A 70453-nucleotide genomic window follows, 5' to 3' on the forward strand; every position below is an offset into this window, starting at 1 on the left:
CTTTATGGATTAAAACAAGCACCTAAGCAATGGCATGAAAAATTTGATCATGCAATGCTTACTAATGGGTTTAAGATAAACGAATGTGACAAATGCGTCTATGTTAAAAACACTGACCAAGGATATGTCATAGTTTGTCTTTATGTGGATGACATGCTTATCATTGGAAGCAGTCAAAACATGATCAAATCAACTAAGCAGATGCTTAACAAAAGATTTGATATGAAAGATATGGGGGTCGCAGATGTTATATTAGGAATGAAAATTACTAAAACATCTGACGGATATGCATTATCTCAATCTCATTATATTGAGAAAATTCTTGATAAATTTATCAAGGATGATTTGAATTTAGCTTGAACACCTGTAGACATCAGTCTTTATTTATCGAAAAATAAAGGTGATGCAGTGTCTCAGTTAAAATACTCCCAAATCATTGGAAGCCTAATGTACCTAATGAATTGTACTCGTCCTGATATAGCTTATGCTACCAGTAAATTGAGTAGGTACACTAGTAACCCTGGAGAAGACCATTGGAAAGCGATCATTCGAGTTCTTAGATATCTAAGATTTACTCGTGATCATGGTTTGAACTTTACTCGATATCCAGCAGTACTCGAAGGTTATTGTGATGCCAATTGGATATCGGATACTAAAGATTCAAAATCCACTAGTAGATATGTTTTTACTCTAGGAGGCGCTGCTGTTTCTTGGAAGTCCACGAAACAAACGTACATCGCACGATCCACAATGGAATCCGAGTTCATTGCTTTAGACAAAGCAGGTGAAGAAGCAGAATGGCTTCGTCACTTCTTAGAAGACATTCCAATGTGGCCAAAACCTGTGCCAGTTATTTGCATTCATTGTGATAGTCAATCTGCAATAGGCAGGGCACAGAATCACATGTATAACGGTAAGTCACGACATATTCGTCGTCGACATAATACCGTAAGGCAATTGTTGTCAAACGGAATAATCTCAATAGATTATATAAAATCTAAAGAGAATATTGCGGATCCGTTAAACAAAAGGTTTGACAAAAGAGCTAGTGTATAGTTCATCAAAGGGGATGGGATTAAAGCCTATTACATAAGAGTCGTCATAATGGTAACCCTACTTATATGACTGGAGATCCCAAGAACTAAGTTCAAAGGGACAACTAAGTTATGTATGACTCGCCAGAAATCACCAAGGGATTAAAATTCCTACCCATTCCTATGGTGAGAGTGATATCTGCAACATATGTTGTATGCAGGGGTATAAGGATAAGCTTTGCTTTTAATGATTACTTATATCTTGATTAAGGCATAAAATCAAGACGAGTATAAAGAGATACTCACAATAAGAATCACCTATATGAGTGTTGAACTGGGGCCGGTTCTATGAGAATGAAGAGGCTAAATTCTCTAGAAACACTTATGAAAACCAGGTGCGTTCAAGGCCAAAATGAACACAACAGTGAGAACCACGATGTGTTAGAAGATATTTTGTGTGAAATCTATTGTCTTGGCTTACACAAACGGCTGAACAATTCAAGGCATCGCGTCCATTGGTTAGCCAGTAAGTCCGATAGGTTATCACTAGGGAAGGTTCAAAGCCGAAAACTACCTATCCTGATGCAAGATATTTTCGACTTATACTCTTTCGTTAAAGTCTGCATATTGTTGCATTTCCGTTGTCATCAAATTCCATTCATGTGGGGGATTGTTGGAAATGGTTATAAAATTCTGGATAAAACCAGAATTTTTTCCTAAGTTCGGTCTATTTTTTAGGTGGGCCCCGAGTGTCGATTTACTCGGGTCAAAGTGGTAACGCGTTCTATGCCGCGTTGTGATTCACGTGGTATATTTGGTTGCTCAAAACCATTACCGAGTGAATGGGAAATTGAAGCCAAAGTGTGCTCCATGGAAATGGAGTTTTGGTGGAAATTCCTTAAGGTTGTAAATTGGCTTGTCCCACATTGATTTGGTGGGAAGTTTTGAAAGGGTTTATAAGGCTTAGGGTGAGATACTTGGGGTGTGCCCCAAGGGGTACCCAAGTGTTTTAGAGGGAGAGGTTATGGGCAAAATGGGCTAGACCCATTGGACCCAACAATCACCACACACGCGCGCGCGCCGCCGCCGCCGTCCGTCCGGTCGGTCGGGCGGGCTGGGCTGGGCCTGGGCTTGGGCGCGGGTGCGTGGTGTGTGGTTGGGTTGGGCTTCTAATCTTTTTGGGCAAAAAACATTTGAATTTAATTTTATTTTTTTTATTAAAATAAAATCCAGAATTCAAATTAAATTGGTTTGGATTTTTTGTTCATCCAAACAGGGCCCTTCCCGTTTTCAAAACAGAAATAAATTATTTTGAAATTAGTGCACACCCAAACAGGGCCCTTCCCGTCTTACTATCTGTTTGAATTAATTCAAATCTGTTTGAATTCAAAATCCAACAGGTATGATACCTGTTCAATTCAAAACCAAGAGCCACATACCTGTTTAATTCAAAACGAAGAGCCACCTTCACATCTATAAATAGGACATCCCTCATTTGGATTTTGTAACTCTAATTTTCGTCCTTCACAATTCTGCAAACTTCCTCTTCATTTTGCTGCATTATTTTCTTGTCAGAGAGAGTATAAACACTTAGTGTGTTCGTAAGGCAAACAATTTGTAGTGCTGCTATTGTTTGTGGTAGATCATTTCATCCTGGGAGATAGACGTCCAAATTCTGAAAGCACCGTGGAGAGGACGAATCTGTCTTAAGGACACAGTGTTAAACACTGGACTTGATCAGAAAAATTATTCATATAAATTAACCAAGTAAGTTGTTTAATTTAATTCTGTTTTTATTTGTTTATTTAATCAGATTTTAATTTTGTTTTTGTAACAAAATAAAATCTGTGGTTTTATTTATTTATTATTATTTCGAATTTGATTTTTGTAATCAAACAAATTCTCTCCTTTTTCTCTATTTCTTTTATTCTTGTTGTTATTTTGTACACAACAGAATTTAATCTTTTGAATACAGTGAAGATTGGTTAACAACTATAAGCTTGTCCCAAATTTCTTTAGCGGTTTTACATGTGGAAATTCTATTGAACTCGTTGGCATCTAAAGCACAGTACAACATGTTTGTAGCTTTGACATTAATTTGGGCCATTCTAGTATCTGATTCATCCCACTCATCTTCAGGTTTTGGTACCCTAAGTCCATCTATAGTTTTGGTAGGAATTTTTGGACCATTACAAATAATTTTCCAACATTCATAATCATTAGATTGAATATGTATGGTCATCCTAGTTTTCCAATAGCTAAAATTTGTGCCGCTAAATAGAGGTGGCCTATTAGATGCTTGTCCCTCGGGTAAGGAATAACTAGGGGTTGCCATGATCTACTCTGAGACGGTTAAGTCACAAAAACTAGAGTCTAGGCTCTGATACCAATTGTTATCCCAGATAGGCAACCCAAGAGGGGGGGTGAATTGGGTTATTAAAAATTTCACAATATTAAAAATAACACAATATTCAGAATTTTAATAAATAAAAAAAAAACAGAATAATAATTATCAATATAAAAGTAGAAGAGATAGAGAGAGAAAATCAAACACTGCGATTTATAGTGGTTCGGCACGCCAGGCCTACGTCCACTCCCCAAGGAACCTCCTTGAGAATTTCTTTACTATCAATTGAATAAATACACCACCAAGCTTGTGGATTTGGCACAGGACTTACTCTTATCTATTGAGCCTCACTCAACAATAAATGCCTTACCCTTACAAAATCTCTCACAAAACTAAGGAATAAGAATAAGTGGTAATTGAACCCACTTTTACAATAATTCTCTCACAAAGAGTAGCTATGAAAGTATAAGAACAAAAGCTAGACTTAGATCTGAAAGTGAAAGAGCAGAATACTCAGAATTTTGGAGCTCACAGAAATATTTTCTCTTCAAGTTCTTGATGATATTCTCCACACACAACACTTCTATTTATACACAAAATTATACCCGTTGGACGCTCCTTGCTGACGTCATGGCTTACATAAGCACGCTCCTGACGTCATGGCTTACATAAGCACGCTCCTGATGTCATGGCTTACATAAGCACACTCTTGATGTCATCGCTTACATAAGCACACTCCTTGATTTTGAATAGTCAGCAAAAGATAAAAAAAATAAGACTGATTTTTTTCTTTTTGTTATTTCAAACATGGAGCCACCATTTTTGTAGACAATTTAATACAAAGTTCACAACTTTCAAACAAACAAATAATTTTCTCCATCTAGTTTATAATATATATATATATATATACACATATATATAATATATAAACTAGATGGAGAAAATTATTTGTTTGTTTGAAAGTTGTGAACTTTGTATAACTCCATCTTTTTCTTCTTGTTTAATTATAATATGATATAATCAATGTAGTGTAAAAAATTTAATAGCGCACGTGATGTATTCTGCATATAATGTTATATAAGTTCTAATCAAAATTTTGCATACAGAAAAATCTCTATAAATAATATTTATGATGGATCTGAAAATATATGTCCTCTTTAAAATATTGTATATGTTGTAAAGATTTTATACTAAATATTTTACCACTCCATATTAATTTTGTCAAAATAAGACAACCCATAAATATCAAATTTGTCAAAATAATACAACCAATCAATCATTTTTGTCAAAATAATATAATTAATCGATTTGTCAAAAGATGAATAGTAACTAACCCTATTTTTCAAAAAGTGAATAGTAAAGTTTTTGAAAATATTTAAAATAATCATTTTTGTCAAAATAATATAATTAATCGATTTGTCAAAAGATGAATAGTAATTAACCCTATTTTTCAAAAAGTGAATAGTAAAGTTTTTGAAAATATTTAAAATAATATTTAACATATATATTTTAAAAAGATAATATTATTTTATTTAAATAATATTTAATAAATATATATATTTTAAAAAGATAATAATTTGTGTCAAATAATATGTATATTAACTAATATATTTTAGAAATCATCAAAATTAAATAATATGATTAACACACACTTTAACTGATATTGAAAAATTTCTTTAGATGAATTTGATTGATATTATTATATACACTGTCTAAAAAATACATTTCACAAAACAAAATACACAAAGTAATTATCAAATGTATTATTCAATCAATAAAATGTATTATCCTCAACTATTTAACAAAGGTTCCTTGCACGTCCTCTTATTATGGTGACCAATACTCTCACACCAACTACACTTAATCACCCTTTTAAACTCTCCAGTAGAAGCAATTCTGTTCTTCTTCGGCCTCCCAGTTGGTCTCTTGCTCAATGGAGGTAAAATCACAGCATCTTCAATGTTACACAGAGGTTTTTCAACAGTTGGAACTGGGCCAATCGAAAACGAGTACGCTTGACGATACATATCAGTATGAAAAAATGGTTTAACAAATGAATTCAAATTCTTTCCACTCTTAAAAATTGCAGCAACAACATGTTGACATGGATACCCATTTATTTTTCATTTTCGACATGAACAAGTTCTCAACCCAAGATCAACCATAACCAAAGGAAAACAATGCACTTCAAAGATATTATCAGATGATAAACTCACATTCCATGTCCTCCCATCCAAAAAAGACTTCTCCAATACACTATCCATACGAGGACACAGAACTTCATTCCATTTACTAGAGAGCAGCCTCCTATCAGACCTCATATTCATGATTTGTAACCGTATCATGTCCACCAAATTTGTTATTGGCAAGTGCCAAGCTTCTCGTATCCATGAATTGAATGACTCAGCAACATTTGAATACATCTCACCATAACGTTTCCCCGCAAAATATGCATCACTCCAATTTTCATATGATAAACTTCTCAAGAAAACACTCACAATGTCTCCTTCCTCACTTTTTAATTCATTTAGCTTGAAATGAAATGATGCCTTTGTTGGTGCATATGCACATTCTGAAAACTTGGACACAATCGTCTCCCTAACCAAATTTGTGTTTTCAAATGACAACTTATCCCTCAAATTTCTTTTTAGATGTTCAAGACAAAATCCATGAAAGCAGGTAGGGAAAAACCTAACAATTCCCTCCACAATACCATAATGTCGATCTGATATGAAACTTATCACCCTTTATGATCCCAATACTCCACATGAATGTTCAAGAAACCAACACCAATTGTCTTTATTCTTAGCATCAACTACAGCAAAAGCTATAGGAAAAAAACCTGCAAAACAAATAGGAACAAGCATATTAGATATACACATGCAGAGAAAATTAGAACAATAAACAACCAGAGAAATTTGACACTGCCAATATCCAGAGAAAATTCACTTAGTGCCCAACTCCAGAGAAAATTCACACATTGGCAACATCCAGAGAAAATTGACTTAGTGACCAACTACGGAGAAAATTCACACAATCAGAATATCCAGAGAAAATTCACTTAGTGACCACCTACAGATACAATTCACACAATGACAACATCCAGAGAAAATTCACACACTGACCAAAATCCAATGAAAATTCTCACAGTGGCCACAACCATAGAAAATCCACACAGTGGTCAAAACCAGAAAAAATTCGAAGTGTCAGAGAAAAAATCACATTCACTCAATTCTTACATGTATAGAAAATTCACATACTTAGATAAAATTAGATATATTTACAATTACCTTTATTCTCATCTTTCCCCGTTGCAGCAAGCATAACTTCTTTGTATCGTCCTTTCAAAAATGTTCCATCAAGAAAAAGCAATGACCGACAATATTTGAAACCATCAATGCATGCATGAAAAGCCACAAACACTCTTTTGAAACGCTTGTTATCTTCAAAATCTAACTTAAAACGACTACCTGGATTGTTCTTCAATGACTCATCAAAATACCACCGTAATTGATCAAATGACAAATAAGAATCCTCATATGTACTACATTTTGCTTTTTCAACACCCAACCAACCACAGTTATAACTGATTGAGACCCCATACTTGTCTTTCATTTCTTTGACAACATCCACTGGACGAGTTAAAGGTTTTGCACTTACCTCTTCAAGTATTAACCCATAAACTAAGGTGGAAGTCATCCTAGCATGTTTACTTGTACGAACCGCCACACCACACGTATGTTCATTGTTCGAAGTCCTTATGTAGAAGAACTCATTTGTTTTTTCAACTGAAGCATATACACGCCACATACATCCTCTTGATTCCTTATATGCACATTCTGTCGTAACCCTCAGCTTGTCATTTTTAACATACGTAAACTGAAAACCAACCTCAATAGCATACTTGCATAAAAAAGTACGGAACTCAACCACACCACCCTCAAACTTTTGTCCAACACTCGTAATATTATTTCGCCAACCAATTGACAATAACACCTTTTCTTGGTGAGAACAAAACTTAGAAAGTGAATTCCTTTCAATATCCGCCAGCCTATCACACTCACCATCCACAACATCTACCCAATTAGACCCCACTTCATCGTCTTCATCAGAAGTACTACATCTAGTAACTGAAACATCAACTATATCAACACCGCGTGCACAAACAACCCTCAACATATTCAGAAAATTAATATTATTTCGAACCATATAATTCGGATGGCCCATAATAGAATATGATATAGACATAGTCTCAGGTTTCAAATTCTCCCATGTTTTACACAAAATGCCAACCAATTCCTCAAAATTCAATTTGCATGAAACATTAATGACAATAGTATCATTCCCATATTTGCACAGCAACAACACTGCACTATTCATTGAAACTGAAAGAAAAAACAAGAAAAATAATTTGTTTAACATAAAAACACTTCACAAAAACAACATAAAAGTCCAGAGAAATTTCTAAAAGTTATAATTTTTTTCTGGACTCAAATAAAAGTCCAAAGGCATCTACAAACTCATATTCACCTTCAAGATAACAAAAAACAAAATCACAGAAACTTAATGAATGCGGAGAGAATCACAGAGAAATTTACTGCTAACTATTAAACACAATCATAGAAAAAAATCACACATAATATTTGTTATGAAATTATAGGCTTCTCTGTGATTTTCACCTCACTACAATCTAGCAATTTTCTATGCATCATTCTGCAATATTGCACTCATAGAAAAATTCAGAGAAATTTACAAAACTTATATACACCTTCAAGATAACAAAAAACACTGCATTGTCCATCTAAACTGAAAGAAAAAACACAAAAAACAACTTTTGTTTAGAGAAACAAAAACTTATATTCATCTTCTACAAACATATATTTTCTCTGAACTACAAATTGAAAATGAGTAACAAACTTATAATTTTCTCTGAACTACAAATAAAAGCCCAGAGAAATTTATGAACTCACATTCACTTTCTCAAATTCTATCTGCATTAGAAACTTCTAATAATATGTCCATATGCACTTATAATTTTCTCTGTGATTTTCGTTGGATTATCATAACAAACTTACAATTTTCTCTAGACTATACTAACAAAAGTGCAAAAAATGAAATTTCTCTGGTTTAAAAAAATTTCTCTGGTTTCAAAAAACATAGAACAAAACTTATCATTGATCAGCATGTTGATGAAAAACAGAGCACGAAAAATGAACTCTAAACATCAAAATCAACTACACTGTCAACACTCTTTGAAATTGATCAAAAAACAGAGAATGAAAAATTAATTCCAAAAACAAAAATCAACTTTATCAAGCTGGCCTCTCTCTAAACAAAAATTCAAAACAAAAATCAAAATCCATGTGAAATCTAAATCGAAAACAAACCTGATTCAACTACACTGAAAAACCTACATGATCAACACACTGTCAACACTCTTTGAAATTGATCAAAAAACAGAGAATCAAAAATTAATTCCAAAAATAAAAATTAACTCTATCAAGTTGGCCTCTCTCTAAACAAAAATTCAAAACAAAAATCAAAATGCATGTGGAATCTCCATCGAAAACAAACCTGATTCAACTCCACTGAAAATCTACGTGATCAACACACTGTAACACCTACACGATCGTAGCAATCTTTCTCGTCAACTCCACTGAAATCTCCGACGAAATCTCCACCGTGAAGTCAACAATATAATATTGAAACAAATTTCTCGTCAACTCCACTGCAATCTCCGACAAAATCTCCGTTGCGAATTCGGTTTCCAAAATCTCACCGTGATGTCAACAATATAATATTCAAACAAATTTATGTTATAAAAGAAGGGTAATTTAGGTACTTTATAACCTAAAATAAATTTGAGGGACCTTAGCCATCAAAACATATTATTTTGGACCTCTCCTCTTATCAAAAGTAGAGGGGTTTTTTTTTTTTAAGGTCCCTCGTATTAAGATTTTATAGCATAAACGACATCTAATATTTTCATAATGTCGAAGGTCCCTCAAGTTGATCCAAAGAAAATTAGTCCAGAGAAAATTCACGTCACAGAGAAAATTGGTCCAGAGAACTTTCCAGAGACAACGTAGCAACCCTTTCTTCAAGCAACCTTTGCTCTTACTGGAAATCCAGAGAAAGTTGGAAAAGAAGAGGTTTTAATAGTTCTTCTATGAGTTTGTGATAGATTTTCTTTAAACTTAATGCTATGAATTTCTCTAGGTTCAACCCAAAGAAAATTCAAATTTCTCTGGATATAAATTTTTTCCAGAGAAAATAAATGAAGTATTTCTCTGGATCACTTTAAGGCAAAGAAATTCTCTCAAAATCAATGAAATTCCTAAAGAAACATTTCCAAAGAAATTCTCTTTAACCCAGAGAAAATTCAGGAATTCACAAGCTAACTTGCAGAGATGTGTGTAATCTATGGTGGAACTGCTAATCCATTCATACAAGAGGGCTAATAGGATGAAACCCAGAAATCCTATAACCCTTTTAACTTGAGGTACATTGCTGTTGGGCTTCACAATTACCATCTCAGTTACGCCACAGCGGAAAATATTCTTCATCGGATTTGGTGATCGATCATTGCATGATGCATTTACAAAAGCGGAGAAATCCTGCTTTCCAAGGAAATGCTTCGCAGCTTCCCTCATGACATTGGTATTGAGTTTATAAACACTATGGTAAGCATATTGACGCTGAAATGGATCCATGATGGTATCGTTATATATCTTGTAGTGATAAACCTTGCTCTTTGCTGAAAAGCAAGCACGAAATTGAGGCACTGCAGCGCTAATTTCTCAAATTCTGATATCTGAAGGAAGAAGACCATTTAGGGTTTCGGAGAGAGACAGAGGAAGTGCTGCTCTGCAGTAGAGGAAGAGAGACAAAGAGTCAAATTTCTCTGATATATGTTTAAGGACCTTAGACATCAAAAAATAATTTTGTGGATTTCTTCCATTACGAAAAGTGGGAGAGGGACCCTAGACTAATTTTCCCGCATATAAAATGATTACTTTTTTATTTTAATTCTTAATTTTTTTTTTATTTTATTGTTTAGGGATAAATTTTTTTTTTTTATTTTAGGGTTTAAGGTTTAATTCTTAAATTTTTTATTTTTATTTTAGGGTTTAGGATTTAGGATTTATAAAAAAAAAAAATAAATTTAAGAATTAAACTATAAATTCTAAATCTTAAATCCTAAACCCTAAAATAAAAATAAATAAATTTTAAGAATAAAACCCTAAACCCTAAAATAAAAAAAAATAAATTTTATCCCTACACACTAAGGTAGCGTTTGGTAACATTTAAGTTTTTGGTTTATGTTTATAAAAATTTTATAAATTGGTTTCTGTTTGTTTTAGAAAAACATAAATTACAAACATGCTTGGTTTGAACAAAATGTTTAAAAAAATTTTAAAACATAAACAAAAAAATATGTTTGTTCAACCCTAAAATATTTATATTTATATTTATTATTTATGACAATGGAATCACACATATTATAATTGAAAAAAAATTAATTAAAAAAAATATTTGAAAAAAATTTAATTGGAAAAAAACGTGGTTTGTAAAAATTATTGAAAAAATTTATTGGAAAAATCATTGGTTTATAAATGGTCGTCTCAGTTTGTAAATTTGAGGAAAAAACGTAAACTCAAAAAATGAGTTTACGTTTTCAATTTTCAATTTTTTTTTCAAATAAATTTTTTTTTTCAATTAAATTTTTTTGCAATTATTTTGTTAATTAATTTTTTTTTTCATTTTTTTTCAAATATTTTTTTTCTCAAATAATTTTTTTCAATTAAATTTTTTCCAATTAAATTTTTTTCAATAATTTTTACAAACCACGTTTTTTCCAATTAAATTTTTTTAAAATATTTTTTTCAATTATAATATGTGTGATCCCATTGTCATAAATAATAAATATAAATATTTTAGGCTTGAACAAACATGTTTAGTTCAAAAATATTTGAGACCCCTTTCCCTCCCACCCCCTTTGACCCCCTTTCCCTCCCATTGGCCAGTTTTTCTTTTCTATTTTTTTCTTTTCCTTCTCCTCCAATCACCACCCGCCACGTGTGTGTGGGGCTGGTGGAGGTGGTGATTGGAGGGGGTCTCTATCAATGCTCTTTTTAGTTTATGTTTTAATTTTTTTTAAAACATAATGTTCAAACCAAACACGTTTGTAATTTTTGTTTTTCTAAAAATAAACAGAAACTAGTTTATAAAATTTTTATAAACATAAACCAAAAACGTAAATGTTACCAAACGCTACCTTAGTGTTTAGGGATAATTTTTATTTTTATTTTTATTTTAGGGGTTAGGGTTTAATTCTGAAAATTTATTTATTTTTATTTTAGGGTTTAGGATTTAGGGTTTAGAATTTATAATTTAATTCTTAACATTTATTTATTTTTATAAATCCTAAACCCTAAAATAAATTTTAAGAATTAAACCTTAAACCCTAAAATAAAAATAAATAAATTTTATCCCTAAACAATAAAATAAAAAAAATTAAGAATTAAAATAAAAATGTAATCATTTTATATAGTTGATTATTATTTACTATTATAAATTATTATTATATATATTTAATATTGATTTCAATTTTATGAAATAAAATTTATATATATATATTAAATTATAAATATATATTAAAACTTATATATATATATAGAATAAAGCTTGGGACCCCCAGTGGGGGTGCTGGGGGTCCTTTGTGATTGGTTGAAAAAACTGTTTTTTTTTTTTTTTTTTTCTTTGTTTTTGGCCATTGGCAGCCCCCCATGTGGCACTGGGGGTGCTGGGGGTGCCAAAATGCGGGGGTCTCTAGCATTTCCGATATATATATATGGAGTGCGAGTGTGTGTGTGAGTCGTGTGTGTTTGTGTGAGAGAGAGAGAGAGAGTGAGTGAGTGTTTGTGAGTGCGTGTGTTTGGTGCATTGTTGAAAGTGTGGTTTATAACCACGCTTTCTTTACAACACAGTTTAATTAAGAAAGCGTGGTTATAAATCACGTTTTTTGAAAAAAAATAAAATAAATAAATAAATAATTATTTTACTTAAAAGCATGGTTTGAAAAGCGTGATTTGTAACCACGTCTTCTTAATTAAAAACGTGGTTTGTAATCACGCTTTTACTATTTCACAAATTTTTCGCAGGAGGGGCCTGAAAACAATGAAAGTGTAATTTGTAATAACGCTTTAGCCTAGTTTAGAAATTCCGTCCAAACTAGACCTAGTTTGGAAAATAGGTTGCTAATTTGGCTTAATTTGAAAAAAGTCCCTCATATATAGATAGGGATTTAGAAAGAGAAGTAAAAGATATGTGAAATGTATTATATTTCATACATTTTTTTCTTTTTTCCTCCAAATTCTTTACTAAAATTCATGATTCAAAGTCTTAGGAAAAAGCATATGAATCGTGGCGATATATGAAACTCACTGTCGAGGTCTCCATGTCTCACAGATACAATAATATTGGACATTGAATTATTATTCAAATTTTTTAGAAAATATTCTTACATAATTAACAGGACATGAAAATGAGCTGTTGCCTATAAATCAGTCTTCCAACTGTTGATGCAGTATACTATTGAGTAATTTTCTTCAATTTTTCTAAGAAAATAATACCCAAAACACGTAATTCATTTTTATTTGAAAATAAAATACCTTGGTGCCTGTACAAATACATCATGATTCGTATTTATTTCTACAAAATTGTATCCAAGAGCATATGCACACATTAACCTGATAACAAAAAGGTTGAATCCAATACACGTGAACTGATACAAAAAGTTTCATTACAATTAGGTAAAAATATAATGGTAATGAGACATTATAAAAAGCACAAGAACAATATACGCAAAACTAAAGATTAGGTAAAAGTAGTAGTTCTATACATTTTCAAAGAGAATGGATGTACTTGACTCTCTGGATCGCTTGCTTTACCTTGGTCGATGGCTCTTCATACAAGATGGAAGGGTTATCAACCTCAAAGGCCAAGCTACGTTCCCCAAGCAAAGCCCGGAACGAGTCTCCAACTGAATATGAAAGAGAATCGAGGTTATATCCTCCTTCCAAAAAGAAGATGCAGCGCCCCCCACAGATATCTTTGGCAAGTTGTTTAATGTTCGATGCAAGCATATAGTATGTTCCTGTTGTAAATTGCAGACTTGCTAATGGATCCAACACATGCCCATCATAACTGAAAACAGTGTAGTTACAAGATGTGTAAGTTAGTGAATTCAGTAAAAAGGAGACAATGATATCTCATAGGCTACTAGTTATGGTTATGAAATTACCACCAAAAAAAAAAAAAAACACCAAAAGCAAAAGCAAAAGCAAAAGCAATCCATTCTGACTATTCAGAACTATCTGAATGCAACTGAACTAGAAGTCTAGAACCATGATTATAGCTCTGTTTGTTTCAACGGATTGATTTCCAAACTATGTTTAATTGTATCCTTGAAACTAATGTACTAATGATTGTATTAATAGTGGTGGGGTGGTGGTGGTGGTGGAGCAAAGATGGAGGCGGTGGGGTGCCAGTGATAGTGTGGTAGAATTGGTAAAACTTTAGTGCAAAAAACATTTTCCATAGTTTACAAGTGAAACATTTTCTGCCCAAATAGACTAGTTTTCCGTCGACCTTAATTTTTCGTTCTACCAAATGTCAAAAAATGTTATTTTTTGCTCACACAAAGAGTGTAAAGTAACTGTTAAAAATGCATGAGGCCTTTGTTTAGAATAAAGTAAATAGATGGTCTCATTTTAAGTAATAGTGACATTAAATTTTCTGGGGAAGAGCCTCACCCTGCTGAGACAAGAATTATATCTGGCTGAAACCTCTGAGCACATGGTAGTATGACTTCATCAAACACAGTCCGCATAGCAATATCACCGGACCCTCCTGGTAAAGGCAAATTTAGTGTTGTTCCTTCACCATTTCCATCACCTACCTCATCAATTTTACCAGTGCCAGGGTAGCTTCCATCCTACATCAAATAGAAATATAATTAGTCGTGGTCAGTAATTGGTATTTTCCACATGAACCTACAAAAGTAACTGATGTCAGCACAAAAATATCAAGTCTCTGAATGTCAATATTATCATCTAAATGCCCAAGTGGAACTCCAGCATAACATTAATTGGAGAATTATGTTGAGCAACTTCTTTTTCTCCCTTTCAAATTTTCCCTCCATTTGGTCTATATTTCTCCCTCCATCAAGTCCATGTATAAATCATGGAGATAGTGATTCTTATGTTGAGCAGTGTATTAACTGTCACCAGCCAAATCAAGATATATATATATATATAGAGAGAGAGAGAGAGAGACCTTCATACTTGAAAGTTTCCTACAGAAAAATGAAGGGAGAGAGTGGATAGTTATTTTTCAATTTGGCAGAGTCTAAACCTTTTAATTTTGGACAGACAGCTCATATTTTCCAATTTCACTGCTGAAGTTGGAACACCAAATATAGCAAATCTAAATTCAAATAGGAGACCTATCATTTGGTTCTACCCTCACCATTAATTTAAGACCTTTTTGCTTAAATCAATCTTTCAAGAGTCTGTATCAATCAATAGTAATTCCTATGTTACTTGTTACAAATATGATTCAAGTAATTGATTAAATTTTTTTTCTTTTCTTGATTCAAGATTATGTGATTGACTCATCAAATTAGCCCTTCAATTTCCCAAGTCACAATCTATGTTTTAGCTATCTCCTCTTGACATATAATATGCTCAAAGTCATGTATCACAAATAAAACAATTCTATACTGACAATATCAACATTCAAATATAAGTGACATTATAAAGAGATGAACACAAAAATTTATAGTGGTTTGGTTTCTTGTCCATACCCTGCCTCCCTACTAGCGTTAATTCAGTAAACAAACAGGTTTTTACTAGGGAACCCAAAACCTTTACATCCACTTCTTCAAGGGTTACAATAGTTATAGGCCCACCCAAAACCGCAACCTCCACAACACAGACCTAATACTTTAACAGTTTTACAAATCTAGAAAATGGGTTTCGCAAGGGGAACCAATACCCTTAGCCCCCAATGTAGTGTCTAGGTGAGACAAGTGTCATACATTCCACAAGTAAAGAACTTTGAGACTCCCTTGGGGAAACCTCTTCTAAAACTTGTGTTGAAGATATGAAGGTGGCACTCTTTATCCAAGGTAGGATTCACACTATATATGTGTACGAGAGCACAAGAGTTATAAAAGATCTAGGTGCTTTTAGGAGTATTGGGGTATTTATAGCTAAGCCTCCAACAACTAGTTTTTTTTTTTTTTTTTAAATTTTGCTCTGGCGTGGTCAACCATTGACCAATATGGTCGACCACATCCCTTTGGATGGCAGACCATACTGTGGAATGACTTTTTTGCACTCTCAGGACTTACCAATATAGTCAACCGTAAAGATGGTATGTCCAACAAGATCATGGCTTACTTGGTGAGTTGAAAGAAAAAATATATCTGGGTCATCGTAGAATGCATCATTAGTTCCATTGCCGTGGTGAACATCAAAATCAATGATAAATACACGCTTTAATCCATGTACACGCTGAGCATAACGAGCTGCGATTGCCACATTTCCAAAAACACAAAATCCCATGGGCCCCTTTGGAACAGCATGATGACCTGGAGGTCTAATCAAAGCAAAACCTGTAGGGGGATCCCGTCTAATTTTTGATGCTGCTGCCTGACATGTCACATACAAGAACTTCAGGAGCTATTCTAAACAAGAACTTAACCAGCTTACAATCACAGAGAATTCAAAATTCAACTAACGTCTTAGATTGAGACATCACCACTGAATCAACCAGGGAAATTCCAGCTCCAGCTGCAATTAACGATTCTTGGAATGTCTGCATCAGTAACAATGTTAAATCCAATGATTAAACATTAACATATCATAAGCCTATGGAATGAAAAAATCCAAGTAAGAAAAAGTTATTTCCTAGTTTAGAGCAATGTGGTCAGAGAAACAGACTAGTGATATATGACATATTTCAGTTTACAAATGTCAAATTCAAGAATCAGGTTGTCTCAATGGGTTTAACATGAAATTAATGCCTCATTAACAAATACATAATTGAAAACCACCAGATGTCTATCTTTCAATCAGGTATTAACCCCATCATGTAAATCACTAAAGTGCTTATTAAATGGTAAGAGTCTAGTCTACAAATTGTCTGTAAACTCGTGAACCATCCATCCAATCCTCTGATATTGTTATGAACACTTAGAAAATATGAAGAAGAAGAACTCCGAAAATATGAGGAAGAAGGAATATATTTCTGTTATATTCAAAACTTCTTATCTTACAAGACCAAATGACACTCCTTATATAGGAGATATTACAAACATCATCATAACCCATTATATGCCACTTACATATTATATATTACCACTATCTACCACTATCATATTATATACATGCCACTATCTACCACCAACACCACTATCATATTCTATACATGCCACTATCTACAACCAACACCACTATCATATTATATGCATGAACACAATTTCCAGCACTCCCCCTCAAGCTGGTTTGAAGATATCTTCCATAGCCAGCTTGCTAGTCAGCTTATCAAATTGCTTCTTGTGTAGTCCCTTCGTTAGCACATCAGCTAATTGTTCACCTGTTGGAAGGTAGGTCATACAGATTATGCCAGCATTGATTTTCTCCTTGATGAAATGTTTATCCACTTCTATATGTTTTGTGCGATCATGTAGAACTGGATTATGAGCTATAGATATAGCTGCTTTGTTGTCACAATAGACCTTCATAGGTGTCGGGTGAAAAAGCTTTAATTCTTCAAGAATTCTTTTAATCCACATTACTTCACAGATTCCATGGGCAACAGCTCTGAACTCTGCTTCTGCACTACTTCTAGCTACCACATTCTGTTTTTTACTCCGCCATGTAACTAGGTTCCCACCTACAAAGGAGCAGTATCCGGATGTTGATCTCCTGTCTGTAACACTTCCTGCCCAGTCTGCATCTGTGTATACTTCAACTTGAAGATGTCCATGTTTCTTGAATAGTAAGCCTCTCCCAGGAGTTCCTTTCAAATATCTTAAGATCTTATAAACGGCCTCAAAGTGCTCTGCCCCTGGTGAGTGCATGAACTGACTTACCATGCTGACTGCAAAGGCAATATCAGGCCGCGTATGAGACAAGTAAATCAATTTCCCTACAAGTCGCTGATATTGTTCTCTCTCTTTGACTTCTTCAGCCTTAGCAGCTTGTAACTTCAAGTTAGGCTCGATCGGAGTCTCCGCCATCTTACAACCAAGCATACCTGTTTCTCCAAGGAGATCAAGAACATATTTTCTCTGATTAACGAATATACCTTCCTTGGATCTTGCAAATTCCATTCCGAGGAAATACTTGAGGGCTCCCAGATCCTTAATGTGAAATTCTTTTGCGAGTTTCTCTTTGAGGGCTGCTAACTCTGCTTCATCATTACCAGTTAAAATGATGTCATCAACATAAACAATCAAAATTGCAATTTTACTGTTTTTTGAATGTTTATAAAATATTGTGTGATCTGCTTGACTCTGTGAGAAGCCACAACTGATAACTGCCTTCCCAAAGCGTTCAAACCACGCTCTTGGTGATTGTTTGAGTCCGTATAATGACTTGTTCAATCTGCATACTCTGTCACTTCCAAGTCTCTGCTCAAATCCCGGCGGTAGGCTCATGAACACCTCCTCTTCAAGATCACCATTGAGAAATGCATTTTTAATGTCAAGTTGATGTAGAGGCCAATCTGAATTTACTGCAAGAGATAACAGTACTCTGATGGAATTTATTTTAGCAACAGGAGCAAACGTCTCCTGATAGTCGATCCCATAAGTTTGAGTGAAGCCTTTAGCTACCAGTCTTGCCTTGTATCTCTCAACGCTTCCATCTGCGTTACATTTTATCGTAAACACCCATTTACACCCAACTGTTTTCTTGTCTTTGGGTAGATCAACTATCTCCCAAGTACCACTTCTCCTTAAAGCATTCATCTCCTCCATGACTGCTAATTTCCAATTCGGATCATCCAATGCTTCCTGTATATTCCTTGGAACAAACAAGTGTGAAATCCTAGATGTGAAAGCTCTATGGTTTTTAGACAGTCTTTGATAGGAGAGGTAATTTGCAATAGAATGTTTAATGCAATTTCGGACACCTTTCCTAATTGCTATAGGTACATCAAGGTCAGAAATAGAAGGAATAGGATTACCTAAAATTTCGATGCCAGAACTCGGGTGGACATTCGGGTCATTAGGATGGACATTCGGGTCATTATTCCTCAGATAAAATCGCTTCCTAGTATAAACCTGAAGCTCAGGATTTAGATCATTTTGTAGTACTTCTCCCCCTAAACAAGAATCTTCTTGACTAGGCACCATAGAACTTGGTTCTCCTAAGTGATCATTATCAGACAGATGTGGTTTTTGTGTAGGATAAATGACATTGGGGAGCGGGATAGAAATATCCCAAAAACGGTCTTCTACTCCACTTGTCTCCCCCTGAAGAGAGGTGTTGGGGAAATAGGATTTTGTTTCCACAAATGACACTCCTTATATAGGAGATATTACAAACATCATCATAACCCATTATATGCCACTTACATATTATATATTACCACTATCTACCACTATCATATTATATACATGCCACTATCTACCACCAACACCACTATCATATTCTATACATGTCACTATCTACAACCAACACCACTATCATATTATATGCATGAACACAATTTCCAGCATGAACTTGTAGCATTTACTGATTCACCTCATTTTACAAGAAAGATATTTAACCAGTGTCTCCATTCTCTAACGCTCCATTTGGATGGACGTGGTAGTAATTTGAAATCAAGCTACAAAGATCCTACTAAAATAAGTCCCTACTAAAAAAATATGTCTCTTCTATCTGAACTTATCTTCTTCTATAGTTTTTCTCTCCATTTATAATAGCTAACTCTTCAATATCTTCATTAACCTCAAATCCCTTGATTTCAAATTCACATCCATCCAAACGGAGCCTAAAACATTTTTATTTATCTTCTTATTAATAGGTACTATTAGCTAAAACATTTCCATAACTGAGATTAGTATTGAATTCTGTGTGTTAAAGCCACTTCCAATAAAGAGAAAACAACAAAGACGAAAGAAGACAAGTAAGCATTCCAAAAAACTAAGATTAACAAACAGCTCCCCAATCCTTGGAAATCATAAAAGGTGGAACTCTTTTAAATGCCTGGTGAAATCTGAAACACTAATGATCATTAAAATGCCAAAATAATTATATGAAAAAAGAATTTTGGGAAGGGGAAGATGAATTCATGTTAAAACACTGCAAGCCAAGCCTAATACAGATTTCATTAGTTTCTAGAAAGTTAGAAATCCATAAGTCAGCACAAAACAATTGCACATCTGTGTCATTGCCCTCATATCGATTTGTTCATGGAATACTGAGGCAAGGGACCAGAAAATGCTCAAAATAGTTTCCCTCTGATGCAGTTGTCAATTATTTTCCTCCCTTCCCCTCATCATGGAGGCTTACTGAGTCAATCTGTAATTTCATAAGAAACCTTCTTGGTTTTGGAATTATACTTTTACTAATTGAGATGGAGAACAGCAGGTAACATCATAGCATATCATATCAATAAGTAATGCTCTACAGAAGAGTGCAACTTGGTATCAAACTTGCAATGTTTCAAAGCGTACAATTCATACAAATTGTAAAGCTACAAAAGTGAATTATGTTAACAGCAGTAATAAATTCAAAACTAGAAACTAATTAGAAAGGCTAACAAAATAGACCCATGGTTTAAGCTTCTTTACAGCTTGTAGTGAATTGTTTTGATATGCCACTCTTTTCTCCCATGGTTTATGACAAATCATCAACAAAGTTCTGAAGTATGGCTGACAGCAAATTTTTTCATACTTACAGAATGGGTTTCTCCCGAAAGCTTTGAGATTAAACTAAATTATCAAGTAGATGCATTTGTTCAGCACTTGAAAGTAAGTAGTGATAACACATTATGAAACTGCAGCATCTTGATGTTGAATCCAATATGAAGATCAAGCAAGATTAAAAGATGTACATGTGCAAAAATTTACTAGCACAAGAAGAAAAAAGCATTCTGAATCAATGATCTTACAGTGGAAGTAGCATAAGTTGGCCCAGACCCATCAATGAAAATAATACCCTGTTCTGAAGCCTGATCCATAGCCTATAATACAGAGAAAAATAAAATAAAAAAAAAACATCATGGGAAGGAGGGACAAAAAGAGTCAGGCAAATTTAAAAGCAATAGAATGTGGTATTTACAAGAACAGACATAGTGTACCACACATACTGCCCTCTAGCAATATTCCCATACTGCATGATAGAAAAATGGAGTACTGTAGAAAATTTAATGTATAAAGAGAAAAATAGAGAATTGTATTATTGATTGATTTATATTGATCTATTACAATGATTCATGATTCCTATATATAGAAGAGGGTGAGTGTGTAGTAGGTAAGGAGTAGGTGAAGTGGAGGTGGTAGTGGTGTAGTGGGTTAGGTTTAGTGGAGTAGGTGAGGTGGTAGTGGTGTAGTGGGTTAGGTTTAGTGGAGTAGGTGAGGTGGTAGTGGTGTAGTGGGTTAGGTTTAGTGGAGTAGGTTTAAGTGGGTGAAGTAGGTGGAGAGTAGGTGGATTTTAACAGCCCCCCGCAAACTCAAGGGGGATAGGAACTAACCAACTTGAGTTTGGAGAGAGTAACAAAACAAGAAAATACATAAAAATAAAAGAGGATAAGAGACACTGTATGGTCGTGTCAGACCATTGGTGAAGACACTGGATGGTGGTGTCATAACGTTGTAGAGGACACTGTATGGGGGTGTCATAACCATGTAGAGGACACTGTATGGTGGTGTCATAACGGTGTAGAGGACACTGGATGGCGGTTTCAGACCGATGTAGAAGACAGTTTATGGGGTCATGTCGGACCGTTGTAGCAGACAATGTGGTGACAGTTGTTGTGACAGTTTACGGAGTCTTGCTGGACCCTTGTAGAAACTAACCGGAATCAATGTCGGGACAGTTTACAGAGTCTTGTCGGACCCATGTAGAAACTAACCGGAATCAATGTCGGAACAGTTTACAGAGTCTTGTCGGACCCATGTAGAAACTAACCGGAATCAATGTCGGGACAGTTTACAGAGTCTTGTCGGACCCTTGGAAAAGCTAACCGGAATCAAATGTCGGGACAGTTTACAGAGTCTTGTCGGACCCCTAAAAAGTCGCACTCTCAAAAGGTGTGCCCAATCTTTCAAAAGGCGTGCCATCAAAAGGCGTGCCCAATCCATAAAAAGACGTGCCATCAAAATGCGTGCCCAATCCATAAAAAGACGTGCCATCAAAAGTTGCGCCCTCAAAAGGCGCGCCCACTTCATCAAAAGTCGTGCCCGACAGAAAGCGTCGAGCCATCAAAAGGTGAGCCGGAGACGCGGCGAGGCACGTGAGCGACAGAGTGGCGTGTCGGCCGCGTCGTCAGTGTTGATATAAACCAATGCGGAGGCTGTGCTTGAGGCAGAGACAAAAACCTGCTAGAAAAACTCTGAAAAACTCTTCGTTTTCTGAGAGAGATTTCTGAGAGAGATACTTTGTAACACTCTGTTTTCTGAGAGAGATACTCTGTAACACTCTGTTGTCTGAGAGAGATTTCTGAGAGAGATACTCTGTAACACTCTGTTTTCTGAGAGAGATTTCTGAGAGAGACACTCTGTAACACTCAGTAACCAACCCGTCTCTGAAACACTCAGCAACATGGCCTCTTCTTCCCGTCCAGCTACCCAAAACATGGCCTCCTCTTCCCGTGGTCTGCTCACGCTCTTTCCAGAACTGAACGAGCCCACAAGAGAAATAACTGGTGCGGTGGCCAGTGAACCTCAACCAAACACCTCTGGTTTTGCTCCGTTGAACTTTTCGATGCGGTCGGTGGAGCAAAAAATGGCGGTGCAAACTGATATTGAGGCCAATCAGTATACTCTGAAGTCATGTGTGGAAACCATGACTGCGGTTACAAATTTGTCGAACCGGCTGCAGAGTAGAACAAATGAGGTGCAGCAGCTAAACGCCCAACTGGCTCTGCTCCAACGCATGTATAAGGATGCGCGAGCAGAGATAAGTGTGCTGAAGGCGGAAAACAAGGAGCTGAAGCGGAAGGCTACCGTGATGTTCCGATTTGGAGGTCCACCATATGCTGTAGTGGAGGAGCAGGGTGGAGTGAACGTGCTCGGTGGAGTGGGTAGTATGGAGGCAGCGCCGGTAAGGGACACCCAAGAGAAAAGCAAGAAGAAGAGACCTGCAGCAGAGTAGAGAAGAAAAATCCCACTGTGGGTGCGGGTGTGTTGTGGTGGTTTGTTTGTTTGTTGGTTTTTTTTTTTTTTTTTTTTTTTTTTTTTTTTTTGTGTAAAATTGTGATCGGGGTTGATCCCTGAGATGAATAAAATATGATTTGGTGTGCAAAGTTATATGGTATGAAGGGAATTGGAAAAAGATTAAAAAGAATGTGAAAGAAAAATAAAGAAAAAATAATAAAAATATATTTGAAATCAAAAAATGAAAGATGGAGGAAATAAGGAAAGTGGTTTGGAGAAAATAAATAAAAATAAAAATAATGGAGTTGGAAATCAAACGGAGGAGAGATGAAGATTTTTTTATTTTTTATTTTTTATTTTAATATAATATAATAAAAAGAGATATATATATATATATATATAATAAAGAAAGTGGGGAACAATAGTGTGAAGAAAAGAAAAAGTATAGGTTGCATCGTGGGTCACATGGGTGAGTAAAAGAAAACAATAAAGAAATGAGTGGGTGCCCCCCATGTGCAAGGATAGTGCTGACACTTCAATAAGTGGTACAGCCTGCTGAGCATCAGCTTTGACAGGAGCTGCCTTTGGACCTTTTCTCTAATAAATGCGTCAAACTGTTGCTGTTGGTGTTATCAAGAATGTGGAGAAGAGGAGGCTTGTCTGATGGCCTCTTGGGCTGTGTAATCATATCGAGGTTGGTGGACCTCTCAATCATGTTGTCACCCTCAAAACCAGAGATGGGGACAAAAGGAATTTTGTCAGGGTTGTAACCAACCTTCTTCAGATAGGAAGAGACTTCCTGCACAATTTCATCATACCTTGCTTTTGAGTACTTAGGAGTGGTTGCATCCATCTTGTTACAGCAGCAAATCATCTGCCTCACTCCAAGAGTAAAAGGAAGGAGAGCATGTTCACGGAAGAACTTGGGCTCCTTCTTAATCTCCTTGCCAGATCGACGATCAATCTCAGCAAACTTGACAGCAATGTGGGAGGTGTGGCAGTCAAGAACTGGAGCATACCCATTACCAATCTGACCCGGGTGATTCATAATAATAACCTGGGAGGTGAAATTTGCAGCTTCCTTGGCTGGATCATCCTTCGAGTTGGATGCAACAAAACCACGCTTGAGATCCTTCACTGCAACATTGTAGATGAAGACGATCGAGACGGTGGTGTATGGGAGGACAACAGTGAGAGGAGAGGCAGTGGTGGTGGACTCGAAGAAATTTCAAGGTATGTGTAGAAAATTCTAGCAGATTAGGTTGAGGTCCGGCGGGCGGCCAAGGCGAGGTTGCCGCCCGCCGGTGAAGTGAAAAATACTAAGTGCTTAACCTTGCTCTGATACCATGTAGAAAATTTAATGTATAAAGAGAAAAATAGAGAATTGTATTATTGATTGATTTATATTGATCTATTACAATGATTCATGATTCCTATATATAGAAGAGGGTGAGTGTGTAGTAGGTAAGGAGTAGGTGAAGTGGAGGTGGTAGTGGTGTAGTGGGTTAGGTTTAGTGGAGTAGGTGAGGTGGTAGTGGTGTAGTGGGTTAGGTTTAGTGGAGTAGGTGAGGTGGTAGTGGTGTAGTGGGTTAGGTTTAGTGGAGTAGGTTTAAGTGGGTGAAGTAGGTGGAGAGTAGGTGGATTTTAACAAGTACCAAATGGGGTTCTGCCCACAACGATCTTCTTTTTTTTTTATATTTTCTAATCACTATTTTTCTTCTTCCTATGCTGCAAGTATCTCTTTTTCTCCCGAAGCATCCTTTCCATAGTATTCTGGGGTTGCAGATTATTCTCAAGTGTAAATAAAATAATCAAAGCAACAACTATCTTACTTTCAGTTGAAAACGAATAAGTTTTATCCTATACCGGGAAAAAAGGAAGTTAAAAGATTTTGGTATAGTTGTGGAAGCACATTGAGTTGTTCATATTGCCATTGAATATTTGCATGAAAATTACAAGATACTTGAAGAATGAGCATCAGGTAAGAATAAAATCAAAATTTATGTAGCATCAATTTGGAGTTTCTTCAGCTACAAAAGTATGGTTGATAGAAAAATACTGATATTTTTTATGTCCTGAAAAATAAATAAATAAAAAACAAACTTTAGATGAAGATACAGAGTTAATGTACATAACATGCAAAAAACTTCAATTTAATATAGTTTGTATACACTTCTCTTAACCACACATATAACACATACCATTGATATGATATCCCACCACAAGCTACAAGTTCTTCCCAGATTAACCAATTGCTGAGATAAGCCTTTTTATCTATAATTTAACCCCATACCTACACTTTGGTATCAAGAGAAGCATATGCGTCTAGTGAGGAAATGTCATCCAAAAATAATCAAACTAAATGACATCTATTAGAATGCAGCGCAATAACAGATCAAATGACGCATAATAGAGAGCACTGTGACTTCCTTGGACAACAACAACAAGACATTATCAAATGTAATAATCCAAGGAACAAGAAGTGGAAACCTTTCTTCTCCATAAGTTCCAAAAATTATATCTTATAACGATAAGCATTCTAAAAAAGAAAAAGACAAGTAAAAAAGGTAGAGAGAGAGCGCAGAACTATGCAACAAAGAATATAGAATTGCCATGTGGTTCCAATTCAAACAACCTTACCTTCTCAAGCCCTGACAAGTAAGCTCTTGCATGAACACTAGCAACATCATCAACAGAAGCAGGTCTGAAATTTTGTAGTTCAATCATCTCTGATCCACGGAACTGAGCCACATATTATAATATCGTTAATAAAAAAGGGTTTAAGACATTGTTTCATGTAAAAAAATTACAATGTATTATGTATGCTGAAAACAGATCAAAATGTTTTTAATTCAATACTGAGAAAATTCATATTATATGGCTCCCCTGCTTTCTGTCGAACACACACAGATACTTCCGCTTACAACTACAGAGGTGACCATCTAGCATCTACAGGAACTTTCTACTTTCTAGTTTTTTATACCAAAACTGCCCCTCGACCTCTCTTTCTCACTCTTTTATTCATTTTCTTTCTCCTTATTTAGTGTTAGAAAATCACGCAAAACTTTCCTAACATTAGGTAAGACAGAAAAGCCAAACCTTAGTTGCACGAAGCGGGAGCGGGAGCGGGAGCGGGAGCGGGAGCAGGGGAACGTGGCCACTTAGAGGAGTCGTAAATTAGGAGCGCTTATGTATTATTTTTATTAATTATATTTTATTTATTATAATGAATAATAAATTATGTTAAAATAAATAATAAATAAAAATTAGATGTTTTATTTTATAAATTTTTAAAGATTTTTTTATTATATATTATTTAAATAAATTTCTTTTAAACAATTAGATAATTTATTATATGTTAAAAAGTTAAGAAATAATTGTTAAAAAAATAAATAATAAATAAAAATTATATTACATATAATAAAATAAATAATTTTTTATTTTACAAATAAAAATTATATTGTTTATGATAAATTATATTATAATTTATAATTTATAAATTATATTTTATATATATATATATTATATTATATATATATATATTATATATGATAAATTATATTATATAAAATAATGAAATCGGAGAGGGAAAGAAAGAGAGAGACAGAGAGAACAGAGACGAAGAAAGAGAGAGGGAGAAGAAGAGACGCAACATAGATCGAGAGAGGGAGAAGAAGAGACGCAACAGAGACGAAGAGGAGATCGAGGGTGAGAGAAGCGAGAGAGAGAGAGAGACGAAGACCTAGGGCTTCGAAGAGAGGGACGAAGACTAGGGCTTCGACGGGGAAGTCAAACGGCGAGATCGAAGTCGTCGAACGGAGGATCGAAGCTAGCGACCAGGTACTCTCCTTGCCCTCTCAATAGTGCTCCCTTCCCGCATCAGATTCACGTTTCCCTCTCCTCAGATTCGCGATTCTGATGCGATCCTTCCTCAGAAGCGCAAAATCGCGCTTTTTCCTCGAAGTCGTCGCCATCTGAGACGATTCCTGCTACTAAGAGCCAAACTCACATATAGTTCTTTTTTTTTAATATTAATACTACTAGGAAAAAAAAAAAAAAAGAAGAGGAAAATAATGAGAATTCTTGGATTGGCAGTGATGGCCAGACAAGAAGAACCATAATGAAGGAAGGGAATATTGAAGGAGAAGCCTATAATTTGCAGACTAAAAAATGAAGTGCTAGTTTAGCAACTCCCCAAAATAAAGTATTGGCCACCAACTGTGCCAAAAAGTTTGAGTGAGGCATTTATAATATATTTCTACACTCTCCATGTCTGGCCACTCATAAATGGACCGCCCACATGAATGAATAATGTATTAGCAAGCACGTGAGAAGATTTGAGCAAAAGAATTTCCTACTCCAATAGTTACACAAGTCTCTAACAGCTTAAGCATTTGGAGCTGTCAGTTGTTGGAATCAGATCACAGAATGCCTTAAAGCCTTGAAGAAGAAAATAAAAATAAAAAATAAAAAGAAGCATTGACTCTGGTGTAAAGATGCAATGTCTTGACTGCGAGTGTAAGTGCCACCCCCAGTCACCTCCCCAAAATAGATGTACATGGCTGTGGTCTACAACTACAGAAAACAGTGAATATCTTAAGGCAGATGTCATGTACAGTAATGGACAGTTCAAGATAAGAGGGGAAACTTAGCTTTAGTTTTCCTACTTCAATTTTGTTGTTCTCTGCTTTGTTTATATTTCATTTCTTCTTCAGTTCATTCTTAACTTTTTTTTATCTATTGATGTGCTTCACTAACAAATTTGAACACCCAGTTAGAATAAGGAAATTATGTTAGAATAAAGAAATTGTATTCCTTGATTGATGTAATGGGCTGTAATGAGCTGGCCCATAATTCATGCCTTATGGCACTCCTGTAATTATGCTTTATTCTTAATATAAAAGGGGATGAGGTCTCACACATTCCCTATCTCTCTCTCTTCTCTAAACTTATATGGTATCAGAGCCACAATAGGAGGAACCTAATACCAATCACAGTCACCTTGCTTCCACCGAAGGACTGCCCAGGCCACTCAAACCCCTGTCTGGGACAGCCAACCCCTATCCAGGCCACCCAAAGGCAGCTCTTGGCCTTTCGGCCCTTACCCAGTTAAGCCGAAGGTCAGCCGGTTCCATACCAGGGCAGCCGAAGCCTCCTCTGTCCTCCTCTAGGTCTATCGGCAGCCCTAGTCTGTCCCTATAGGTCTGTCGACACTCTAGGAGGCTCCTTAGACCTCTTTCAGTCGTCCCCTCTTCCAGTCGACACTCCTGTGGTAGTCGACTGGTGCCTACAAATGGCTTGAGCCCTTGGTTGTTCATACCCAACCTTTGTCTTTTTTGTTTGTCTTCTTCTCCTTCGTATCTGTCTTCGCCTCTCTCTCCTTCTCCTTCGTCTCTATCTTCTTCTTCAAATAAAACAAAAACAAAAACAAAAACAAAACAAAACCAAAAAATCTATATGAGTTCTTAATTCTTTATGCTTTCATAGTAGTAGTTATGTCTTTCCTTCCATTATTATCTTCCAGGTTTGGGATTGGCATTGTGTTTGAGAGTTACATAGAAGAGTATCCATGGCAGATTCCCTTAATGAGTCCACTACTTCTCAGCCACCTAAGAGCGAGAGTTCTATTATACCTCCTACTATGATTGATAACCTCAACCCTGGCCTAAAAATCACCACCTCTCTATTCAATAGTTAGAATTATCTAGCCTGGTCGCAGAGTCTAACTATTTTTTTGAAGAGCAAAGGGAAGACAAGTTGTGACTAATGGGAGATCACCAACTCTCTCATCATGGGTTGGTTGATACATTCTATGGTACCCGAGATTAGCGAGAGCTACTTGTCTATGGACACTGCCCAGGATATTTAGAAGGCTGTAGCTACTACTTACTCTAGGAAGGGGAACTTCTCCCAAACTTTCAAGTTACGTCACTCCATTGAAAGGTCGGTACAAGGTGAGATGACTATTCTTCAGTATTTTACCTTCCTTAGTAATGGGTGGAAGCGACTTGATCACCTTTAGGATTACAAGCCTGTCTGTCCCACTAATCCTGCTGGTCACTGGAAGTTTGTGGCACAAGAGCAAGTCTTCAAGCTCTGGTGTAGAGTATGATCCAGTTCGGAATAGAATACTTGGCATGGGCGTGCTTTCTTCTCTTCAGGAAGCCTTTGTTTTTGTGCAGAATGAGGAGAGTCATTGCTCTGCTATGCTTCCTTCTACCACTACTAATCGCTCGGCCTTGGTTTCTGCACCCCCTAGCGATGGAGAGTGTGTGATTCGTGATTCGTGATTCTCGTCCTTTCTCTGAGAAGGATAATCTTTTTTGTGACTACTGTCGTAGACCTGGACACATGAGAGAGACTTGTTGGCAGCTGCATGAGACTCCTTTTGGTGGCCGAGGAGACCATCCTGGTACTCGAAGGGGTCGGTTTGGTCAATCTAGAGGCCAAGGGGCCAATGCTCGGGCACATCTTTTAGACACAGTTAAGCCACCATCTTCATCTCCACTTGTCTCACCTGCTGTTGATGTTTCGGGGTTATCTGCCTCAGATTTTGAGATTGCTCTTCACCACTTGCTAGACCGTCGAGCCTCCACTTCCACCACAGGTGCATCCTTTTCGTTCTTTGCCAATTCAGGTAACATGGCTTCCTCCTTATGTGCATTGCTATCTCATACGACTGTGCCATGGATTATTGATTTTGGTGCTTCAAACCATATGTCTAGTTCATCTCATTTGTTCTCAAAATATAACCCCTCCTCAGGTCAAGAAAAAGTGCATATCGCTGATGGTACCATTTCGTATATGTCAGGGAAAGGTTTAATTCATGCCACCTCTTCCCTTCCTTTATCCTATGTCCTCTATGTTCTCAATTTTAGTGTTAATCTTTCATCTTTGAGTTGTATTACTCGTGACTTGAATTGTAGCGTGATGTTTTTTTCCTGATCATTGTCTTTTTCAGGACCTTATCACGAAGAAGAGGATTAACAGTAGTAGAGCGGAACATAGTCGCTACATTCTGGATCATACGGACAGAGCTGGTTCATTCATTTATTCAGTTACCATCCACCAAGGAAGACCTTTGGCTGTGGCACCGTCATTTAGGATATCCCTCATTTCTACTACTTAAGCATTTACTTCCTTCTGGTTTTGAGAAAAATAATGTGTCTGATTTTCGGTGTGAGTCCTACCAACTTGGAAAACAACACAAAGCTTCTTTTGCTCCTTCTATTGATAAAAGTTCAGTTCCTTTTGCTTTGATTTATTCTGATGTATGGATCCCTTACGTTTTGTGTCTTTAAAAGGTCAAAAATAGTTTGTTACTTTCATGGATGACTATTCTAGGGCCACTTGGATATATCTTATAAGAGATAAGAGTGAAGTGTTTTCTGTATTTCAAAACTTTCATAAAATGGTGTGCACTTAGTTTGGAGCGGTTGTCAAAATTTTGCGTTCTGATAATGGGGGGGGAGGGGAATATATTCACTCTGGTCTTGCCAGTTATTTCACCACTCATGGCATTGTTCATCAAACTTTATGCACTAATACTCCTCAACAAAATGGTGTTGCCGAACGAAAAAATCGCCATCTCCTTGATGTGGCCCGATGTTTATCCTTTGAAATGCGTGTTCGTCGATCTTATTGGAGGGGAAGCGGTCCTCACTGCAGCTTGTTTGATTAATCGTCTTCCTACCGAAGTTCTTCACAAACAAACCCCTCTCTTCAAGTTTTGTCCAGGTCCACCACTTTTGGATTCTCCATTCCCCCTAAGACCTTTGGCTGTGTTTGTTTTGTCCATAATCATTCACCCTCCCGTGGTAAATTGGATCCTCGGTCTCTTAAGTGTATTTTGGGGGTGTTTGGTGTAGATTATAGGGGGTGATTACAGCTTGTTTTAATTTGAGAATCTGTGCTAGACTATTTGGTGCAGCTTCTGCTTAACAGCTTTTTAGGCAAAAATAGGTTAAATAAGCTGAGAAAAACTGATTATTTAGAAGTTGGAGAAGGGGTACTTTTGCTTACAGCTTTTTGATTATTAGCTTTTAGCTTGCAATAAACCACACCAAACACCCCCTTTGTGAGTTATTCTATCACTCAAAAGGATTATAAGTGTTATCATCCTCCCACTCACAAATGGTTTGTCTCCATAGATATCACCTTCTTTGAGTCTTAGGCCTCGTTTGGGGACTGACTATTTTAGCCAAAAAGCCAACTAAAACTAGTCACATCACCTCTCTACTTTTCTGCACATCTTTTCGTAAAAAGTCAAAAAGTTACTAAAATAGCCTGTTCCCAAACGAGGCCTTAGTCTTACTTTCTACCCTTCCCCGTGTCACAGTCATCCCTTCAGGGGGAACCTTGATGTGCAGAGATTCTTGTTCCATTACCGCCAGTGGTTGAACAGATAGAGCATGATGAGCCCGTTGTTGTTGTGGAAAAGGAAACAGACAAAGTTTATGCCATAGACAAGGATAGATAGAAAGTCACCTGGATGCAAGAGACTACTTCCTTCCCTCTACTGCCAACTTCTTCTCTAGATGAGTGTCCAAAGTCAACCCCCTCTGCTGAGAGTCCAGGTAATTCTAATGCTTCTATTCCTGAGTTTTCAGATCTTGATGTTTCCATTGGTAATAGAAAGGGGGTTAGGTCATGTACTCAATATCCTATTGCCAATCATGTTTCTTATTCTAATCTGTCTCCCTCATATAAAGCCTTTCTGTCCAAGATTTCTTCTGTGAGTCTACCTAACAGTTTTCAAGATGCTCTCTATATTCCTGAATGGAAACATGCCATGATAGAGGAGATGCGAGCTCTTAACAAGAATGACACTTGGGAGGTAGTAGAGTTACCTAAAGGAAAAAATCCAGTTGGATGTAAATGGGTGTACACTGTAAAACACAAGGCAGACGAATCCATAGAACGGTACAAAGTAAGACTAGTTACTAAGGGCTTCACTCAAACTTATGGAGTAGATTACCAGGAGACATTTGCACCAATTGCTAAAATGAACTCTGTGAGAATACTACTCTCTCTTACAGTAAATTTGGATTGGCCACTTCATCAGTTTGATATGAAGAATGCCTTCCTTCATGGAGACCTCGAAGAAGAGGTCTATATGGATATTCCTCCTGATTTTGCGAATGCTAAGTCCAAAGGTAAAGTGTGCGGACTCCGGAAGCCATTTTATGGGCTAAAGCAGTCTCCTAGGGCTTGGTTTGAAAGGTTTGCTCAAGCTATGCTGAGATATGGGTTCAAGCAAAGTCAAGCAGATCACATGTTATTTGTGAACACTCCCCTCATGGTAAGACTACAGCTCTTATGGTTTATGTTGACGATATTGTTCTGACAGGGGATGATATTGAGGAAATATCTCGATTGAAGGAATACTTAGCCGAGGAATTTGAAATCGAAGACTTGGGTAATTTGAAGTATTTCTTGGGTATTGAAGTAGCTAGGTCCAAGGATGATATCTTCATATGCCAGAGGAAGTATGTACTTGACTTGCTAAAGGAAACGAGAATGCTTGGGGGTAGACCATGTGATACGCCTCTAGAACCGGGCTAGAAACTAAGTGAGGATCAAGGGGTAGAACCAGTGGATAAGGGGAGATACCAGAGGCTAGTGGGCAAGCTTATATACTTATCCCACTCAAGTCCAAATATTGCCATTGCATTAAGCATAGTTAGCCAATTTATGCATGCACCTAGAACTTCTCGTCTAGAGGCAATTATGAGAATTCTGAAATACTTGAAGACTTCTCCTAGAAAGGGTCTCTATTTCTCGAAACATGGACATCTCGATGTGGAAGCATTTATTGATGCGGATTGGGCTAGATCCGTCACTGACAGATGATTAACCTTTGGATATCACACATTTGTTGGAGGCAACCTTGTCACATGGCGAAGTAAGAAACAGAATGGAGTTGCTAGGTCTAGTGCTGAGACAAAATTCAGGGCTATGACATAGGGTGTATGTGAGTTGCTATGGATTAGACTATTGTTGGGAGACTTAGGGATCCATTAGACCGATTCTATGAGATTGTACTGTGACAACAAGGCAGCGATCAACATAACTCATAACCCAGTTCAATATAATAGAATCAAGCATGTGGAGATTGATAGGCACTTCATCAAGGAAAGCTCACTAGCGACACCATATGTACTCCATTTGTGAAAATTGGGGATCAACTAACAGATGTTCTCACCAAAGGAATAGGGAGCAAACCATTTCATAACATTCTCAATAAGCTGGGCATGAGAGATATCTTCACACCAGCTTGAGAGGGAGTGTTAGAATAAGGAAATTTTATTCCTTGATTAATGTAATGGGCTGGCCCCAAGGTTCTGAAAAGCGGTTGCGGTCGCTGTAACGGTGGCGGTAGCGCGGTTGTAGTTGTGGGGTGTAAAGGCCATAACGTAACGGTTGCGGTAACCGAAACCGCAAATTTTTTTATTTTTTGCATAATTTGAAAAAAACTTACCGATACGCATATTTTTTTTCCATGATCATATTTATTGAGTTTAAAATAAATATTGATCAATTTTTGAAAATTTTTAAGTATTATCTAATATATTTCATATTTTTAAATCACTATAAACTGAGTTTTTTACATTTTATTTTAATAATTAATGACTTTATATTATACAAAAAATCAATCACTAACTATTATATATAAGATAAACAATGATAAAAGTAAGAGAATAAATAAGAGCCTAAATATATATAAATATATATTTAAACCAAGCCAAATAAATAATGACCACACTTACTATTATTATTATTATTATTATTTTCAAACAATATATAGATAGACACAAAAACAAAAAGGTTGAGTGATAGCAGCTGAATAGAATAGCATAGGTCTTACAGCTTCAACAAATCAATAACACATTTTCCATCTTCCCTCTTCTCTCTCACTATCTCTTACTCCTCCATTTTCTCTCTTTATCTTCCCTCTTCTCTCTATCCCTCTTCTCCCATTTTTAGCTTTTTTTTTGTGTGTTTTTTCAAAAGAAACAGTTTGAAACTGTTACGTAATGGTGCGTAATAAGCCGTTACGGCTGTTACAGCACCGTTACGACCGCTACGGCCGACACACCTGTGAATCTCAATTACACTGCAAAAGCGGCCGTAACGGGTGGCGGTAACCACCAAAACCGTTACGTAACAGCGTTATGTAACGGTTGCAGCCACTTTTTAAAACTTTGCCTGGCCCATAATTCATGCCTTATGCCACTCCTGTAATTATGCTTTATTCTTAATATAAAAGGAGACGAGGTCTCACGCATTCCCTATTTCTTTCTCTTCTCTAAACTTACAAACCCTAATTAGCAAATCGAATAAGGAAAGCGAAATTATTGGGGTCAAAATCAAACTAAATAATCCATAGATGTTTGAGCTAGGCTTTAAGGTTTCAGTCAACATAGGAGAAGAAAGAGCAGTTGGGAAATAATATGGGTCTGATTTTTTCAATTGTTTGTTCCAAACTTCTAGTAAAGAATATAAAGATATAGGCACATACAATGTTTATTAACCGGAGCGGGCAGGTATAGGTTCTAGTCTGGATACACCCTAAAACCCGTTCTAGATTAAAAATCAGTATATTTTTGTTAAACTGGAAAACCACACAGTTGAACGGCTACCCAGGTGAACCAGTAGCCAACCTCACTGATGACCGAATGTTGTAAAAACCAATCTGGAGTGGCTCGAACACAGCACCTCATGCATGAAGTACAACACTTTACCACCAGACTACAATGGATCTCCATTAAGGCCAAGTTTGGCTAACCTAAAAAAGTACACTTATTTCATCTTTTTATCTTTTTTGGATCACATCAATCAACATCTCCTCTCTACTTTTTCTACACATAATACAAAAAAAATCAAAAAGTGCACTTATTTAGTCTTTCCAAACTTGACCTAAGACTTCGTAAACTTAAATTATAAATTAACTTCAATGCATTTTCCCTCAAGCACAAGTGAATTTTTTTTTTTTTTTTTTACAAATAATCAGTAAATATTTTTATACAAACATATACATTTAGTAAATATGTTTTTAGCTAATCTTAAAATATAAAAATAATTGAAAAGAAAGTATCTTAATACCTATCTTTTCTATTTAAATATATTTATAAGATAATTATTACGTCATGGTTCGATTTTGGTTGACTTGATTGTTGAACTGGTGACCCTTGACCTGGTCCCTTTTCCGGTTTGGTTGACAGTCTCAGTTTCCAAACATTGGGCACATATACATGTAATATATTATATACCAATAAGTAGCCTAAATGGCATATGAACATATAAAATAACAGCAAGTTTTTTTTTTTAATAAATTAAAATAACAACAAATTATTGTTAGAATAGTATATTATTAGTTGGGTTATTTTTTTTTTTTTAGTTATTCTATACCTTAGGGCTCCCTTGTAATTATTAATCTTCATTAATATAAAAAGGGGATGATATCACAATCATTCCCTAATTTTGATTCTCTAAAATTATCATGGTATTAGAACCTAACCCTAACACCTAAACCCATCTACCCATACAATTCCTGTTACCCACCGGAGACAACCCACGCAGCCAGCGACCACCACTTCAGCAGCCGACAAGTCCTCTCTCTCTATCGGCTCAAGCCAACTCCACCCTAAGGGGTTTCAGCTCAAGTCGAGAAGGACCCAGATTTTTTCGTGGTGGGTTGATGTCTGTCTAGGGTTCTCATCACCCTGGTTGGTTGAAATCGACACCAAAGATCACCCTAGGGTTCGAAACTCACCTGGGTTGGTCGAAATCCTCACCGAAGGCCCCTTTTGGTCTCTCTGGCTTCAACCCATGCTCGTGAGTCCCTGTTCATGATCGTGCTCTTGATCATCGCTGATAGACCACCCCAGAAACAATTTTGGGGCCACTGATAAACCAAGTTGCTCTTCCTCACCTGATCATCGTGTTATCCTAGACTCAAATTTTGATTGGTGGCGGTTTCTTCTCTTTAATTTAATTTATTCTTTGGGTCCATTAATGGCCTTGTTAATCTGAATGTTTTATGCTCCCATAATGGCCTGTGTTTGAGTTTGCTTGTCCTCTTTATCCTATCCTCCTAATTTTTTTGTGATTAGTGCAATTTCGTGGGTTAAGATAGTAGTTTTTTGACACCCAGAATCCTAGCCTTAAAATCACCACCGCTCCTTTCAATGGTTAGAATTGCCTTGCCTGGTCACAGAGTCTAACTATTTTTCTGAAGAGTAAAGGGAAGATGGGTTATGTTAATGGCAGAGTTCAAGCTCCAGTGACCATTGACCCAGGTTATGACCAATGGGAGATTACCAACTCTTTGAATATGGGTTGGCTTATTCATTCGATGGTACCAGAAATTGGTGAGGGCTACTTATCTATGGAGACTGCCTAAGATATTTGGGATGCTGTGGCTGCCACCTATTCTCGCAAAGGGAATTTCTCACAGGCATTTGAGTTGCGCCACTGTATTGAGAGCTCTGTTTAGGGGGAGCAAACTATTCTTCAGTACTTCACCTTCCTCACCAACGGCTGAAAATGCCTTGATCACCTGCAGGACTACAAGCCTGTTTGCATTGCTGATTCAGTCGAGTATAGGAAGTTCATTACACAGGAAAAGGTTTTCAAGTTTCTATCAGGTCTCAATGTGGAGTATGATCTGGTTCGGAGTCGGGTTTTTAGGTATGGACACTCTTCCTTCAGTTCAGGAGGCATTCGCATATGTACGGAATGAGGAGAGTCACCGGTCTGCTATGATGTCACCTGTCTCTACTGACCGCTCAGCATTACTGTCTACCCCTAGAGATGGCCTCAGCCGGACTCCCATCCCTCCGTCTGTTGCCAAGGAGACTGTAGTCTGTGATTATTGTCGCAAGCCGCGGCATACTCGTGAGACATGTTGGAAGCTTTATGGGACTCCATTCGGGGGTCGAGGTGATCACTTTGGTTCTAGAGGAGGTCGGTCAACCCAGTCTAGAGGACGTGGCTCTTATCCACGGGCTCATTAGTCTAGTGCCATTGATACAATTGATTCTACTTCCGCTTCCGTTAGCCAAACTTCTGATGGTCTCTCTGGCATGACTACTCATGAGCTTGAAGAAGTTGTGCGTCACTTGCTGGACCGCCGGTCTTCTATTACTCTCAGTACATGTTCCTCGTCGTTTGCTCGCTCAAGTAACTTAATCTCTTCTCCTCGTGTTTTCTTTTCTCATAAGTCTTTGCCCTAGATTATTGATTCTGGTGCCTCAGATCATGTCTGGATCTTTTGGCTTTTTCTCTGCCTATAAGCCTCTTTAGGTCAAGACAAAGTTAGGATTGCAAATGGTATTGTTTCTTCTATTTTTGGGAAATGTTTAGTCCATGTCACTCCTACCATACCTCTATCTTCTGTTCTCCATGTTCCCAATTTTTCTGTTAACTTGTTATCCTTGAGTTGTATTACAAAGGATTTGAATTCTAATGTGACATTTTTTTCCTGATCATTATCTTTTTCAGGACCTTGTCATGAGGAAGACGATTGACAGTGGTAGTGTAGAAAATGGTCTCTACTTCCTAGATCAATTGGACAAGCTTGCTCATTCTTCCACCACAAATCCTACCACTCCAGATGATTTATGGTTGTGGCATCGGCGTCTTGGGCATCCTTCTTTTTATTTACTTAAGCATTTATTTCCATCTGTTTTTGTCTACAATACTATGTCTGAGTTTATTTGTGAATCTTGTTAACTTGGCAAACAACACAGAGCTTCTTTGGCTCCCAATTTTAATAAAAATTTAGTTCCTTTTTCCTTAATACATTCTGATGTCTAGGGTCCATCTTGTGTTATGTCTGTGAAAGGTCATCGATGGTTTATTACATTTATTAATGATTTTTCTCGTACTACTTGGGTATATCTCATGAAAGATAAGAGTGAGATTTTCTCTGTGTCCCGCAATTTTCATAAGATGATTTGTATTCAATTTGGGGCCATTGTCAAAATCTTTTGTTCTAATAATGGGGGTGAATACATAGATTTTGGGTTAAGATAATATTTTTCTGCTCATGTCATTATCCATCAGACCTCTTGCACCAATACCCCTAAACAAAATAGGGTGGCGGAACGAAAGAATCGTCATCTTTTTGACATAGCTCAATGCATGTGTTTTTCTATGAGTGTGCATCGGTCCTACTGGGGCGACGCTGTTCTCACCACTACCCATCTTATTAATTATCTTCCTACACAGGTCTTGTAAAAACAAGCTCCCCTTCAAGTCCTCCTAGGTTCCGCATCCTTGTTTTTTATTCCTCCCAAAATATTTGGCTGTGTCTTTTTTGTCCACAATCACTCTCCTACTCGTGGTAAGTTGGACCCTCACTCCCTCAAATGTGTTTTCCTTGGGTACTCTCCTGCTTAAAAGGGGTATAAGTGTTATCACCCTCCTTCTCGTAAGTGGTTTGTATTCATTGATGTCACCTTCTTTGAGTCCCACTCCTATTTCTTGTTCTCTCTGCTGACACAATCCTCCCTTCAGGGGGAGTCTTGGTGTGAAGTGATTCTTGTGATTCCTATGGTAGAACCAGTTGTTCTTGCACCACCACCACCTCTTAGCGGGACTATAGAACCCAATGTCACCAAGGATAGGGAAGGGCAAGTTTATGTCAGGGACAAAGATAGGCAGAAAGTTAACTAGATACAAGAGACCATTTCTACTCACCCACTGCCATCTCGTGCTTCTGATGAGAGTCTAGGTAACTTTGAATCTCTTGAGTCCACTGATCTTGATGTTCTTATTTCTAAAAGAAAGGGTGTGAGATCTTGTACTCAACATCCTATCTCAAATTTTGTGTCCTACTCTCATTTGTCGTCCTCATATAGAGCTTTTGTGTCAAATATTTCCTCTGTTAGCATTCCTAACCATTTTCAGGATGCTCTTGCTACCTCTGAGTGGAAATTTGCCATGATTGAGAAAATGAAAGCACTTAAAAAGAATGACACTTGGGAATTGACTGAGTTACCTAAGGGCAAACGACTTGTGGGATCCAAATGGGTGTATACTGTGAAATAGAAAGCGGCTGTTTTTATTGAGCGTTACAAGGCTAGACTTGTGGCAAAAGGATTCACTCAGGCATATGGCATTGACTATTAGGAGACCTTTGCACCCGTGGCTAAGATAAATTCAGTCAGAATACTTCTCTCTCTAGCAGCTAATCTAGATTGGCCACTTCATCAGTTTGATATAAAGAATGCCTTTCTCCATGGTGACGTAGAAGAAGAGGTATATATGGATATTCCTCCTGGTTTTGAGGATCATCAGACAAAGGGTAAAGTATACCAGTTTCAGAAGTCATTATATGGTCTCAAACAGTCTTCAAGGGCTTCGTTTGAGAGATTCGCTCAAGCTATGCTTAAATATGGCTTCAAACAGAGTCAAGCAGATCAGACCTTGTTTGTGAAACATCCTCACGTGGTAAGACTACATCGCTCATTGTTTATGTGGATGACATAGTTCTTATAAGCGATGATAGTGAGGAATTATCTCTGTCAAAGAAATATTTAGCAAATGAGCTTGAAAGCAAAGACTTGGGAGTTTGAAGTATTTTCTGGGAATTAAAATTGCTCGTTTCAAGGATGGGATATTTATCTCACAGAGGAAGTATGTGTTTGACCTATTGAAAGCAACTTGGATGCTTGGCTACGAGGCCTGTGACAATCCATTGGAACCCAATAAGAAATTGGGGGATGATGAAGGAGGAACAACTGTTGATAGGGGGAGCTATCAGCGATTAGTGGGTAAGCTCATCTACCTATCTCACTCCAATCCTAATATTGTTGTTGCTATCAATGTGGTTAGCCAATTTATACATGCTCCTCATCAGATTCACTTTGAGGCTATCATAAGAATTTGAGGTACTTGAAGTCTGCTCTTGGTAAGGGTCTTTATTTTTTAAAGCATGATCATCTTCGTATGGAAGCCTATACAGATACTGATTGAGTTGGATCAGTAACTGATAGGAGATCGACTTCAGGGTATTGCACCTTTGTTGGATGCAACCTAGTTACTTGGAGGAGTAAGAAACATAATGTAGTTGTCAGGTCAAGTGCAGAAGCTGAGTTTAGAGCTATGGCACAAGGGGTGTGTGAGCTCTTATGGATCAAGTTATTGCTGAGTGATCTAGGTATTAATCAGATGGACTCCATGCAGTTATACTATGATAATAAGGCCGCCATCAACATCGCTCACAATCCAGTTCAATATGACAGGACAAAGCATGTTGAGATTGATTGCCACTTCATTAAGGAGAAACTCACTAGTGGCACAATATGTACTCCATTTGTGCAATCTAGTAAGCAACTTGCTGACATCCTCACCAAGGGAGTTGGGAGTAAGCCATTGCATGACATCCTAGGCAAGCTGGGCATAAGAGATATCTTCGCACCAATTTAAGGAAAAGTGTTAGAATAGTATATTATAAGTTGGGTTTTTATTCAATTGTAATTATTCTATACCTTAGGGCTCCCTTGTAATTATTAATCTTCATTAATATAAAAAGGGGATGATATTACAATCATTCCCTAATCTTGATTCTCTAAAATTATGAATTATATCCCAAAAAAGAAAGACAATCAAACTTAAGCTAAAGCAAATATGTTGGATCTCCACGCAGGACAAACGAGTACTAGTCATAATCCATGGGTTATAAATTGGGTCAAGTAATGTTGCATGAATTTTATTTGGAGTCCTAGTCGGTCTAGAATATTTTTCTAAATTGGAGCCCTAGTCCTTATAGAAGCACAAAATGTCTTGCATGTGCATGTTCTCTTTATTTTCAATAAAGAGTTGATTTACAAGAATATGAGATTATGTTTGTGTGAATTTGCCTAACCTTTGTGAGGGCAAAGCACCTCTTTCCTTCTCTCTTTCTTCTTCTCCTTCTACTCTTTTTTCTTCTTTGAGCTAATAACCCAAACAGCCCTTAAAAAGTACACTTTCAAGCCCCAAAACCCTATCCAACCACGCACAAATCAACCCTAACCCATTCTCCTACCTATTGGCCTTCAATTCCTAAATTACTCACTATTCAGGCCTTTAATAGCCTCTATTCTGCAAATTCAGCAAGTTGCACCTTTTAAAATCAAACCAAATACCACATCCACAATCATTCATCTCTCAACCCTATAAATCTTCTTCTCCATCTTAGAGCCATAACTCTAGATGCTTTCTACAACCAAAGCCCACCAAAATTCTAATTGTAGGCAACCTTAGGCTACGTTTCCTGAAGCTATCCTACATCAGTTTGGCATAAGAGCTTATGATTCCTATCTTGTTTCCTTCCTTTTTTTTTTTGGTTGATAAAATTTATTTCTTTATTACAATGTACACAAACGCTGAATTAAATTTCAAAGTTTAAAGCGTCGTCAAAAAATTACGAGGCTACTAAGAAAGATGTGCAATGTTAAAAGACTATGTTGTGACATTAAATAGTGAAGTCTAAGCACGGACATAGACATGTGACCCGACACAAACAAGGCAACATGAAAATTTTCAAAATATGTAGGACACGACACGTGGGGGACATGCAAAATATGTAGTCTATATATTTATAATATGTTAGATATAAGAATAACTAATAATTATATTATATGTGATATATAAATATTTAATTCCAAGATAATAATTTTTAAAGTCTAACTGATAAGAATATGTATAAATTTATATATATATATATATATTTATCATTGTTATTCTATTTAAACTTATAATGTGTTTCATGTGAGTATAAATGATGGACACGTGTTCCCTAATTGTTTGAAGCATAAGTTTAGAAATTTTTAAAAATAGTAGGACATGTTTGAACGTGTATTTGATTAAGTGTTGGGAAGTGTCTAACGACTGTTGTGTTGTGTGGTGTTGATGCTTGACAAAGGAATCCAACATGACATGCCACCTTCTTTGAAGTGTATGAGCTTCTTAGAGTGAAGTGCATACTATCAATACAACTTTTAAAGAATTGATAGCTTCCATCTATGGCTTGACTGTTGCTATTTTAGCGGAGACTAATGTCAAGGAGCAAAAGCTTGAAATAGTTGTGGAACTTAAAGAAATTACAAAAGAGCAAGATCAACATTGAAGATATTGAAGAAATGAAAACCAAAATTGTTGTAACTGAAGAAAACATGATTGAGCATAATGATCATGATTCTAAAGCCAAGGAAGTCAAAAAAACATTTAAAAAAAATAATGAGAACGCGATTGAATTTTCAGCACTTCACTAGAACAAGGATGTTCCAATTGAATTTATCATTCAAAATAAATTCAATGGAGTCAAAGGAGTGATGAAAGGGTTGAACTTTTTCATATTCTCATAGTTGCTTTGAAAAAATCAATTTAAATGCTCACTATCCGAGATTCTAGAATTCTTACACTTCACCATTACAAAAAGCACATAGATTTAAGCTTGTGTTTTATACCTTTGGAGTAAGCTCCATCTTTTCAAGAGCATTTACAATTGCAGGAACTCTAAAATTAGATTCTGGATGTGACTCCTGTAAGCAATGTAAAACCAATACTTTAATGTAGAGAGAATGTATCCAATAGACAGAACTTCAGATTCATAAAAATACCACAAGTAAATTCACAAGTCAAAAATCCAGAAGTATACAAGTTAATCATCTTACATAACTACCAGAAAAAATAAAAGATAAAAACTTCCATGCCATTTTGTATGTTTTCTTAAGAATCAGGAAATCAGTTTAAATCAAGAACTGAGCAAGAAGAATAAAATGATGCATTATATGTAGCTTCCAATTAAGCAATCCAGTTAGGTGCTTGAATTCAACAATATAATTAAGGTTGAATCCAACAAAAAGATTTAAACAGAGCATTTCCCTTTAGACTTCAGTTTCACATTCTGCAGTCATACTGCCATGCAACTAATATTCATTTATTTTCTCCATCAAAGATTTCATTTTTTTCTTTTAATCAAAACCACCTTTCTATTATTTGGTATCTAAATTTTACAAGGATGAAAATGTGAAAAAACATTAGCTCATGTCTTAGATGTTAAAATAACATTTAGTGTGATAATGTGCTATTGTGTGGCTTGGGATAAATGTTGGAGCATGTGTGAAGGTAAAGTCTCACATCAGATAAAGAGTAAAAGAGATAAGTCTTAATATATATTAGATGGGCTCTCCACTTATAGACTTGAGCTTTTAAGTGGGTACGAGTTCTAAAAAATGTATGTTGGGTCTTGATATGATATTTGTGGACTTTAAAGTTTCTCCATAATGCATTGGGCCGATATTGTTGTGCGCTTGTGGGCTCCCCGATTCCCTAACAACAATAAGTGATAAATGTCTCTTCTTCAAAATAAGTACTCCCTCCGTCCCAAAATAATGGTCCCTTTTGGGGAATCTAACTTTTTTTGGTAGTACAATTATTGCATTTGAAAAAAGTTGATTTTCCGAAATTACCCTTTTGATAGTATATTTTTTGAGAATATCAATGTCATAATTGTACTTTTTATATTGTTTCTTAATTTAAAAGAAGGGCAAAATAGAAAATTTACATTATTTTTGTACTTGATTTTAGAAGAGGGACTAATATTTTGGGATAATGAAAAATGGAATAAGGGACTAATATTTTGGGACGGAGGGAGTAATAAAGTTTAAGTCTAATAGAATTCTTAAAAGAATCTATGTGGCTATATATTTTGATAAACAGTTTTAGATAGGATAATAACTACTTTTGGGGTTGTTAAGAACACCAATTCACTGAAAGAAACACTCTTGTAACAGTAACTAGATAAAATGGTGAAATCACAGCAAAGTTCAATTGGTGATGAATATGATACAGTGTCTGCCAGCCATTTAAATGGCAATAGAGAAATTTGAAACCTAAGCCCTAGGCACAGAATAAATATCTGAAAACTTCCGCCAAACTGCTCCAAAACTTTGAGGTAACTCTATCACGAGAAACTATATACCACTGAAAAAGTAATTCCATCAGTTGAATAGAAATAAAAGCAATATATCATTGCATATATAATTTGGTTTGTGAAGAACATATCAATTAGACAGTGAATAAAGATTAAAAAAAATAATCACTATTGTATAATAAATAATGGTTATGTATGCTGATAAAAAAAATATGGTTATGTATGTATAGTTATATTTCTAATGTGCGTTTTTTCTTTTTCTCTTGTTTTCATAATTGGGACAAAACAAGAAAAGCGCATGCTAGTCTCCTATAGAAAAGGAAATATATTAGAAGACTCATTTCCAAGGTAATAGTCTTAAAACACTAAACCAAGTTAAGATTAAGAAAAAAAGATAGTGGAGTATGATTCAAAAAAATTAAAGGCACTTGAATCCTTAAAAGAGAGGTTCACTTTAATCTAGAGAATATTAGACTATGCTTATCATTAAGGAAGACCAACTAAATAGAATCTGACAAGAGCCCTCATTTTAGACCAAGTTAACAAGCAATACCTTAAGCATGTTTTCAATTTAAAATTTGACCAGCAAGTGAAAAAGGCCTTTTCTATCAATTACAAAAACTAATTCTCTTTTGGATCCCTATGTATGACGCAAGAAAATATCTCCCCTTTTGAAATACTGCTTGTTTAAAACTGCAGAAACTTGCAACGATTACCATGGAAAATGACTTTTTAACACATTTCATACAATAACTGACAACATGTCATTTACTTTTTGTTCGGTAGCATATTACAAGAGACATAGTGACCCTACCTAGAAGATCTTTTCCTTGTAGCCTTTATATTGCGGTTGTACAACATGGATCAATTGTGTGGTGTTCTATAACTTCTTGAGGTATAACTGCGTATTTAACAGATTCTGTTGTAAGCAATGCGTATTCGGACTTCCAGTTTAGTAAGTTTACTTCTAGATATGCTTTGTATGATCATATGGCATGTTACCATTGGAGTGAGGACTTTAAAGTCTGTTACATTTATAAACTTCCGCAGCCCTGATTGATCAACTTTGATAGTAGGTCTCAAGACTTGGTCAGAGCCAGGTCTTCAGGCGCAACAATTCAATACCCCAAATAACAAGGAATCAAAATCAAAATCTTCTGTTAGCATATTATATTAGCCGAAAGTGTTAGCATATTATATTAGCCGAAAGTTACACTAGGGTCTGTAATCATTTTGTGCCCTCAGGGATCATCTTGTAATTGTGTTTCTTGTAAACCCTAATCTTCATTTATAAATAGGGGGTGATATTCTATCATACCCTAAGCTGGTTACCCAAGCTTCATGGTATCAGAGCTTCACCTCTAGGGTTAGGATTCAAAACATACCTAGTTGGATCATCTGCTGGGTCGATCTTCAGCCACCGTCATCATTCTGCTTCGTCTTCGTCTCCGTCTCAGCTTCGTCACTCGTCGATCTCAGCTCCTCAGCTCGTCGATCAGCTCCGCAGCTCGTCGATCTCAGCTCCTCCAGCGGTTCGTCGCTCATTGCCCTCGTCGTCCTCTGTCGTCTTCGTCACTCCTCCCCGATCAGCCCACTCATCCCCTTCGTCGTTCGTCTCCACCCCCTCGTCGTCCTCTGATCTCCTACCCAGGTATATATAACTATATCTATCCTGATATATCTATCAATCTAGCCTAATATTATAATAAATCTAGCCTAATATCTATATTTATATATATCCTGATAAATCTAGCCTAATATCTATATTTATATTATAATAAATCTATCCTGATAAATCTAGCTTAATATCTATATTTATATATAAATATATGTATACATAAACAACTCAATATATATATAATAAAAAAAAAAAAAAAAAACAACAACAACAACAACAACAACAAAAACACAAAAAAAAAAAAAAAAAAAAAAAACAAAACAAAAAAAAAAAGAGAAAAAAAAAAACAAAACAAAAAAAAAAAAAAAAAATACAAAATGGTTTCTTAATGTCTTTATAGTGATCATTGTGCCTGTTATCTACCTTCTGGGATTGTGATTGCCACTAGTTTTGTTGCGAGTTCGGTAGTATTGTATCCATGACAGATTCCACCAGTGTGTCCCCTTCTTCTCAAACACCAAAGAGTGAGAGTCTCATTCTACCTACTACCATGACTGAGAACCCCAACCCTAGTCTGAAAATCACCACCTCTCTATTTAATGGTCAGAACTACCTCGCATGGTCTCAAAGTTTGACTATGTTCTTGAAGACTAGAGGGAAGATGGGGTATGTTGATGGTAGGATACAGGCACCTAGTACCACTGACTCAGGTTATGACCAATGGGAGATTACCAACTCTTTGATTATGAGTTGGCTTATCCATTCGATGGTTCCATAACTTGGTGAGAGCTACTTGTCTATGAAGACTGCCCAGGACGTTTGGGAGGCTGTGGCTATTACCTATTCCCGCAAAGGGAATTTTTCACAGGCATTTGAGTTGCGCCGCTCTATTGAGAGCTCACTTCAGGGGGAGCAGACTGTTCTTCAGTACTTCACTTTCCTCACCAACGGCTGGAAACGCCTTGACCACCTGGAAGACTATAAACCCGTTTGCCCTACTGATTCTGTCGGGTACAAGCAGTTCATCGCACGGGAACGGGTCTTTAAATTTTTGGCCGGCCTAAATGTGGAGTATGATCCAGTTAGGGGTCGAGTTCTGAGTATGGACACTCTTCCTTCACTTCAAGAGGCATTTGCCTATGTACAAAATGAGGAGAGTCGCCGATCTGCTATGATGTCCCCTGTCTCTACTGACCGTTCCGCATTACTATCTACTCCTCGAGATGGCCTCAGCCTGCCTCCTCCGTCTGTTGCTAAGGAGTCTGTCTTCTGTGATTATTGCAAGAAGCCGCGGCATACTCGTGAGACGTGTTGGAAGCTTCATGGGACTCCATCCGGGGGTCGAGGTGATCGGTCTGGTTCTCGAGGAGGTCGGTCAGGCCCATCTCGAGGACGTGGTTCCTATTACCGGGCGCATCAGTCTAGTGCCGTTGATACCCTTGATTCTAATTCTACTTCTGTTACCCAAGCTTCTGATACTGAGCTAGAGGATGCTTTGCGCCAATTGTTGGACCGCCGATCTTCTACTGCTCTCAGTACCGCTTCCTCGTCCTTTGCCCGCTCAGGTAACTTAGCATCTTCTCCTTGTACTTTCCTGTGTCATACATCTTTGCCTTGGATTATTAATTTTGATGCCTCCGATCATATGTCTGGCTCTTCTGATCTTTTCTCTGTCTATAAGCCCTCTTCAAGTCAGGACAAAGTTAGGATTGCCGATGGTACTGTTTCTTCCATTTCTGGAAAAGGTTTAGTCCAAGTCACTCCTACCATACATCTATCTTCTGTTCTCCATGTTCCCAAGTTTTCTGTTAATCTGTTATCCTTAAGTCGTCTTACCCAGGATTTGAATTGTAGTGTGACGTTTTTTCCTGATTATTGTCTTTTTCAGGACCTTGTCACGGGGAGGACGATTGGCAGTAGTAGTGCAGAAAATGGTCTCTACTTACTAGATCAACCAGACAAACTTGCTTATTCTTCCACCACGTCTTCTACTACCCCCGCTGATTTATGGCTGTGGCATCGGTGTCTTGGGCATCCCTCATTTCATTTACTTAAGCATTTATTTCCTTCTAATTTCGCAAATCATCATGTGTCTGACTTTCTTTGTGAGTCTTGTCAACTTGGAAAACAACATAGAGCTTCTTTTGCTCCCAGTTTGAATAAAAGCTTCGTTCCTTTTTCATTAATACATTCTGATGTTTGGGGTCCCTCTCGTGTTCTGTCTGTGAAAGGTCATCGCTGGTTTGTTACATTTATTGATGATTTTTCTCGTGCTACTTGGGTGTATCTCATGAAAGATAAGAGTGAGGTTTTCTCTGTGTTTCGCACTTTTCATAAGATGATTTGTACTCAGTTTGGAGCCACTATCAAAATATTTCGTTCTGATAATGGCGGGGAATACATAGCTTCTGGGTTAGGACAATATTTCTCTACTCATGGCATTATCCATCAGACCTCTTGCACCAATAACAAAATGGGGTGGCCGAACGCAAGAATCGGCATCTTCTTGACATGGCTCGGTGCATGTGTTTTTTTATGCATGTGCCTCGGCCCTATTGGGGCGACGCTGTTCTCACCGCTGCCCATCTTATTAATCGTCTCCCTACCCAGGTCTTGAACAAACAGGCTCCGCTTCAAGTCCTCCTCGGTTCTCCGTCCTTGTTTTCTATTCCTCCTAAAATATTTGGTTGTGTCTGTTTTGTCCATGATCACTCTCCCTCTCGTGGTAAGTTGGACCCTCGCTCCCTCAAGTTTGTTTTCCTTGGTTATTCTCCTACTCAAAAGGGGTATAAATGTTACCACCCTTCTTCTCGTAAGTGGTTTGTGTCCATGGATGTCACTTTCTTTGAGTCCCAGTCCTATTTCTTGTCCTCTCCAGTGTCACCGTCCTCATTTCCGGGGGCGCCTTGGTGTGAAGTGAGTCATGTGCCTCCTATGGTGGAACCAGTTGTTCTTGCACCACCCTCTACTATTGTGCTTCCTATGGTGGAACCAGTTGTTCTTGCACCCTCCTCTTCTACTGGGACTATAGAACCCACTGTCACCAAGAATAAGGACGGGCATGTTTATGTCCGGGACATAGACAGAAAACAAGTTAACTGGATACACGGGACAATCTCTGCTACTCCACTGCCATCTCCTGCTTCTGATAAGAGTCTAGGTAACTTTGAATCTCTTGAGTCCATTGATCTTGATGTTCCTATTGCCAAGAGGAAGGGTGTGAGATCTTGTACTCAACATCCTATCTCGCAGTTTGTATCATACTCTCATTTGTCATCCTCATATAGAGCGTTTATGTCCAATATTTCCTCTGTTAGCATTCCTAACCATTTTCAGGATGCTCTTGCTACCTCTGAGTGGAAACTAGCCATGATTGAGGAAATGAAAGCACTTAGGAAGAATGACACTTGGGAATTGACTGAGTTACCTACGGGCAAACGACCTGTGGGATGTAAATGGGTATATACTGTGAAACACAAAGCAGATGGGTCTATTGAGCGTTACAAGGCAAGACTTGTGGCAAAAGGGTTTACTCAGACATATGGCATTGATTATCAGGAGACCTTCACACCCGTGGCTAAAATGAATTCAGTCAGAGTACTTCTCTCTCTAGCAGCTAATCTAGATTGGCCGCTTTATCAGTTTGATGTCAAGAATGCTTTTCTCCATGGTGACCTCGAAGAAGAAGTATATATGGACATTCCTCCGGGTTTTGAGGATCATCAAACAGAAGGCAAAGTATGCAAACTTCGGAAGTCATTATATGGTCTCAAACAGTCTCCAAGGGCTTGGTTTGAGAGATTCACTCAGGCTATGGTTAAATATGGCTTCAAACAAAGTCAGGCAGATCACACATTGTTTGTGAAACATTCCTCACGCGGTAAGACTACAGCACTTATTGTTTATGTAGATGACATAGTTCTTACAGGCAATGATAGTGGGGAAATACCTCTGTTGAAGAAATATTTAGCTCAAGAGTTTGAAATCAAAGACTTGGGAAGCTTGAAGTATTTTCTGGGAATTGAAGTTGCTCGCTCGAAGGATGGGATATTTATCTCACAAAGAAAATATGTGCTTAACCTGTTGAAGGAAATTGGGATGCTTGGCTGCAAGGCATGTGCCACCCCACTGGAACCCAATCAGAAATTGGGGGATGATGAAGGAGGAGAAGTTGTGGATAGGGGGAGCTATCAACGATTAGTGGGTAAGCTCATTTACCTATCTCACTCCCGTCCTGATATTGCTGTTGCTGTCAGTGTAGTTAGTCAGTTTATGCATGCTCCTCATCAGATTCACTTTGAGGCTGTCATGAGAATCTTGAGGTATTTGAAGTCTGCTCCTGGTAAGGGTCTGTATTTTTCAAAGTATGATCATCTTCGTGTAGAAGCCTATACAGATGCTGACTGGGCTGGGTCAGTAATTGATAGGAGATCAACTTCAGGGTATTGCACATTTGTTGGCGGCAACCTAGTTACTTGGAGGAGTAAGAAACAGAATGTGGTTGCCAGGTCAAGCGCAGAAGCTGAGTTTAGAGCTATGGCACAAGGTGTGTGTGAACTTTTATGGATCAAATTATTGTTGAGTGATCTAGGTATTGATCAGACGGACTCCATGTGGTTATACTGTGGCAATAAGGCCGCCATCAACATCGCTCACAATCCAGTTCAACATGACAGGACAAAACATGTTGAGATTGATCGCCACTTCATTAAGGAGAAACTCACTAGTGGTACCATTTGTACTCCTTTTGTCCAGTCTGGTGAACAACTTGCTGACATTCTCACCAAAGGGATTGGGAATAAACCATTTCATGAAATATTAGGCAAGCTGGGCATGAGAGATATCTTCGCACCAGCTTGAGGGGGAGTGTTAGCATATTATATTAGCCGAAAGTGTTAGCATATTATATTAGCCGAAAGTTACACTAGGGTCTGTAATCATTTTGTGCCCTCAGGGATCATCTTGTAATTGTGTTTCTTGTAAACCCTAATCTTCATTTATAAATAGGGGGTGATATTCTATCATACCCTAAGCTGGTTACCCAAGCTTCATCTTCTATTGTAGAATGGTATCGGGTTTAATGATTGATCATTACCTTTTGTCTGCAGTCATCTATTTACTCATCTTTTGTTCCCATAACACATTCAAAATTGTAGAATGGTATAGGGTTTAATGATCGATCATTACCTTTTGTCTGCAGTCATCTATTTACTTATCTTTTGTTCCCATAACACATTAAAAATTATGATGGATCTGTGTTTATTATGTTTAAATATTTGTAGGGTGTTTTATTACAATTTATGGGTTCCATGCATTGGGAACAAATGACACATCAGATTAAAAAGAAGAAAAAATTACAGTTTGATTGACGAGCTAGGAAATGATGAATCCGGTTGCATATGTTGATTACAAGCTTGGAGGAGGTTGTTTGACCTTGAGCCTCCTAAAACCTAAGCAGCACAAACGCGTACATGTGACATGACATAGACATAGACATGACATGGGCACACCAACACAAAAATTTTCAAAAAAATATAAGACATGACACGTAGGGGACCCGTGCAAAATATATAGTTTTATATATTTATTATATGTCATATTTATGAATAGTTATGTTGGAGATATAAATTTTTAAAGTCTAAAGGAGAAGAATAAGTATAGATTTACTTTGTTTTTGTTTTATCATTGGATTTCAAGTTATTTTATTCATGTGTTTTATGTGTGTCAAAATGTTTGGAAGTGTCCAACAAGTGTCATGTCGAGTCGATGTCTGACACGTTGTCGGACACGACACATTACCTTCTTAGAAGTGTACATGTTTCTTAGCTAGAAACTAATCAAATCCAGTAAAAAACCCTTTGATGATGCAACTGAATCTAATTAGGCGCCATACCTCTAACAAAGAGGTGCATTTTTGAATTGCAAATATCTTCAATCAAAAAGGTTTACCGAGAAACATGGGATTACAATTGTTACTACAAATTATATTCTTCAATAGTGCAAGGAGTATATAACTATCAATACACTGGAAATTGTACGAAACAGTTCAATATACCTGATTATGACCCATGGCAGGAGCTACAGAATAAATGACCTTTGCATCAGCTAGTTGGGTAGGGGGAGGTACAAAGGAATCCTCCTTCACACCAGTTGAACAAGAAATAGAAGCTCCAAAGTTCTTTGAGGAATATCTTCTTGGTCTCATATGCTTCAGGATACATCCATGGCCCATGATTTTGGCATCTGATCCAAATCTAGGATGATTCTTCCACTTGCGTATATGATTTTGTGCTAAGAAGAACAAATTACCTACCGCAAGTACAAAAGATATTGTCAACTAAGGTGACGTGAAACCACGACTATGTTTTGAAGATAAGGTGAATACAGATTATAAGTGGATTGCTTATCATGCACCAAGAAGCATTTGGCTTCCTTTGCTCCATCCCTCCCTCCCCGTTCCTTCCCTTTACCACCCAACCAAACAAAACATCAAAAAAAAAAATTAAGCATAAAAGGGGATCATTCTGTCTTAAAACTTTAAAAGCAGCCCACAAGGACCCCATTCAGAAAATTGGAGAATCTAAACAATCAAAACACACATCTGAGTCCATTTCTCCATTCATGCCAAAGCCTATCCACTTAATCAGATAATGATGAAACCCCATTTGACATAATCCAGATTCAACATGCCCATTTCCAGTAGGAATTTATGCCACACACAAAAGCAATTAGGTACTCTAAGATAGTATAATTGGTCACCCTCTTCTAATGAATGGCTAAAATTATGTATATATACAGAGCTTTCTTGGTAATTTATGTGGGCAAAGGTCTATATAGCTTTGCAAGTGAAGGATTGATGAGGTCCTTGGGTATACACTACACAAACATATGGCACAAATTAGTCTAACTACTTCCCTTGAGGTTGAACACAATACTCCAAACCCCAAAAAATCTGACATAATTATACTATGCTCCCTTAAAGTTTTAATTCATATAACACTTTGCCCTGCTTTCATCGGTCATTCATTAGTTGTATTGATCGAAAAACGATTTTCATCTCTTTTAAACTAAAGTATATATTTTATCTTTGATTACCCATATTTCTACGCAATATCTACATTAACCAACTAAGTCTAGCTTAGTTGGCCACCATGACTCTCCTAACGACTTGAGGTCATGGGTTCAACTCTCCCTGCAACATCTACATTAACCAACTAGGTCTAGCCTAGTTGGCCACCATGACTCTCCTAAGGGCTTGAGGTCATGAGTTCAACTCTCCCAAGGGGGAGTTGAATTAGGAGGCAAGCACTTGGTGCTTTGCAAGAGTGGGGAGGCTAACTCTCATAGGTACTTATTAATAACAAACAACTGACTTTCGCCTATCAAAAAAAGTTCCGGTCATTTTAGCCTTATTAAGAGGGAGCTTAATATAATTATGTTACACTTGTAATATATTCCCTTTTTTTTTGTTTAAGATTCAGCAGCTCCAATAAAAGATTCAAATGAAATAACCCAAAAGGATTATTGCCTCCCAATAGGAATCTAGTGATGAAACACCAATATCATCTAAACCCACATAGAAAAACCCTAGAATTCTCGATGGGATGATCTTACTTGTTGAAATTATAAGCATACTACGTTGTTATTCAAATTAATCTATTTATACGATATAGATACATTCATGCATACACACAGAGATCGAGAGAGAGAGAGAGAGAGAGAGAGAACCTCCGAAAGATGTAGGAAAGAGGGTTTGGAGCTCCATTGAGTGGCACACAAAACTTTGCCGTCGTAAACAATGACGAATCTGATCCTATATCTTGGAGGGAAAGGGAATGTTAACCGTGGCAAAACGATACCGTTTAATTTCTAATTATTGACTATTTATTTATAATCCATCCAATGAAATTATGACAGACCAGAGGCCCAAAGTTCATCCCCTGTATTGTTATGCAGATGCACCATTTATAAACTCTATAAATATTAATAACTAAAATTCTAAAAAAATTTCATGTATTTATAAAAAAAAATTCAAAAGCTCAGTGGCCTAAAAATAATTTCAGATAAATGATAAATTTTAGGAAAATTTATTTATAAGTCCTATTTCGGACACTTATGCTATGTTAAGTCCTGTGTAATTTCTTATAGAGTTTCAAATTCTATTTAGATAGGAATGTATTCCACAATATCCTATGAATTGTAAATAAATGGTATTAATATACTATTATACACTATAATGGCAAAACTATACGTTACGTTACATTTATGTAGGTGTCACGTTACGCTTATGTAGGTGTCACGTCACATTATGTTTATGTAGGTGTCACGTCACGTTACGTTTATGTAGGTGTCACGTCATGTTACGTTTATGTAGGTGTCACGTTACGTTATATTACGTTTATGTACGTGCCACGTTACGTTTCGCAAATGTGTATTTTGAAATTCAAATTCACATTCATATAGATATGATCTATGATAACATTCAATTTACTATATATGATTTTACCATTATTTATGATTTTAATAACTAATATTGAGGGTAAATGTATCAACAAACTTCACATAGAACTTATGGGAACATAAGTTTTTTAGTAAGACCATATGTAGCATAAGTCTCCCTAATAGGACCATATGTAGCATAAGTCTCCCTAACAGGACTTATAAATAATTTTTCCTAAATTTTATGAATAATTTCAAATACGTGATAAATTTTATAAATATTAATAATTAAAATTATAAAAAATTCATAAATTTATAATTTTTTTACGAAATCAATTGTAATTTCTTCTTGGAGAATTGACCAGTAAATCTCGTTTTGTAGACTTGTAATTTATAAGGTCCTAGATGTTTTTTTTTTTTTGTGACTAAGTGGTCCCTTAAATTATTTGTTGACTGTTTTGCCCTTATTAGTACAATTGGTGGAAAAGGTGGTGTAGTTATATACGAGGAAGGTGGTGGAGTGTTTGTGTGTCATGTTATTCGAAAACGCATTAGTAGCTCTTTAAAGTTTGATTGTTTTTCACACGCACAACGTGACAACGTGAATTCCTTACTAATTATTTTTTGGCGTGTGACGTGAAGACACGCAATAATTCAATCAAATTAAGTCCGCCACATTGGAGTGTCATATATCACGTTTATGAAAAGTACATTAAGAAATTTTTATGTATAGGGAAGGTGGTAGGGTATTTGTGTTACGTTGTTCGAAAAAACATACTAGTAGCTTTTTAAAGTTTGATTGTTTTTAATACACGCAATGTGGGACATAAATTTATTTACTAATTGTTTTTTTGGACGTAACGTGAAGATACGCAGTAATTCAATCAGATTGGGTTTGTTTTATATGATTTTACCATTATTTATGATATTAATAACTAATATTGATGGTAAATGTATTAACAAACTTCACACAGGACTTATGGGAACATAAGTTTCTTAGTAGGACCATACGTACCATAAGTCTCACAAATAGGACCATATATAGCATAAGTCTCCCTAACAGGACTTATAAATAATGTTCCCTAAATTTTATGAATAATTTCAAATACGTGATAAATTTTATAAATATTAATAATTAAAATTATAAAAAAATTCATAAATTTATAATTTTTTTACGAAATCAATTGTAATTTCTTCTTGGAGAATTGACCAGTAAATCTCGTTTTGTAGACTTGTAATTTGTAAGGTCCTAAATGTTTTTTTTGTGACTAAGTGGTCTTTTAAATTATTTGTTGAATGTTTTGTCATTATTAGTACAATTGGTGGAAATGTGGCATAGTTATACATGTGGAAGGTGGTGCGGTGTTTGTGTGTCATGTTTTTAAAAAACGCATTAGTAGATCTTTAAAGTTTGATTATTTTTCACACGCACAGCGTGAGACGTGAATTCCTTACTAATTGTTTTTTGGCGCGCGACGTGAAGACACACAATAATTCAATCAAATTAGGCCCGTCGCATTGAAGTGTCATATATCACGTTTAGGAAAAGTACATTAAGGAATTTTTATGTATAGGGAAGGTGGTAGGGTATTTGTGTTACGTTGTTCGAAAAAACATACTAGTAGCTTTTTAAAGTTTGGTTGTTTTTAACACACGCAGTGCGAGACATAAATTTCTTTACTAATTGTTTTTTTGGACGTAACGTGGAGATACGCAGTAATTCAATCAGATTGGGTCCGCCACGTTGGAGTGTCACATGTCACATTTACGGAAAGTATACTAAGGAATTTTTAATTTTTTTAGAGTGTCACAACATATCCGCCATGTTGTCATATTTAGAAAAAATATACAAAAGAATTTTTATTTTTTTTTAGAGAGTCATATTATACCTACCACGTTGTCACATTTGAAAAAAGCACACTAAGGATGAGTAAAAATTTTAGAGTGTCACATCATACTTGCCACATTGTCCAATTGTTGGAGTGTTACATTAATACCTGCTACATTGGAATATCACATCATACCTATCACTTATTAAAAAAAAAAAACAAACTTTCCCAATTAACTAGTGAAGGTATATCTATCTAACCAATACCCATCTACGTTTGAAAAAGAATTTACTGGTTACACACTACACTTAATAAGGATTACTCAATCAATCATTTAAAACGTGAGACTAAATAGTATAAAAGTTCTCAAAATAGGATTTTTCAATAAATTTTTATTTTTTTCTTAAATTTATTGGTCGGCCTGGGGATGTATTGGGCCTACTAGCTTGACATTTCAAGCAAACAATTCATGCCAAGTTTGGTCTTGATCTACCAAACTTGGGGATTTTGAATTCATATTGGACTTTTAGAAAATCATCTTGAAAATAGTCTTTGGGCTGGCTCTGTTTGGTTTCACTTAGAGCTATAAAACAAACCAATTTAATGGAATTTTACTTCAACGTATTAAAAATGTATTTAAAACCCACTTGTTATGTAATAAAGTCAAGCTCAGATATATTTTAAAATTTGTTTAGTTTTGGGGTCAAGTTTAAACAAGTTACTACTTTTTTTTTTTTTTTGATCTGCTCAAAAATGTATAAGTTAAACAAGTTACTACTTGACTCAATATAAAAAATTAATTAAACTATTTGAGTTCAACTTGTATATTTAGTTTAATAAAAGTTTGTTCAAAACTGACTCATTATATATATAAGCTAAATTTAAACATGTTTTGACGTTTATTAAGTTTTTAAATTAAACTTAAATAACTTATTACTTAATTCATTTATAATCCTAGGTTTCATTTTCAAAATCAAATTTTTGAATTTTTTTTTTTGAAAAACTAAAAACTAATTTAAAAAATAAAAACACTAAAGATATATTTTAAAAATTATTTTTTTCTTTAAAAAAGATAAAATCATATAAAAATGTTGAGTGTTTGACTTTTAAATTTTTTTTCAGAAAACAGATTTTAAAAATAAAATCAAACTGCCTATCGCAAAAATGCACCCATTTGTTTAGAAAATTATTTAGTACTCCAGGTGTAAATCCATGTGGTGTTCATATTGCATTTTTATTAGTTGAAACAGTGAAACTTACCACTTAAGTTAATAATTTTTTAGAGACAACAAGACAAATGTCATGCACAGTGGCAGAGCCAGAAATTTAATTTAGATGGGACATTTACTAATTATAATAATTTTTACAAAAAATATTTCACGTAAATTTTTTACGATTGATTTCAGGAAGCATAAAAAAAATATATATTTATAACTAGTGTATCATGGATAATACTAAAAAAAAAATATATGGATGTAAGTCTTAAAATAAATTATATAATGATAAATTATTTTTTGATACAAAATTTGATTAAAAATTCAATATAATGGTAATACTATGTCATCATTGGTATGTAATATCACCCACTAATGGTAAATAAATGCATAAAAAGTGAACCTCACATGTCAAATGTAACTAACAATCTAATAAATTTCATATCTTTATAGTGAGATTACTTGTTCTTGCATATCACTAATAATGATATCGTCGTTACATTCAAAAAATTTCATAGTTAATATAGTTTATTTATAATAGTCTCTTTATTTTCAATCAAAACAACCATTATTGTTTTCATAATTTTTAAAATGTCATTGACATTTCACTCTAATAATATTTTTATAATTTTTTATTTAAATTTTTTTTTTTTATGTTTGAAAAAAAAAAAAAAAAAAAAATCCAAAATCCAGGGGGCACGTGACCCCTGTCACATGCTGCCTCCGCCCCCGGTCATACAGTGAATGATATATGCAGCATTGCTCTCCAAATAACTTCTCCATTTGTTGGCCATCTCCCAACACCAAGTGATGAGGCGATCCAACTTGCATATACCTTGGGAAGCTGCGCTCTTATTGCAAGTTTTTTCTGAACAGATAAGAGAACCCCAGGTGGTGGTTATTGAGCAGACATCAAAGTACGCTATTGGGAAGTGCAAAAAAACAAAGAAAACAAATAAACTATTACACAAATTAATCAAGAAAAAGAAAAGACAAGAAAAGATCACAAGTTTTTCCATTCAAGGGCTAGCTCAGCTCTGCTCATCACAGATGTTACATATATGAACTTCAATTTCATTTTGTCATCTATTGGTGTGGTGTGGTGTGGTGCCGTGCCTAACTCTCGTGAACTTGACAGCTTTGGATAGCTTTGGATAGCTTTGCTAGCCACACAGACAACTTCTAGTTTCTGTGCTTGCTTTCAGTTCAGAGATTGCACATTGGCATTGCTCTTTATTTTTTATGTTTTTTCATGGAGATATTTTGTTGAGAGAGAGAGAGAGAGAGAGAGGAGAGGTCAAAGTGTTGTTTTTTTTTTAAATGTTTGACTCTGCCATTGTTTTGGATGGTGTGGTGCCCAACAGTGGTTTTCAGTCGTTGCCAATCAATCACCCACTGAATTCTTTTGAGTGGTCAGTTTTGTCAAGTTTGATCTAGTTGTGTTGTGTGATAAGTAAGATTAGTTAGTTATAACGCCACAGTAAGATTAGGTAAGTTATGTTTAGGTATCTTGTCCAGTGAGAGCACCCTATGCACTTGGTGCTAAGTAGATCAGTTTCAAATTAATATGTAGATTTTATTTGTCTCTTGAAAACACTAAAAATCACTTTGTTTTCTTTAATATTTGGTTTTACTCACCAACAGTGGTAGACCCAAACAATTATATAAAAGCGAGGCTAAAGTAAAACTACTAAATCTTTAAAAGGTCAAAATAAAATTTATATATTTTTGAACGGTCAAATGCTAATTTCTTTTGGGCAAATTACATATATTCCCTCGAAGTTTGGCTAAATTACAAATACCTCCATGAGGTTTGAGAAATTACAATTTTTTCCCTGAATGCTATATTTGCATAACAAATTAGGAGGTAATTTGTTATTAAATTTAAACCTCATGGGGCAAATTGTTATGAAAATACAAACCTTAGGTGGTGGGATGTAATTTTCGAAACCTCAAAGATATCTGTAATTTAGCCAAATCTCAAGGAAGGTATATGTAATTTGCCCATTTCTTTTTTAAATATTCAAAAATCGCATAGGGTAATGGTGTTTTTGTGAAGTTTGGGTTTGGGAGGACTGAAGTATAATTAAATAGATTTTGGAAAGTTAAAATGTTAAATTTTCTTATAAATATTTAAATCTGGATGGGCTAATCAAAATTTGGAACGCCCTGCCCCTCAACCTCGTCGTCCGCCACTGCTCACCAATCAAAGATTAAAATTTTCTCCTTATTAAAATCTCAAGTGACTGAAATTGATTAGGACATCATCCTCCAAAACTGCGAGGCGGGCACTATACCAAAAAAAAAAAAAAAAAAAATCTTGTCCAAAGAGAGTACGACATAAAAGGAAATTAAAGCCCTCTCCTTCCACAAGTTTTAGAGCTTGGAGAGAGAGACCTGCATCATTATTGTGGTGGTGTTTTTTTTTTTAAATTTATTTGTGGGGCGTATTTTTTGAGTTATGTCACGTGGCATAATCTCAGAATGATAGGTAATATGACAGAAAGTAGTCAGCTAAGGTATGACTGTGGCCCACATCTTAGTCGAGATATCAAGATAAAACGGAAGATTACTAATGAATTTTGACTTTTAGGACGGTTAGAGGTTGAATTATTTAGAGAGGTTTACTCTAATTGAATTAGGACAAAACAATCTTGGATGAGTCCTAGAGTCCGTAATTAAAAAATACTTGATGGATAAGAGATGACATTTTATATAAAGGGATCAATCGGGTGGATAAAGATACGTGAAATTTTGTGTACTAAGTTTATTGTGCATTAGTATTATTAAGAGAAATGCTGATTTTATTATTAGAGTATCTTCTCAGATTGTTAATCAGAGTGCCTTTTCAGATTGTCAATCGAGATAGTATTAACAATTGTTTTGCAGGCAAGGATTTAGGCGAATTTATCTTAGAAATCAACTTTGTTTTCCATATTTAAAGAGGAGAAGATCTTGTTGATCGAGTGTGATCAAGTCAGATTTTAACACACAACATTTTATTTATGAATAAAAATTTTGAAATGTGAAACATGGTAATATTCAAATAAACTAAGGGGCAAATGGTTAAATTAATTAGGTAAGATATTGACAATTATGGTTAAATTAATTAGGGGAGATATTGACAATGACAATACACATAGACATATTTGGAAGGAGGGAAGGTGAATCATTTATGTGGCTGAGAGAGGGGGGAGGGTGAATCATTTATGTGGCTGAGAATAAGACACAGGATTTTGTTGTCCTTTTATTTTTCTTGATCTTGATTTTGCTGTCCTTTGGGACCCCCTTTTATGTTTTACTTGTCTGGTGAGTGAATTGAGTGAGTGAGCTTTGGGGTTGGGGTTTTCTTTTGAGTTTGTCTGCTTGTGATGGATGATATCTGTTGTTGCACCCGTGATCTATTATTCTATTCTACCCTCCACCCTCCTCCATCCTCCTCCTCTCATTTCATAGGAGGGGCCAATAATGGGCCCCACTGCCCCTCATCATTGAAGAGCTCACAGCCATCCATTTCTTACAATTCCAAAATAGCAACACCACCCCGTGACCCCTTCCTACTCTAATGTCTCATTGACAAAGTTGAGTTCTAATCTAAACCATGATTGTGACTTTTAACAATTACAGATTATATAATACATAATTTAAAATGGATGTATATCAACATGTTTCAATTATGATTTTTATAATATTTAATTATGAATTATTATAATATTTACAGTTTAATTATGATTTATTGTGATGTGCAAGACAAATAACTTTTTATTATTATTGAGATTTCACGATTTGCTTTGATTCTTTCAATTCCGACCTTACCACACTCGTTGTGGTGTACAATGAGTGACTTTAACCCTTCTTGGGATTTCGCAATTTGCTTTGATCCCTTCAATTCCCATCTTACGGCACAAGTTAACGACAACAGTATATCATTTATGTTTGTGTTTTCAAAGGTACCGTCTCTTTCAAGAAGATTCGCAATATGTCAAGCCCAATGAAAAATATTTTTATTTTCAATTGTTAAAAATGCCTTGCAAAACGATCTAGAAAATGATTGATAGTTTAATCCCTCAACTCAATTAGTAGTATCTTTGGAGTCTACTTCTTCCATGTTGACCAACCCCGTAGCGTGGTGAAGAAAGGGCCCCAATTGGTAGAAAACAAATCTACAACTTCTTAGGGTTATTCAGACGTAGAAAAATGGATAAATATTGATTATGACTTAATTATAACTTTTTATGATTGTTATTTTGATTATGACTATCTTTAGTTATGTCTCAATTAGTGTTTGATTGTAATATGATGTGGTATTGATTATGACTTACTTAGAGGTCTTCAGTTATACCTCATATAGCGTTTGGTTGTGAATATATTATGATATTGATTATCACTCACTTATGGCGTTTTGTGATTGTATGTTTAGTTATAACCAAATAAGTGTTTATTAGGCAAGTTAATGTAATAATTATTTTAACAAAAGTCTTTCAACCAAGCTACATTTTGACAATATTATTTTAAAATTTATGTAGATAAATAGATAAAATAAAAAATAGAATTGAAACACATAGATAAAAGTAACTTGTTTGGCACTCCCTTATATTTCTACCTACTCTATGAAGTAATTTCAGGTATTTTTTAAGTTTTCTTTTTTTATTTTTATGCATGTTGCACTAGCATTGTTGTTGAATAATGTTAAAAATTTACAATTAAGTACTCACGGTTTATTTATAATGATATGATAAGAAAGTCATCCTTGCATAATTAAATTTGTAACTAATTAAAAAATTGACATATAACTCATCATATTATTATTAATAAAAATTTAAAAAATAAAAAGGTCTCAGTATCTTTTTCTATTGGTGTTATACCAGAGTTTCAATGTTTTGTAAAACACATTTACAATGTGGTATGGCATTTCCGTAGTAACCTGGAAAACTGAGGGTAATTAGTTCAATGAAAAGCTTATAGGTTATACAGCCCATAGGATATTAAACGCATAGGCTAAGGTCTAAAATGATTTCAGTCACAAATTAAGGGACTCTTAAGACCACATGTGTCTCAATCTGCCCAAATTCCTATATATTGGCTTCTTATATTTTAATGATTATGATAAATTACACCAACAATATGGGTATAAAAACAAGTACAGCAAATTTCATAAATTTAAATTATAATGATCATTTTTTAGTAAGCCTAAAACAAATACAACTAATGTAAGTTATATGTAAATACATAAATAATTCACGATAAAATATATGAATTTAAATTGTGTTCAGTATTTAATCATTAATTTAAAAATCACAACCAATAATAATGACTAATTGTTTGTGTCGTTAGATCAACCGTTGAATAATAGCAACTAAATTAAAAAATATATAAAAAAAGAAAGAAAAATTAGTGATACCTCATTGAACTATATATCTATAAGAGTAAGACCTACTCAAAAGTATTTTATTGTTGAGATCTTGGATTTTAAAATTTGAGAAGTACGAATCCATATTCCACGTCTTTATATTTTGTTTACTTGATGTGCACTTGTGCAATTAGAAAGCATCACACCATTTTAGGTCAAGTTTGGCAACCTCTGAAAAAGTCAAAAAATCACACAAAAAATTTAAAAGTTATCATTATTCATAAAAAAAAAAATTAAAACATTAATAAACAAATATTAATACAAATCAAAAGTTGGCCGAAATGATGACAGACGTGATGAGAGGTACCACTGACAGAGAAAAAAAAAATTTATAGTAAAATATTTACTAAATCTTAATAGTAAAGTTGGGCCCGTAGGGGCCCACCATGGGTCTCCGTTTTGATAATCTGAACCGTTCACTATGTAGAACTCATCTAGTACTATATGCTCATAAAAAATCACATCTATCGGATATCTCTAACTATATGATGAAATTAGTTTTGTTACAGTTAACAGTTAACAGTTAACCAAAAAAAAATAACACGATTAGATAGCTATCGATATCCAATCAACGTAATTTTTTACAAGCATATAGTACTCGACAAGTTCTACACATTGAACGGTTCCAATTAGAAAAACGGGACCCGTGGTGGCCCCCACGGACCAAACAACACCATCCAATCAATCACCGAGAAGGAGACAATATTTCCTCATCACTCACCCAGCCGGCTCCTCTCTCCATCCGTACGGCCTTCTACCCTATCTTCTCCTACATAATTATTTATACAATTTTTTAATACACATTTTTTTATAAAAAGTCAAAAAGTTAACACAAACATCTATATTTTTTTCTCAACTTTTTAGTCTAAAAAGACAAAAAGTGCACTTATTTAGGACATCTCAAACAACCCCTTAGTCTCTCACAGGCGTTCTTTTTGTCTCATTCAAATCAATATTTCTTTTGGTTTGGATGATATATATACGTGTATATGTACAATTATATATATATATATATATATATTGATTTTATAGTCGAGAAACATTGTAAATCATTATCGGACCTAGTGTTCATCCCATATTATTTAACCATTTTATAGGAATGAAGTCAGTTACAATAGTTGGAAATCAAGAATTTATTTATTTATTAGGAGTCCATGCAGTGTATAGTGTAAATGAGTGAATGAAAGACTGAAATGAAATACGTTTCTTTTTATGTGACGGTGTATAATTGAAACTCTTAATGTAAGTCTTCGGGGCATGTATTATTAATTGTATTGAATATTTCCTTCGTTATAATTATGCGACAGAAAATCTCTTTTATTCAATTTAACTTGTAGTATTACTATTACTATTATTGAAAAATAGATTATTTATAAGAAATTTAGTAATATAAGCAAGTACTAAAATTTGGAGCATGACAACATAGATCTGATCAAATGACCATTAAAGAATTCACATGTTACTTCTAAAAGTTCAGTATGATCACTTCATGCCTTACACTTCACAAATGCACTTCCAATGTTAGTAAAATTGAACACCTCCCAACAATTATTGAGATGAAATTGAACACCACCTTATATTCTCTGTAATGGTCATGTTTTTATTTTTTTAACACTATTTTGAAAATAATAAAATGTTATTGAATTAAAAGTCAGTGAAATTCTACTGACTTTCACGGACCTAAGTTAGTGAAATTTTACGGACTTTAGTAAAGTTTAATTGATTTCATTGATTTAAATAAAATTTTAATGACTTAAGTTAGTGAACAAGAAAAATTTCACTAATTCCGCCGACTTAATTCACTGACTTTAACAAAATTTTACTGGCTCAAGTCAGTGAAATTCATTGACCTTAATAAAATTCTAGTGATTCAAATCAGTGAAATTTCACTGTCCTTTTTTTTAAAAGAATTTTTATTCATCATGAATATTAGATAGATCACGGTGAGACGATTTTAAATATATAATTTTTTTGAAAAAGTGAATTTTGGATAAAAAGTAATTGAAAATTTTTGAAATCATCCCAAAATAAAAACATGTGTTGTATGTGTTCTCTAATTTAGCGTGCTAACAATTACAAAGGGTACTGTTGTCAAAAAAATTACACGGTGCTGTAGTTGGGGGAGCTTCTATCTACACACACCAAATACCCTCTTTGCACATCCTTCTCACTACACACACCAAAAAAAATCATTCCTAATTCTTTTACTCACTGCACACACATTTCATTCCATATCTACCATCACACACACACACACACACACACACACACACACACACACCCTCAAACCCAGCTCTCCCGACAGTGCACACCCATTGAAGTTGTATCTCTCACATTGCTCTCCCAACGGTGCAAATACACCTATTGAAGCTGCGCTGCATCTCTTACATTGCTCTCCTAACGGTGCAAATAGCTCCCTGCTTCACACAGTTAGGGTAACTTTTGTAACAACCCTCACTACTATTGACTGATAACACTACTGATTAGTGCTAATCTATAATTAAGCATGTTAATTGATTGACTGACTGAATTACTAAACTGATTGATTGATTGTGCTAGTTTGAATGCAATTCTATCTGTTGACTGTTAAATTATCTGTTCATGCTTTATGCTTTAAACTACAAATTGAAGGCCTTATCGACGGCCGAATCTGAAATTGATTAATGTTTTGTGCTAATTAAGATTTATATGATTTTATGGTATATTTAATTGGAATGTGATTTGATATAATTAAATTAGGTTAAATATTGATAAATTACAAGAATTTGATTGTATTGCCATTTTGCCATTAGTGGGCTTTGCTAGACAATTGTTTAGTCTTGACTTATCTATGCTATACATCATCCTTGTTCATTTGTGAGAGACCAAAACCGACTTGAGTGAGAAAGTGAGAGAAATTGGGTTCAACTTGAAGGTTTTGCTTGGAAATTATAGGAATTGAAGAGTACTTTGCTTAATTGAGCTCCCTTATCTTGCATTCAAGACTTAAGGTAGGAGATTCATCCTCTCATTTGTGTATTTGAGTTATTCTAGCATGGTCCATGGTGACATTAGTGATTCAAAGTCTAGAATTTGTTAAGATTGTTGAATTAAGTTGTAATTCATGCATGCATGTATATATTTTGAAGTTTAAAGTTGTTTTCATGCAAATTCCTCACATGCATGTCCATATCTTGAGTATAGTCCATGAATTCATCTTGTTATAGAAAGAATTGGCTCATTTGTTCATGTTTTGAAAGCTTGAAGTTGATTAAATTCATGCATGTTATGTTTTACATCATGTTCATGGAATTTGTTTGAATTTGTGTTCAATTGATCTACCTTTGGGCCTTGATTTTACAAATTAAGCTTTGAATCATGTTAAACTATGAATTCGCAAGTGTTTTCCAGAAAATTGGCCCAAGAGGATCGAATTTGATGCATTAAAACTTGATTTTGAGCTTGAGGTTCAAATCTGGAAATTCCAGATTTTGGACTCCCGCTCGAGCGGGGTAAGTGGCGCTCGAGCGGGAAATTCGTGTATCCAGCACTTTTGTTGTGTTTACAGTTTGCTCGAGCGAGATTTTTCACGCTTAAGCGAAGACTTGTATCACACGCTCGAGCGGGTATCGAGCGCCCATCAAGCGTGATTTTCACACATCCAGTACTTTTGTAATACGCTCGAGCGGGAAAGTTTACGCTCGAGCGTAGCCTTTTGTTTGCATGTCCGCTCGAGCGGGGAAACCCACGCTCGAGCGGGACCTCTGTTTTTTGAAAATTCTAAAAATGCTTTTAAAGTGCATCTTTGCATTCTCATTTCATTCTAGGCATTCTTAGGCCTAGTTTAAGACATCTTAATGAGGATATTGATGTAAAACCACACCGAGTCAAGATAGGGATTAAGTTATTATTCCCCAACTGTGTAGCTTAGTGTGTGTTCACTTTGTAACTGTGTAGGGTTGGTATCCGAGGACGCATACTAGCTTATCTGTAGCCCAGAACTCTGTGAGTAACAATGTTGTAAAGATATGTTCAATTGAGATTATTTTCTGAACAAATGACGGTACTGCTTTATGAAATGACACTGTTTACTGAATGAATGTTTGTCCTATTTGTGAACTGTATTCGTGGCATCCATAGCAATATACTGTTACTGAACTATTACTGCTACTGATACAGAGATCTCTGTCGGTTCCCATGTTTGGAACCATTACTGATGGCCATCATTGACTGCTCGGTCTGTTAAGACCTACTGTACTGCTTTGCTATTGGATGTACTATATATGACTATTATAGTTTTTGAATAATTGTTATGGCATGAATTATGAGCCACAAACTGAATGACCGATATACTGTTTAAATGACTGTTTTCAATACTGAAAGGACATTCATTCTTAACCTCTTTACGCATATGTTATTCACTGGGCTTTAGCTCACTGCTCATATATATATGTAGGTGTTCAGGCACCGGACCGTTGCTAGGGGCGTCAAGCTTAACTCCTGTTTTGTCAAGCCAACCTTTGTGCCTCATTTTGAGGTTCCAGAACTGTTCAAGCTGAGGCTGCTTGGGGTGTTTTAGTTTTTCCCCTCTTTGTTTATGTTCTGTATAGACTGAGTGATGTTATACTGTACTGTTCTAATAGGGATTAAGTCTCTGTCCTGAATGATTGTATATATTGTACATACTGTTTTGGTACTGATTGTACATGTATATTGAAAAGTCTTTTTGCATACAGACTGTCACAGCTCATTGGACATCTTTTAATTACTGTTTTGGCTTCTGCCAGCCCCTGTACTCTGTATTACTGTATTACTGTTAAGCAGGCCTTCGGTAATCTCGGATTACTAGCCGGTTGCGATGCTAAACCCATAGGGACGGGTTTGGGTCGTGACAGAGTGGTATCAGAGCGATACTAAACCACGAGTTATACCGCACACACGTGTCTAAATGAGTTATAGGATGTCCTAGAAAAGTAAATAGGGCATTGCATGAACATTGATAAGTGTATGTAGCCAAGATATGAATATCTGTGCTAAGATGCTAATGTGTTTAAGTATGCAACTGCCTATGTTTATAATTGCCATAATTGTCTATAGTGAAATAGATAACGCAAGAACTACTGATGAATCTGAATCATCTGAGGCCAGAATGGCAAGGTTAGAGAGAACAGTGGAAATGTTGACTGAGGCCTTAAGGCTGCAACAACAGAACCAACAGCCCCCACCTCCTCCAGTACAGCCAAAGCCACCTGTTAATGATGACATAATAGCTCTGACACAGAAATTTAGTAAGATGAAACCGCCATCCTTTCAGGGAGGCCTTGAACCCTTAAAGGCCGAATCGTGGGTGCTTGAAACAGAAAAGTTATTTGAAGTCTTTCCGTGTTCTGAAGCACACAAAGTCCTATTGGCTACCTTCACCTTACAAGAAGAGGCCAGAAGGTGGTGGATGCTAGTCCGTGACACCGACACCGTTATGACTTGGGCTCAGTTTAAGGGAACCTTTTTTGAGAAATATTTCCCACAGTATGTCAGGGACAGAAAGGTGACTGAATTTGAACAATTGAAACAAGGTACCATGTCCGTGGCTGAGTATGAGTCAAAGTTTACTAAACTCGCCAGATATGCACCGCACATGATTGACACTGACTACAAGAAGGCCAGGAAGTTTGAAGGCGGCTTTAATGTAGAAATCCTTGATAGGATCAATGTTCTGAAACTACTGAAATATGTAGATATTCTTGACAGAGCAATAATGGCTGAGTCAAACATCGAGGCATTGAAATAGACTGACACACCATTGACCGAGTGGCACGGTAAAAGACGGGGCTTTAAGTTCAAGAAAGGCCAAAACAATCCATTGAATAAAAAGCAGAATACAGGGTCAATAACCAGTTCCAGTCAAGGAAACCGTTCTATACCACCCTGCTCTGAATGTGTTAAGAATCATAAAGGGTTTGTTATAAACTTTCAGGTGCTTGTTACAGGTGTGGCAAGGTGGGCCACATGGTCAAAGATTACCCTTCCACTCCTCAGGCAATAGTAAAGCTGCACCAAGCGCCGCAGCATCAACTGCTCCACCAAAACCCAACCTTAAAGCGACTAGAAAAGAGCCTATGAGGCAAGGCCGAGTGTTCGCACTCGTACCGGGAGATGTACAGAATACTGAGACCGTTGTGTCAGGTATACTCTCAATTTGTGCTCAAAATGCGTATGTTTTGATTGATTCAGGGTCTACACATTCATATGTATCGCATGCTTTTTCGCAAAAATTGAATAGACCATTGGAACCCATGAACTATCTGTTAGCTGTATCTTCACCTGTTGGAGGATCTATGACTTGTGCTTATATGTACCCTGCATGCGAAATTATTGTTGGGGATATTCATCTGTATATTGATTTATTGCCTCTGAATATTGATCACTTTGATGTGATATTAGGAATGGACTGGTTAATAAAATACCATGCTACCATAGATTGTGTAAAAAAACAAGTTGTTTTCCGTCCACCCGGACTGCCTAAATTTGTGTTTAACGGAGTTGGAGTAGTACCTCCCCCATACCTGATTTCATCCATGAAAGCTTTTAAAATGATTAGAAAGGGGTGTAAAGGGTATCTATGTTCTATATTGACTGTACCTACTGATGATAAAACTAATGTGGACAACATTCCTATAGTCAGAGAATTCCCAGATGTTTTCCCAGATGATCTGCTAGGGGATTTGATTGATAGGGGGATTGAGTTCACCATTGATGTGATTCCGGGTACACAGCCTGTATCTAAAGCTCCGTATAGAATGACACCTACCGAATTGAAAGAGTTGAAAGTTCAGCTGCAAGAACTGTTAGATAAGAAGTTTATCAGGCCTAGTACTTCACCGTGGGGTGCACCAGTCTTATTTGTGAAGAAAAAAGACGGCTCACTGAGACTTTGCATTGATTACCGCGAACTGAACAAGGTAACCGTGAAAAATAAATATCCATTGCCTCGCATTGATGATTTATTTGATCAGTTACAGGGTGCCCAAGTGTTCTCCAAAATTGACCTTAGATCTGGATACCACCAGTTGAAAGTCATGACAGGGGACATAGAAAAGACTGCATTTCGAACGAGGTATGGACATTATGAATTCTTAGTTATGCCTTTCGGAGTTACCAATGCACCTGCTGCATTTATGGACCTTATGAACCGAATTTGTAAACCGTTCCTTGATGACTTTATTGTTGTATTCATAGATGACATTTTAATTTACTCCCAAAGCATGGAGGAACATGAACATCATTTGAGAATTGCCCTACAGACCCTAAGAAAACAGAAACTTTATGCTAAACTGACTAAATGTGGATTTTGGCTTGACAATGTTATGTTTTTGGGGCATGTAATCAGTAAAGATGGAATTTTAGTTGATCCACAGAAAATTGAAGCAGTACTGAACTGGCCTAGATCGACAAATGTTACCAAAGCCCGAAGTTTTCTAGGCTTGGCCGGGTATTACAGAAGGTTTGTCAAAGATTTCTCCAAAATTGCCCTACCACTGACATAGCTGACTCAGAAGGGGATATCATTTGACTGGACCGATCAGAGGGAATCAGCTTTTCAAGAGTTGAAAACTCGACTAGTGACTGCACCGATTCTCACCTTACCCTCAGGTACGGATGGTTATACTGTATTTAGTGATGCTTCTCATAAGGGTTTGGGGTGTATTTTAATGTAGAATGGGAAAGTGATTGCGTATGCTTCTCGACAACTGAGACCACATGAAAAGAACTACCCAACCCATGACTTAGAACTTGCCGCAGTGGTGTTTGCACTAAAAATTTGGCGTCACTACCTTTACGGGGGGACATGTGAAGTATACACCGACCACAAAAGTTTAAAGCATTTCTTCACAGAGAAAGAACTGAACATGAGGCAGCGGAGATGGTTAGAACTGATTAAAGATTATGATTTGTAAATTTTGTACCATCCCGGGAAAGCTAATACTGTTGCCGATGCATTGAGTCGGAAATCGATTGAAAATTTGGCCTGTTTACTCACCAGGAAGAAAGAATTGCTTTGTGACCTTGAAAGACTTGAAATTGAGATTGTTTTGCGTGAACAAGGTGGAACCTTAGCTGCTATTTCTGCTCAACCGGCACTAATTGAAGAGATTAAAGAGAAATAGCAACAGGATAACTTCTTGAAGAAGATCATCGAAGAACGGGAATCTAAACCGAGGCCGGATTTCAAATTTGAGAATAATGTGTTGAAATTT

The 70453-nt window shown here is 36.0% G+C and overlaps 1 protein-coding gene and 1 long non-coding RNA gene across 3 annotated transcripts; one reads left to right on the top strand and one right to left on the bottom strand.

Annotated features, from left to right (window-relative positions):
* Positions 1-13134: 13134 nt before the first annotated feature.
* HDA14 (histone deacetylase 14) lies at positions 13135-53199 on the bottom strand. 2 transcript variants are annotated; one of them, XM_028256099.2, is made up of 10 exons: positions 53056-53118; positions 51713-51791; positions 51383-51636; positions 42241-42315; positions 25421-25522; positions 20575-20646; positions 16210-16266; positions 15849-16100; positions 14199-14380; positions 13135-13590 (listed from the first exon to the last, which is right to left on the bottom strand). In XM_028256099.2, the coding sequence occupies exons 2-10, from the start codon at positions 51768-51770 to the stop codon at positions 13290-13292; spliced, it is 1353 nt and encodes a 450-aa protein (XP_028111900.2). In that variant the 5' UTR covers positions 51771-51791; positions 53056-53118; the 3' UTR covers positions 13135-13289. The 2 variants fall into 2 exon arrangements, with proteins under 2 accessions (XP_028111900.2, XP_028111902.2); XM_028256101.2 differs by lacking the exon at positions 51713-51791 and having other exon boundaries at positions 53056-53199.
* LOC145800146 (uncharacterized) lies at positions 20898-21201 on the top strand. The gene is made up of 2 exons (XR_014341422.1): positions 20898-20958; positions 21001-21201. It is a non-coding gene; the product is annotated as an uncharacterized LOC145800146 (long non-coding RNA).
* Positions 53200-70453: the final 17254 nt, after the last annotated feature.

Source organism: Camellia sinensis, chromosome 1, assembly GCF_055761805.1.
Source record: "Camellia sinensis isolate YWXY chromosome 1, ASM5576180v1, whole genome shotgun sequence".
Lineage (NCBI taxonomy): Eukaryota > Viridiplantae > Streptophyta > Magnoliopsida > Ericales > Theaceae > Camellia > Camellia sinensis.

Bases quoted from the DNA above. Each gene is read 5' to 3' on its own strand.
- HDA14 (XM_028256099.2), bottom strand. From the start codon at position 51,770: ATGGAGCAAAGGAAGCCAAATGCTTCTTGGTGCATGATAAGCAATCCA. The intron at 51,637-51,712 runs GTATTCACCTTA...TACTTGCGGTAG, and splicing joins AAGCAATCCACTTATAATCT to GTAATTTGTTCTTCTTAGCA. The intron at 13,591-14,198 runs GTGAGGCTCTTC...CACTGTTTTCAG, and splicing joins ATAATTCTTGTCTCAGCAGG to TTATGATGGGCATGTGTTGG.